This window comes from Myxocyprinus asiaticus, chromosome 17 (assembly GCF_019703515.2).
Source record: "Myxocyprinus asiaticus isolate MX2 ecotype Aquarium Trade chromosome 17, UBuf_Myxa_2, whole genome shotgun sequence".
NCBI lineage: Eukaryota > Metazoa > Chordata > Actinopteri > Cypriniformes > Catostomidae > Myxocyprinus > Myxocyprinus asiaticus.
In genome coordinates, this window is record NC_059360.1 from 22150738 (window position 1) to 22222826 (window position 72089).

A 72089-nucleotide genomic window follows, 5' to 3' on the forward strand; every position below is an offset into this window, starting at 1 on the left:
GTGAAAATATCCTAATTAAATTTAATCTCTGGCATGATTTTGAGATGATTACTAAAAGTAACACTATTTCTATTGTCGTTATCAAAGGACAAGTTAAAGGGCCTATATAAGGTAGTCCATGGGAGAATGTCCTGGGAAAGTTTCACAAGTGTCAGAAGTACCCACTGCCCTTTTCTTAAGAGGCTTTTTTCATTGTTTTATATATTATCTATAAATTGAATAATGCCTTAATCTGGGGTTGCGATGAAAGGGATTTTGTCACGACATAGAGCCGTGATAAAGTTCTCAGTGTGAGGGGAGAAGGAGGAGGAAGATTACTCTCATATGTAGTGGCCCTGTGCGATGTAGGCTACATTTTAACATCACAGTTCTTGGGCAGTCATGCAAGAAATCGGCAGCTTATAAAAAAAAAGCATACAAGTTGCAAATTGTGACAGATGTCTCAAAGATTGGGACCCCCTTACACACATACTCCCATCAGCCCCCTCGATCCATCCATCTATGCTGCATTCTAAGCTGGGAGAGGACAGTACTTATACATCCTTGACCTTTTAAGAGTAAATCATGCAAACATAAAGGACATCCATAAAGTGCACATTCTGCTTCACCGGATTATCCTGTGATAACCTAAAAACTACTTTGGAAGATATGCAGTATTTGCGCGTTTGTTTACAACAACTTAAAATTGGGCTGCTTGTGTCCCGGTTCTGTTGATTGAGCAGTGTGAACTAGCTCACACACTCTCTTTTATTAAAGTATGCAAAGCATTTAATTAACCTTTAATTACACTGAGTGTCTTAAGGACTTAGTTGTTTTGAATTGTATCTTGATGAGGACAGTGTTTCAAGACAAATACTCTATTTATATGATATGTAAATGAGGCTTGGAGATTACAGATACAAATTTTAATTAGACTGATCTGCAATAACAGAATAAATAAATAAAAATCTGTTGTTTGCAGATCAGATTGAAGAAAGTAAAACCCATTCTCTTTGTGTTTATTAATGTATAGAAATGTGTGTTCTAAAGCATCTTAAATTGTAAAAAAATTTTGTCAGGTATACTATAAATTTGCTTCATGTGGCAACATCTCAATTAACTGATTTTATTCCAGTCAAGAATATAACACTGTAAAAAGTGTAACAATAACAGTTGTTACCTTAAGAAATTATTTCTACATGGAAAAAAAGTGGTTACCTGCAACCTTAAGGATGTATTTATACTTGTTCTAACCTATTGTTTTAAATGAATTTGTCCGGTTGATTCGGTCATATTAAGAAATATTCCGACTTTAATAAAACCAGTTAATTTAGATGTTACCACATGAAGCACACTTTTTAGGTTACATGAAATAATGTGTTTGGTGTATGTGTGTCTATTTAAAAGAATGTTCCAGGTTCAATACAAGTTAAGCTAAATTGACAGATTTATATATAATATATATATATATATATATATATATATATATATATATATATATATATATATATAATATTTATTACCACAAAAACAAATGTGTACCTAATTAAAAAAAAAAACAAAAAAAAAACAAAAAGGGCACTTATAATGGAAGTGAATGGGGACAGTCTATAGTCTATAAATATTAAAATACACACTGTTTCCAAGTATAACCAAGACGTTAACATTATATGTGTTAACCTGATTTTAGTGTGATAAAATCAGGGATTTGGTGGCGTTACGGCATTTAACAGATTACAGGGTTTACTGACGTTACGTCGTCATGACAACAAAGTTGTTTTGGAGATAATAAATATATATTATAATATATATTTTGGATATAACTTAAGGTTATTAAGCAATTTATTACACTAAAATTATGGCAGCATGTTTAATGTTTACATCTTGTGTCTATAGTTTTGGAACAGTGTATATTTTACTTGTGCTTTACTGTAGCTGCCACCAAACAAGGGACAAGTAGAAACCATTTTGTGGTAATCCACATTATGCTACAAATGCTGATGATTGAGCTTAACTTGTATTGAATCAGGAACATTCCTTTAAAATGACTGAATCAACCTGACTACTTTAGTTTACACCAACTAAAGTAATTTCAAAGGGTTTGATCAGGTACAAATAAATCTTGAAGGTTACAGCTGTACATTTTCACCAAAATAATGTGTTCTGTATTAGTTATTTGTCCTTTTTGTTCCGTTATATAGATTTCCATTTCTGCTTCCTGTGGTCCAGTCTCCTATTAACCCTAATGATGAGGGATTATGGAATTAAAGCTCCATGTTGCAAACACTCCTCCCAGTCTCTCAGTAAATACTGTAAGCCCATTCCTGCTCCACACACACACACAAAAAAAAGTGAAAGCTCACCGTCTGCTCTTAAGCCACACACACAGAAGGGTCGTGATCCAATCCAGAGCCAGGCAGAGTAGGAGAGAAGAAAGAGGTCTGACCATTTTTAATCCTTGTCCTTTTCATTTCTCCTACCCGTGGGATTGGAGTGATTTTATTTAAACTGTCGGCTTGAGCCAAGGGATTGAAAATCAGGATTTGAGTGATTATCGTTTTATGAAAAAAAAAAAAAAAAAAAAGAGAAAAAAAACATTATGCATGTATATTGTGAGGCACTGATGTGTACAGACAACAGAGCATGAGTATGGGAAATGGGAAATCTCTATTGTCCAACAGATTGTGAAAGTACATTCCAATCTAATATATAGAAGGGTCTACAACCATGGCAAATTACCCGCTTGACCCCTGCACTGTATTTATTAAATACTTTCAGAAAGCAAAACAGGGAAATAGGGATAACATACTGTTGCACTTTCAGTTCACTGCTGTGAAAGATTATTTCATGATGGAAGTGCCCTCTGCCTTCAAAACATGTAACAATACAACATCATGGTGCCTACACAACAATGCAATATGTTGAATAATTTCATTGTTCTGTGAAATAATTTCAGTAAGTTTGTGTGTGACTTCTAAAACCCATACTCTGTTTCTCCTTTAGACAATAGATACAATACAAAAGAGGAAGCAATATGGCTAATTCTCAGAAATTGCCACTGGTCTCTTCCACCCATTACAGACTCTTTCTGGATGGCTGAATATCCTCAGTTATTTCATCTATTTTAACAAGAATGGGTTTAAAGGTGAAGAATCAAGTATTTGTTTTAATGAGTTAGCCATGACTAATGGTTGGGAAAGATACTCTACACCACTCCAACTGTTCAATCTCACATAAAACAAGGGAACTGTTTGAAACAAAAAGGACGTCTGGTAAGTGTAGTTCACATACATTAAGAGGGCCATTGTGCAGGCTTTTTTGGGCCTTTTAATTGACACTTTTTGGCACAATCCACTTACTTTGCTGGGAAGTAACATTTTGGCTGTGCTCAAGAGATCCTTTGCATCCTTGACACAGTTTTTATTGAATGGAGAAAATGGAGAAAAGCCATAATAATATTTAAAAATTATCAATCTAGTATGTAACTTATCTTAAATACTTGATTTTACACAAGGAACATGACTGAAATTAAATGGTGTATGTGTTGCAATCCTTAAGTGATCACAAATAATGTCAAGCTGCATTGATTTCTTTACTAATTTTTATTTTGGCAATGAAAAACTGTAAACTGAAATAAATAAATAAATAAATAAAAATGGAATTCAGACCCAGCTGTGTGACACCCTTTTGTACAAGAATAATACACTTTAACATGTTTAACAATTTATTGATTTATAGAATATTCTTCATTCTTACACTTACATTTTTATACACATTTAATAAAAGTTTTAATACAGACTTCCCAAGTATTGTTAGCTAAATAAGACTTTAATGACACATTGCAAATATCCGACTAAAATAAAATTGAAAAGACATTATGCACGGTGTGCTTATTGTTTCATTTAGATGCATTATGTGAGCCATATGCACTGCGCCTCCCTGGTGTCATTTAATGATTCTGATGTGACAGATGTTTACTTATTATATCAAAACATAACTATTAAAATTAGCTTGTGTTAAACCACACAAATGTGAATGGTAAAATCTGTGCTGTCAAGCTAGGGATGTCATCCAAACATTGAAAATTATCAATTAAATTCTAATTAAACATTTTGTGTTTCCCAAATGTTGAACAGAATTGGCCAAAGTACATAGAAGGAAAAACACTGAAGTATGAGAGAGAAAGAGTGGGATTAAGAAAGTGAAAGAGAGAGAAACATGGTAATCTTTAATTTTCATTTCTCATGGCATAATGTTCATGTGGCCTTAATTCCCTTTGACAATAATAGGAAGACACAAGGTTCTTCCCCTGTGTTTACTAACCAGCACTTCTCCATATGAAAAAGAGGTTATCACTAATCTATCAACTCTTTTCTTAGACCAGCTCTCGAAATTACCTCATCATCCAAAACAAACTAGGTGTCATCCCCATTATATATGACTGACTGAACCTAAAGAAGCCAGTATCTGTTTGAGTAAGCTAGCGCATTATGCCACACATACCTAATCCCCTCTAACATCCTTCCTGTCCTGTGTTCATTGCACTTGCATCCTCTCAGAATCTTTAAAAAAGTATAAAACAAAAACAGGCTCTCCTAAGTCAAACAGCAATTGATTCTGTTTCAGCTGACATCCTCATAGAGGCAAAACCAATGAAGTGGGTCAAGATATCGGGCACTTCTGTGTCTTTGCGAGCTGAAAGAGAATGCTGATGCCAAGTCATTTGGAGTGGGGTGATTGTGGCAGATGGGCCAATGCTCCAAAATGATTCCTCTTCTCTCTGTTCTATTTCATGAGATATGATCACCAGGGATTATGGCTTGTCACAACTTCAGACATAAGTGACTGTCCTCAACCCATAGTTAAGGATCAAGGGAAAATCTCCTCTTTGGGGACAATGTGAAATAATTCTGCAAAGTTTGATCTACTCAGTGCTAAAGAATGCCCCCCCCCCCCCCCTTAAAAGTTAGTTGTGTCCTACAGCTGGTAACGGGAGTTTGATCCGTTTCATGATTGTTTTCTTCCCAGTGAGCTCTGGTGTATGTCCTGCAAGCCCCAATACATCATAATAAAGGGAATCACATATGTTAGGTTTAAAGATTAAATGTGTTCGGTTTTTCATCTTAAAATACTTTTTCCTATCTCAGCTCTGAATGCAGAGACAGTTATAAGTAAGCCAATTGTAGGTTGATTTGCTCAAAATGTGAGAACATTTACAACGTTTACATGGACACCAGAAAGCGGCTAATTGCGAGAAAGTGGTATTCCCGTTTATATGCACTGTATAAGTGGCGTACTCTTTACTCCCGTATATATGCGGCCCAGTCAGTAAGCAGCTTTCTCCACAGCAATGTAATTTCCAAGTGACACTTGTGTAAATAACAAACATGGCATCCAGGGAAGACTTTGCTATTTTATTCTACATTGCTTCACTTTATTTCCATATATTCTAGAATTTTTTGCTGTTTTTGTTTCCTTAAATTTGCATCGCGACCTTCAGTGAAATTGTGCTGCAATAGTGGGGTTGTCCTTTTACATAAAACTCTGGGATTCCCCCAGTGTATGAGCGCATATACGCATACATGAGGGACAGTCTATATTTTACAATGGTGTGTATAAATGGGTATAGTTTATAGTGTATGTGCTTTTGCTATTATACTCCGAGAACTGTTAAATTCTTTCCGCTGTGTTGACTTGCTGAGCTACATCCTATGAAGTTTGTTATTCGGTCTGTTCAAGCACACGTGCACTCCTCAAACACCCATCAAAACACCACTTATGTGTTTACATGGCCACATTAAGCCGCATTCTCGAGGAGAAACCTAGGTGTGTTAAACCACTTTCTCTTAATCTCTTAAAAAGCGTGAGGAATCCAGCATTCTCATTTACATAACGTGTCAGAATGCCGCTTTCTGCAAAAACCCTGGAATGAACCATTTTCTTAAGTGCATGGAAATGTGGTCATTGTGGCTCTCTGGCACTTTTTAAAACATTGCTCTGTTTGTTTTTGCATCCCGACCAGTGTGAGTTTGGGGTGGGGCTATCTATCAACCGTCTCATGACAATTTTTAATAGTAGGACAAGATGGCGAAATCGAAAGTGAAATCGAAAGAAGTCGAGCTGACTTTTAATCCCATAGAGAAAAATAAAGAAACCAATGAGCAATGTTATTAAGATTTTTCCTAAGCTTAACCCAAATCTAAACCTAACCATTATTTTAATAGGAAAATAATTTTAATGTACGATGGAAGAAGGAAAACTGCCTGCAGTAACATTCGACTTATATATGTCAAAAAGTGTTTTTTTAATATTTTATTATTATTATTATTATTTTACAGTGCCTCTTTACACACAGAGTTAGGCATCGCAGCCTAGTAATTAGGGAGTCTTCAAGTAATTTCTGTTCCAAAAACACAAGACTTTGCCTGCAGGGACTATTTTTTAAGCCAAAATGAGTCCCCAGGTACTTGTGCCGCACCAGACAAAGCAGCGACAAAATTAGAGAGTGAGAGAGGCCCAGCTATCTGTTAAATGACCACTTCCCCTATTTAACTCTTTAGACAGGAAGTATTCAGTGGGGGGAACAAAAAGCTCTTCCTCAAAATGGTCAGACTCATTTTCAAGACAGACTTTAGGCACGTGCTTAAACACTCAGACAAACGGAAGTGACCTCTCTTGGCTCTGACATACAATATGCAGGATGTTATGATTTACTTAATGCTTCATGGTGGTGTACAGACAAGGTGCGCACTGCCCTTCACACATGTGCCGCAATGATTTATAGCAGAAATGACCACTTTTTCCCTTTAGGAAGTCTTTGAGAGCTCTAACGAAGGATGCAGCTTTATGACTCGGGGGTCTCCTTTATACCTGAGCAGAACTCATGTCTGCAAGCCCATAAATCAGGTGTACGGAAATGGATGAGGAGGAAATTTGTTAAGATCAAGTAGTTAAGAATCAGATAAAAAAAAAAAATGTTAAAAAAAATTAAGCAAATGAAACAGTAAGATATAAAAACACAGTGTATTAAAGGGATAGTACTTAAAAACTGTATAAAAAAAATATTTGCAAAAAATGTATGCTCTTTGCGGCAAAAATGCGGCCTCTAAAACTCATACAATGCCAGCAAACAGAATAAGATGTGAAAGAGAGGAGGAGATGGTACACGCACATGTTGTTTACTTTTCTCCATAAGGAGCAGGTTAAGAAAGTCGATTGGCTCCTTGGAGAGGCTGAGCTCATGGATAATGCATTACTATCAGATGATGTTTGTCGTATGGTCAAACACTGGTAATGAGCAGAACAAAACATCACCTTAACATAAGGAACAACACACGCTTAATTTCTCTCTCGCTCTCTCTCTCTCTCTCAATCATCCATTATCAACTCTCCCTAGAGATTTACCAACTGTGCCTCTCTTAACCAGATCAATCAGTGACAATGTATACATCACTATATGATATTGTCATTATACAATTGTTTTAACATGGTGACATTAAATATTCTCTCGATTATGTTGCTTTACAGATCACTTCATAAAATTTTCATATGATTCTGTTTGCACTATATCTTATATTTAGTAGTAGGAGAGGTGAAAGTGGAATCAGTCAGGCCTACTAACCCAGATTAAAAAATAACAAAACATGTTGCAACTGTACCACAGATCCTGCTTGTTTTGGATAAAAACATTGGTTGTATTACATTTCACTTATATTTATGGGGCAAAAATGCTGCTTTGAAGAACTGCACTGCCATATGTTCTTATACACCTATGACGCTAAACATATTACACACAATAATGACACGTATTCATTTTCAGTATGGCAGCTCTAAGCAGACATGTTTGCAACTGTACATTGTGCCAAATCACATTGTAATTATCGAAGCATGGTAGCGAATCTTCTTTGAGAATAATATAAAAGGTTCCAGTCTACTTTTGTTTTCTCAAATTCACCAAAAAAAGCATGTAAACAAACCCGAAAGTACCATGAGAGGTCGGGCAGTTTGAGTGCATCGCCATTCACCTGTACTGCTAAGGTAAATCAAGCATGGGACATTTCAAAGACTAATTGCCAGGTACATCTCAGCAGAAAGAAGTGTTTATGGGTAATCATCAGCAGGTGGGGTGCTTAAATGGTGGATTGGTGGCTATAAACAACCCTCTCAATTTTACCAAGCCATGAAAAATGACCCAAATAAATACAGCAGAGTAAAACTTTGAAGTTAAATGTGTCTCAGGGCTTTTTTTTTTTTTTTTTAACTGTTGATGTGTGACAAATGGATATTACAAAGATACGGTGGTGGATTTAGGCATGGGCGACATGGGCAGCTGCCCAGGGCGGCATCTTGCCGGGGGCAGCACGGACCATCAACCCCCCCCACACACACAATTTTGTTGGCCGGGGGGGGGCTTATTTGATGGTGCCGTAGGTGGGGTTCGCCCAGGGTGCCATACAAGCTAAAACCACCACTACAAAGATATCTTGATACTGATCTATAATACTAATTTTATAATGACATCAGAAATCATTCTGACAAAGTCATTATATTTGGTACATCTTTTTAAATAACATTTTGACATAACTGTGCTGCTGTACTATGTTATACTATTTACCAAATACATAATGATAATCATAAACGCTTTAGTTATAGTCCTGGATGCTGATTGGTCAATACAGCCTTAATCCATGATATGGTAACAGCTATGATGCAAAACAAATGGCTAATTGGTATTTTAATTAATGTATTTATTTAGTATCGTTAAGTTGTGGAGGGACAGTACAAAAACAGCTGAAGGACTTAAAAAAGAGATTGCAGCATAATCTAATTTGCATCTCAGGTCCCTTGAAATAAAAAGCTAATGATTCAACTATTTGGCATATGACACATTTAGTAAACCAAAAATGTACTTGTTAAAAAATTGATACATAGCTAAAATTTGCATGACCACCTGCCTAATATTGTGTAGGTCCCCCTCATGCCGCCAAAACAGTGCCAACCCGTATCTCTCCAGAACTGAACAGAGTGGTTATCTGAGTTACTGTAGACTTTGTCAGTTCGAACCAGTCTGGCCATTCTCTGCTGATTGTATATATATATATATATATATATATATATACACAGAGAGAGAGAGTGAGAGAGAGAGAGAGAGAGAGAGAGAGAGAGAGAATTTAAATTTAGTTACGGCTACAGGTGTTGCAGGCACTCCGATATACATTATGCCTAATAACGCACTTTAAGGCCTTACTTTAAAAGAAATGTTATCAAATGGAACAACACTGATTATACTGTAAGCCTTTGCCATGCACATTTATGTGTTATACATAAATACATACATGCACATTTGTTTAAAATCACTGCGTAATGCACACACATAATGAATCAATTTATCAATTGAAGCAATACTGATAATACAGTATCTTATTGCCATGATGGCAACATCTAATGTACACTGGAGTGCCTGCAACACCTGTAGCTATAACTAAATTCACAATATACAGTAGCATGGAAATATATATATAGAGAGAGAGAGAGAGAGAGAGAGAGAGAGAGAGAGAGAGCTGACAGAAATGCTACGGTTACTCAGATAACCACTCTGTACGATTGTAGTGAGTAGAATAGCATCTCAGAATGCACAACACGTTGAACCTTGAGGCAAATGGGCTACAACAGCAGAAGACCCCGTTGGGCACATTATTAGGACCATAGTGTTCCCAAAGTTCATAGTGAGTGTATATGTCTTTGTATCAAAATGCCTTTGTATGCCAAAAATGGCTGTGCTGCCATTAGCAGTATTAAAGTACCCAGTAATTGGTCCGACTGAAGATGGGTTTTGTTGGTTGAGATTACAGTTTTATTGCTTGCATTATACAGACTCTTGTATAATCGTATGTTTAATTCTTATCATGCAGGTTTTTTAACAAATGTACATAACAAAATAAATTAGATGTAGCCCACATGGCAATAAGATATTTTCAGTATTGTTTCAATTGATAACATTTCTTTCAACAGTCATTATGTGTGTGCATTACGCAGTGATTTTAAAGAAATGTACATGTATGTATTTATGTATAACACTTAAATGTGCATGGCAAAGGCTTACAGTATAATCAGTATTGTTCCAATTGATAACATTTGTTGTAAAGTTATACTATTTTTACACTCAAGTCTTTCTAATCAATGTGAAAGTGGCTTGAAAGTTTTCTTTCTCCTTGAGCAAATCAACAACAAACTCGTAATCACTGCTGCAGCTTGTAGAGAATGCATTTTATTTTTTCGATTGGCTCGTTAGAGAACTAGTCTTTCATACTGTTATTTCATGGTTGTTTACTATTGAACTCGGCTAGTCAGAGGGCAGAATAGCTGAAAGGTGCTTTGCGCCACCTATCGTACCAGGGTAAAATTGCTTGTCAATTAACGGCATTTATAGTAAAGGTGTGAATGTGCTAACGGCGATCATAATCCTCAATTTTAATGTGAAAGGGCCATTTGTCTGCGATTCATTTTGCATTATCACGTTGCCTCTAGTGTCCAAAGGCCTTTAGTCATGCCTTTATTCATCTTTCTAGTTGGGGAGTTGAAACAGACTGACCTTACAGTGAAATCGGAAACAGTAGTTTGACTTTTCTTTAGCTAAAATCGGTCTGTGCTTACCGAAATGTAAAACATTGCCCCCAGTGGCCAAAGCAGTAAGTGTTGTTGGGTGTATGGCATGTGTGAGCTCCATTTTCCAGGAGAAATGTCCATGGAGGGGCACCAAAAGTGAGTTGTGAAGCAAGTTGTTTTCAGCTGCAGAGGATGTAATGCAATGAAGAGGAATGCATATTTTAAAAATTGTACCCCCCCAAACCCAAACCCAAACCCCAAACCTAACCATCAGTGGAGTAAAAATGTAATGTAAGAGGGAAATGCAACCTCTGAATTGCCCTTGTCACTGATAATGCAAACACAATTACTTCCTGGTTTCAGTGCGAGAACCAAACCCAGGTCTCACATGCTGCTGATGCAACGCACTTCCGGTCACGCCACAGGGGAAGGAAAACACTGAAGCCAATGCAAAAATGTCTAGGAGATGCAGCATGTCAGTGAGTCTGCATAATTTTGTTGATCCTAGGGTACTGAAACTTTCGGAAACAATATACAGACTTCCCATGTGATCATAATGGTTGAAAAAGAGCGTTCCTATTGGCCAATTCCTGCTGAATACAGTATATTAGTAATCTAACCTCAGTCCATCACCCCATATGGTACCCATCACATTCTATATACTGTGAGTATATAGAGATTAAATTCCACATTTAATCATGTCCAGTTGCTGTATCAAAGAAACACAAATAGTTCCAAAAACAGTCATCACATACCTTATCAACCTTCTAACCTTTCTAAGGGGCAGAATTTCCCATTAAGAGATTCCTGCATACAAATGCAGACTGTTGCTTACAGCCCTACCTTGATGTAGCTCCACCCCTAATCAAAGAGATTACCGCTTGAGTCAATTTGAACAGTACATTACTTGATTTAGAGTCAGAAATAGACATATTAGTACTTGCATTAACATAATCAGTCTTTAACCATTGCATGTGCAGAACAGTAAGTAAGGTATCATGTCCTCCTTCAAGACAAATTCTGTTTAGGTAGAGTGAGCATAACCCTAATTAGTAATTATTTACATATTTTCACTATATAATGTTGGCGTAATATCCTTGTTACTGTCCAAACAGCCTAAGGCTTTTCTTTACATGCTTATTGGAAGAAAGAGGCAAAGTGTATTGTGGTTTCAGTGAGGGGAGAATAAGGATAATCCTAATTGATTTTCATTAAGTGCGCTGCTGTAGAGCCCATGCCTGGCCTACTTTTGCTACGTTAGAATTAATCCCTTATCCCAGTTTTATAGAAAAAAATCCTACGGACTGTCCCAGTAATGATTTATGTGCTCAGCAATTTAATAATAAAAAATAGAGGATTAACACTAATTGTCTATTGTTTTTATGATTATTTATACCCTGCATTTCTGTAATTCATTTGTACAATTGAAGTGTGCAGAACAACCAGAATAACATATTGTGAAATCATTTTCACTGTCTCCCCATATGGGCAGAATTACAATTGACTCTTCTTCTTCTTTTTTTCTTTTTTTTTTTTTTTTTACATATTGGCCTTTTTTTAGTGAAAAAAAATCTAACAACAAATAATTTAAAATTGGTAGGGCATTTGTGTTGTTTAGAGTAACCAGCAAGTTTTGTTTTTCTTTCCTTAGTTCTACTGTGCACAATACAAGTTTTTAAATACAACTGAATAAGCAAAAGACCCTTTAGACCTCTCTTATAAAATGTAGAAGCAAGTTAACATATACAAATGTTTCCATACCAGTTAGAGAAAAATCTGATTTTAAAAGAAGAATGTCATGTTTTGTGTATGTCTCCTCTTATATTTTTACCTCATCTTTTTACCCCAGCAAATTTGCTTTTTAAAACACTCTATTAAATAGCACCAATGTGTTTATTTTCATTTTATTCAGACACCCAAGCACATGCATGAGCTGACAATTTCATCAAGGCCAACGCCATGATGCAACAACCCTTTCAAAAGGTCCTCTCCTCTTAGTGGTTTTCTGGGGCCATTTCCAGCTTTACAGAGTGGGAAACATGAAAATAAAATAAAAACAAACATAAGCCCCCTGAAAAACTGGACGAGTTCAGTGAAGTTGCAGGAGGAGTGGAGAAGAGGCTGATAGGATTGTTTGCCGAAAAGGCTGCCTCAGTTCAGTGCACTGGTGTCTGAAGACCTCTATTCATTCTGGAGGCCAGAGGGGCCGTGCAGGTCTGGGTAGGGTCCCGCAGGCACTGAGGCACGGGGCCAGGCCTGGTTCTCTCTGCACTGCCAACTCGCCTCAAACCCTGACCTAACGGCCAGACGCGACAGGAGGGAGCAGGGGAGCGAGAGCAATTTAGTCTCAGCGGCTACTCATTCATTCAAAAGCTTATCACAGGCAGGGCTCGCGATTGTGTAATTACGTGTTAAGTTTAAGACCTCTGCAGTCAATTTAGCGGGAAAGAAAGAATAGCAGAGAAATGAATAAATACATACTGTCTGGACACTATGGAATAAGCAACCGGTTTAAAAATGGGATTGTTTTTGGAGGTTGCATGAATGAATTAAGTTTTTCTAAAGTGTTTTGTGTGCTTTGAGACAAACAGAAACAGAGAAGAGTTCTACTATTTGATTGAACATGGATATGAGGAAAAAAGAGGACTAGGCACAAAATAAATAAAAAAGTAATAACATTTAAAAATATCAAATTAAGTGAGTGGACGCAAATTTAGCTCATATTTCTAAGCTCAGTATTTGTGGACGGAATCAATCTGCGATTTAAACATCCTATTCCACTATGATCTATAGATTTGTTTAAGACCCATATGGAAAATGCATCGTTTAAGGGAGATGTCTTTGTGCAGCATATGGCTTTCTAACCTTTTTTGCTACTTGTTTGCAATCTCACTCATTTTATCCATGTCTAATAAAATAGTATGCTGTATGTTTAATATACAAATTGCCAATTTCATAAAGATCTCTCTCTCTCTCTCTTTCAATCCGACTATTTCTTTTTTCTGCTGTAGCAAGTGACCTTTCAACCTGGGATTTGTTTGCATTACGGCTTCACTTTGTCCATGGCACAAAACAGCATTGATTGTTAGTGTTTACCGGGGATGGTAAACAGTAGGTATAATTGTGTGGAATTAAGCCAGTATCTGATAGCACAGACTGGGGTTCAACAGTCCCATAAGAGTCCAACTGATTCCGAACTAATTTTTTACAACATCCGAGGTGTTATCTCAGATATTGCCAACAAGCTACACTTTAAACACTTTCTGAAGCCATTACATTCAGTAACCTCACATCTTCTCATTAGCCTGTTCTTTTGTGATTGAAGGATGGCTCATGGTAATGGTCGCATGTCGTAACATCGTTCCCGTGTCATGGTATATTTGATTCCCTCCTCCAACAGTCTAGCAAATGAATCCAGCATGTCACATTGCCACATCGAGAGCCTCCCATTTGTGCGGAGTACCAGGGGTCTCTTAAACACTGCCCACTCTTAGTGCCACATCCTTTTTCCTGAAGACCTTCAAGACCCTTCTCAAGCATAAGAGCTTTTAGCTAGCCTGCGCTAATGTGTAGAGTAATAGCTACTCCCTGAATCTTGATGGCCCCTGGAAGCTGACTGAATTTGTGCACAACAGCATCTACAGTGCTGTAAATTCCCCTTTTTATATCTATTCTTGTGTGCTTCCACCTCTAATCTAGTCTTATTACATCTCTCCCCTTCTATTCTCTTTCTCATATGGCCTTTCAATTTTAGCGTGATTAGTAAGGTGGAGGATATTATCTGTTCTGGGCAGAGACGTGATGGAATATTATGGAACAAGACTAATATTACAATTATGCAGTGCTTTACAACTAGAGACAAAAACGGAATACTCCTACGATATCATCATAGATCTAGTGTAAATAATTTCCAAGGCATCTAAAAGTCTAAATACGTTTTACGACAAGAACTTTTCTTGTTTTAGACATTTATGCGCATTTGAGAACAGTTTCTCCTGCGGCGTCTACGGTTAGGGTTCAGCTAGCAGGTCATAGATCAGCATGAAAGGGCGACGTCAGTGTCCACACAGCATTAGATACTGTTTATCTGTTGGCAGACTATCCCACTGATCCTCTCTTTACCGCTAGACCCCAGGACATCTGTAATCCACAGAAGTGACATATGAAGCCCAGTTGATTTCTTTTTTTTTTTTTTTTTTTTTTTTGCCTTGTTTGTTGATATTGCATCTGAATTGCTAATTTATTTGGGCCAACAACTTTGGTCCTTTGAATAAATGTATGCTTTAACTGCGGGATGGATTAAAGTTATACAAACCCTCTCGCAGTCAGTTATGCAAACCACAACAGCAGCTTATGAATGACTGACACATCTTGGAAACAGCCCTGCCTGAATTTATCCTGAGCGAAACACATTAAATTGAATAGAAATGCACCTCTGTGTCATCTGTCTTTCCGGTAGACAAAACTACCCACTAAAGTGCCATGTTAATTGCATCAAAAAAGTCAATTTGAGCTCATAAAAAAAACAAAGTGTTTATGCAATCAGGTGTGTGATACTGTTGAAATACACTCTCTCATAAGAAGTGATGAGAAAAAAAAGTTCAACCTAAACTGAGTTTAGCCCCACAAAGTCCTATTACAAGCATTTTCTGTTATTATAATTACATAAAGTCTCAAATCTCTCCCAGTTTTACACTGCAGAGATAATTCAAAGTCTACTGAAATTACTATAGGCAAAGAGTGAAATCTTAACTGATGTAGCTATACAGTGCAGCGTTAAAATGAGGCAAAGAGATGCTGAATATGAGCTGACTGATCACACTGAGTAGGTCCTCAGAAGCTAACATGACAAAGTTGCAATCGGTTACTATCGGAATTTAACTCGTGCTTCAAATGCAACAAAATCTGTTCTGGCAATATAGCCAATTGAAATTAATAAGTAGCTATTCTCTTTCATTTGCTTCTTTTATCGTAATCATGTATGCTGAGGGAGAGAAGGAAAAACAGGTGAGCACATTGCCTTTTTTCGCCTTCAAGATAACGTAACGTGTGTTTATGTTGAAAAAGTTTTCGCGGTCTTTTTGTAAATGTATTCCTCTCTTTTTCTACCCCAAGTTTTAATGATGGCCATTGGCAACAACTTAATATTTGCGTAAAATCAAGTCAAGAATGTCTGTGGACATCTAAGATTTAATATGATATCCGATATGAAATGTGAGCTCTGCGCCTGGCTGTATGCCTCACGACACGCAAACGAGTCCAAGACATTAAATGATTATGAGTGTCCAGCAGAAAGGTGAAAGAGAGATCAGAGGTGGCGGTGTTAATAAACAGGTTTCCTCTACACCTAAGAGGCGTTTTCCTTCTCCAAACACTATTGCTTTAATGTCGTGATGTATTTTTCCACTAAGCTCGAACACCGAGCATGCCTTTGGGGAAAGATGCTCACGTAACAAAATAAGTTGGAGCACCTGTTTTGGAAAAGAAGTTCATGGCAGCAAAAATCCTGCCTTCCCCAGTCATTTATACACCCACAAAAACATTTGCTTGCGACATGGAAACTGATTGAACAACACGCCTTTCCTTTTGTCCTCGATCAAGGAAAAGAAAAGGGCTGGTTGACTCTAAACTTGAAGAAAAGTTTTTTTTTTTTTTTTTTTTTTTTCGGTTATGAATAAAAACATAATGCAGCCAAAGTTTGAGGAATATTGTCGTATTACACGGAGAAAATACTCGATAACAATCTTGAGGGATGCATTAAAAATATTAAATACAGCAACCTCGTTGAATATGCGTAAATCGAAGATAATATTCGAAGACAATAATACTGATAATAATAATAAATATAGTAGGCAATAAAAGGCCTGCAACTAATACTGTTAATTAATATAATATGAACAATATTAAATATAAGTATAAATAGGCGAATCGTTAAGTACAGAAGTTTTACCAATATTGTTACAGTAAATAACCTCATTTATATCAAACAGCTGCGTTGATGTCATTTACAGTGACATCCCAAACATGCTTTGGAATGAAGAAGCCCACTGAAATGCGCTTTGGAGGATTCTGAAATTTTTTTTTTTTTTTTTTTTTTTGGAATAGCAGAAGAGAAAACACGTCTGGTACCACATGAACTGATCGGTTTATTTTATATGCAATGTATTGCAACCACGATTTGTTTTGTATGAATAAAGGTATTTTAATCGTTACTCACGAAACTGCAAGGTCCCATCACATTTCGTTCAAATGAGCATCAGAGACAGGTTTAAGCACATGAATAAAAGAGAAAAACGTTCACTTGAAATTTACTACTGAAAAAGAGTAAATATGGGAGTGTTTGAATATGCGTATTTTGAAATTTAATAAATACTTTACAGAAAAGTAGGTTAAGGCTTTGAGAAATCTGCTTTAATTTTGAGGAACATGGTAGGGTGGTGACATTTCATTGGCTAATAGCTTTCTAAATAATGTGCCAAATAAGTATTTTTATTTGAGCATGGTAGCTCATATTTATGAGCTGCACAGATATAGTGAATTCAAGTTCATTAGAAGCCTTAATGTTCGATCTGCATACACAAAGTTTTCTGTGAATTAAAAAGTTTGCCACACCTACAGAAACTATTCTATTCTGTTTTTCAAACTGATATAGCCTATCTATAGTCAAAAGGTAAGAGAACATTATACATTATATATTAGAAGTTATTTTTTTATAATGCGTGAGTTATTGATTGCTCATGTATGCACACATCGGGAATGTGTACCATGTTTTACAATAAGAACCTCTTAAGCGTTTTGTGATAATATGACAGTTCTGTCTCTGTAAGAACAGTACAGGAGCTTTAACCGTATTCAAATAACCATTAGTAAAAACATGCCAAGGCTTAAGGATATTCCATCGTCAACTGTTGGCTGTGTCGTCGCCTGTGAGTAGGAGGAGGGATCTAAAAGTAAGTGCAAGGTCTTAAGTAGAAAGAAGCCCATATAGCCCATCTACAACCTTGGCAAGCGAAACTATTTTCATGAAGCCAGATTTTCACAGGCACGCACGAGGTCGAGGCTGCGGTCACTTCACGGGCCCTGCATACCACATTTCATGAATGTTGTGAGTTGTCTTTTATTTTTAAACATAGTGGTGAAATATACTGTTCGCATTAAATTACATGAGAACATAATATAGTAATAGCCTACGTAGTAATTGTAATAAAAGTAATTTGGATGAGTACATATCTGACAATTATTAAAATATGAATTGCAAATTCCGTAGCAAATGGGTTTAAACTGGTGCACTAAATGCACATGGATGCGAGTTGTACTATTTTAAATACATCATAATGAAACGAGCTGCTAGACAGAAAATGAGTGTATATACAATATTATATAGGCCCTATATATTGCAATCAGCACAAACAACAATATCAGATGACAATTAAGCCTAAGTGCTTTTGTGCATGATATAAAAAAACAAAAAACTGGACTGCACAAAATGCACACAGAGAACGTTTAAAAAGTGCATATCCTTACAAATACCCCACATCGTTTTCTGATGCCAGCAAAGGCTCCCGTATCATTCTTTTTTTGCTCGCGAGCGCAGTCTTCAAGCACGCCGCGCGGAACTTCACTTGTTTTGTATTCCTCTAAATCCAGCGGACTGCTCTTATTGGTAGGTGCGAACGTTACATCACAATGATTATGACGCGTCGTCTTCCTGCTTCCTTCAGCCGCGTCTTAAAGTGAATCTTGTTGGTACGAGCGCGCGCTCTCTCAGCCTCCTCCTGGCCGCGTGCGCTGAGACATACAGTTTTCATGTAGAGAGAGGAGCGGCGCACAAGAGCTCTTTCTCTCTTCTCACTCTCGTCGCTCTCGCTTGTGCTGAGATTGAGAAATTACAATATTCATCACGGGGCGAACAACCCACTTTATTCTCCCCGTTACACTATCGCGAAGAAGCTCAATTCGCTCTCATCTTCAGAGTAAGTAACCGTGTCCTCGCGCAGCTCCAAATGCGCTCGCGCTGAGTTTTGTTCTCTACAGATGACTTTTGATGTGATGCGCTGTTTCGCTTCATCTTTCGTGCTCCGGTTGGTAGCTGTTATTACGCAGACATTAGCTCAAACTTTATTATAAAATCGTGTCATTGTGGAGGGACTGCATCTTTATGTTATTCGAAATTGATCATGAAGTAAGTATAAATACGCTCTTATAATATTGCTTGGAGACTTCAGAGACGCAACGTGAAACATTTACGTTCACTTCTGAACTTGACGTAAATTCTCTATAACTGACATATTGCTTTTTCGAAGGTTTTTTTTTTTTCTTGCCATTTTTCCTTATTTTGTATCTTTGTTACTTTTCTTTTGCTGTTGGTCACTCGTCTGTGGTTGTTATGTCAATAATAATAATAATAATAATAATAATAATAATAATAAAAGGTCTTGCCATTTACATAGATGCGCTCGCTGAATTTACCTTAGGCTTAAAGTCTACTGAGCCTCTAACTGGCAGTTCAGCTTGACCCCATCATTGTTTTCTGATGTTAAACCCAGGTACATCAATGTCTTGCTTCGGCAAGAACGATTTGCTGGTAGAGGAAAATTATTTGTTTAGGAAAGATTGCCGATTATATAGTGCTGTAGAGTCCGTATAATGTCAAAGTTTTTAAAGTCACACACGTGGTTTAAATATATAAAATAGTTTACGTTTGAGGTGCTATTCCTTAATGACACTCCGAACTCATGACTTATTCTTGGTTAGCCTATTTAATATAAGCGGTCTTGTGTTCAGACATTGCGTCTTATCAGCTTGAATGGAGTTGAACTTTCTTTCCATTGCAACTTTTTGTTTTTAAGTTGAACAGGTCCTAGATTTCCATTTTTAGGAGACAAGATTTGCGCACAGGACGCATTGGCTGTATATAAGGTCAAAGATTACTAAAATAAGCTGATTATTCAGGGACAGCAGTGCAAGTAATTTCCCTTCTATCTCTCATATATTAAAAGTGAAGTTCTGATTTTGTTTTATCGATGCGCTGATATTATTCATGAAAGTGTATGTCTTAAATGTAGTCTATTACAGAATTTTGCAAAGGTTCTAAAAATGGAAACGAATACCGGTAGTTCATATGACTGTAGCTACTCAGTGTGTTTGTCAATGGGAGGACATTGTGAAATTACATGATTGTTAATCTTTTCTCCAAAAAAAAAAAAAAAAAAAGTTCTTTTTTTATTCGCTTTCAATAGCTATTCTGCAAAATAGTGCACTTTAGTCAAACTCAGTGCGAGATTAAACAGTCTATTCAAAGTGTGTTGCATTCACACTAAATAAATATTTTCGTTTTCCGAGAATTCACAGTTTTATCGTCTGATTTACACGCCATGAAGGAAGTTGAATGAGTATATGGCGTTGACTCCTAAATCACCCCTCAACAAACTTGTAAAACGTGCAGTTAGCCTTTATTGACACTGTATTATCCACAAAAAAGTGTTTAGCTTCATATTCTGTGAATCTGCCACAAGAACACTGTTTTGGGCAAACCAGAGTGTAGCCTACTCTTGGTGTATTAGGCTTGTTATGATGTTTTTCAGTTTAATTAGCAAAATTATGTACCTAGTTTTTAATGCCTGATAAATTCTAAAAGATCATGTAAAGTGTGCTTTTAGTGTATTTGCAAATATCTAATATAAAACTCGGGTTGTTTTCCTTTTGTCAGATGAAAAACAAGTGCAACTCAAAACTTCTCAAAGTGAACAAAGACTGCAAGTTGTCTGTGTAAGCACAATAGTGATGTTTGACATGTTTGTCTAAACAAGGCTGTATGATTTTTTGACTGGTTCTTACATGAGATTTAGATGGCTGGGTTCTTTAAACTATATCTAACTGTTTTATTTTATTTGTATGTTTTTTTGTAGTTTTTTTTTTTTTTTGGCATACAGCTTTACACAGACTCAGGTGTGTCTTCACGTTGTTAATGCCTCATTTTTAGTTTTGGGTAGATTTTTTCAATTATTATCAAATTATGGTGTTCTGAAGTATACATCTTTTTTTTTTTTTTTTTTTTTCGCTTTTAAGCGCTCTGTCAGTTTTAATTTAAAAGACTCTAGACTGGCTTGAAACATTTTTTAATTACATTGTGTGTTGTTCCCAAAGGCATGGGTGTATTTCAAATTGTACTTAGAATGGGCACAAGAAACTTGGAGATATATAAAGAAAATAATTCATCAGTCCTTTTTTTGGCCAGGTTCCCAGGGTTCTCGACCTGTGCCCAGCTGACAAGCTTTCAAAGATGGCACAATAACAGTTCCAGTGATGCCTGACCATGACAGCTCAGACCTCTTAAGCAGACAAACCAAGAGAAGAAGAGTTGACATAGGAGTGAAGAGGACTGTTGGGCCAGCATCTGTGTTTTTTACCCGAGCAAAAGCAACCTTTCTTAGTGCCATGAATCCCCACAGCTCCGAGCAGGATATGGAGTGTTCAGTTGTGCAGCACGCAGATGGTGAGAAGTCCAATGTGCTTCGCAAACTGTTGAAGAGGGCGAACTCTTACGAAGACGCTATGATGCCATTTCCAGGGGCAACCATCATCTCTCAGCTTCTGAAAAACAATTTGACCAAAAACAGTGGCAGTGAGTCTAATTTCCAGGGGAGCGTCCTCTCGAGCACTGGCTCAGAGATACAGCAAGAGGATGCTTGCAGCAACTCCTCGCGGGGCAGCCCTCAGGAGTGCCTTTCACCATTCAACAGGCCCTCCATGACCCAATTTGAAATGGAGAGGCTAACAGATGAGCATCTCAGGGCCAAACGAGCCCGCGTGGAGAATATCATCCGTGGGATGAGCCATTCTCCAAGTGTCACGCTCCGCGCAGGTGATAACGATCGTGAGGGGGGAGCCCAGCCCCCTAGTCCTCGTGAGAACTACCGGGAAAACAAGCGCAAGCAGAAGTTGCCACAGCAGCAGCAGCAGAGTTTCCAGCAGCTCGTCTCGGCCCGCAAAGAACAGAAACACGAGGAACGCCGGCAACTGAAACTGCAGCTTGAAGACATGCAGAAACAACTTCGGCAACTGCAAGAGAAGTTTTACCAGATTTATGACAGCACTGACTCTGAGAACGATGAAGATGGAAACATCTCCGAAGATAGCATGCGTTCCGATGGAATGGACAATCGTGTCCACGACTCTGTCCCAGATCGCTCCGACAACGAGATGTCGGACCTGGATCCAGGGCACTTCCTGGATCGAGCACGTGCACTTCTTCGTGAGCAGTCCATGTTGACGGAGGGAGACAAGCCCAAGCACAATGGGTCACGAGGCAAGGGACCAACCTCCATGCATGCAGAGGGTAAACAGTTAGCAGAGACACTAAAACAAGAACTAAACACAGCAATGTCCCAGGTAGTTGACACAGTGGTAAAGGTCTTTGCGAAGCCTCCACGCCCAGTTCCTCAGGTTTTTCCACCCCTGCAGATGCCCCCTGATCGTTTCGCAGTCAACGGAGAAAACCCAAACTTCCATACTGCCAACCAGCGCTTGCAATGTTTTGGTGATGTCATCATTCCCAATCCCCTGGACACTTTTGCTAGTATGCAGATGCCCAGTTCAAATGACCAAACAGAGGCCCTGCCTTTGGTAGTTAGAAAGAGCTCCTCAGATCAAACTGGGTCTCTGCCCACGCCTGGGAGTCACCACCATCCCTCACTGCACCCCTCTCCCTTATCTTCCACAATGGGCTTCAGTCCTCCCTCCTTCCGCCATCCTTTCCCCCTTCCTCTCATGGGTTACCCTTTCCAGGGCCCTTTAGGTGCCCCAACAGGGCCTTACCCCGGAAAGGACAGGTCTTCTCCTGAGTCTCTGGATCTGTCCAGAGAGACCACCAGCCTACGGACCAAGATGTCGTCCAGCCATCTCAGCCACCATCGTTCCATCTCACCAACACACCCAGGGAATGAAGGCTTGTCCTTGTCCCTCATCAAGTCCGAGTGTGGAGACCTGCAGGACATGTCTGACATCTCGCCATATTCAGGAAGTACAATATCCTTTCACAAAAGAGAAAACCGTATTTACATTCCTGTCTTTTACATTATTATTTGTTGAGATGTTAAAAAGAATCACACATGCATGGATGCATACTTTTCTATTTTTAGACAATCCTAGTGAGAGTGAAGATTAAACATCTTTTATGCCATATGTGAGCCAGAAGTCTTGTGAGAAGCAAAATTTGCAAGAAGAAACTTAATTTTAATTAATTTCCATTAATTGGCCCATTTCAAAATCTGTGTTCCTCTAGTAGTCCAAAGATTAAAAAGAGCTCAGTGGTTGTAGGCTTTGTGCGCTATATGGAGAAGTGCTAAAAGGCCCCGCCATGGCTAAGATACCTCCCATCTTCTCTGTTCTCACACTATCACAGGGAGACTCACAATAAAACCTCCTCTTTCATCATAGCGCATGCAAGACTTTGTACATAAATGCTCAAAGCAAATCATATTTCAAAGCCAGGAAGTAAAAGGACAAGTGGGATAATTTGCTTATAGAGGCCATGGAAAGTTATGTTAGAAGGATGGTAAAAGATCTCTGTCAGTGGACATGCTTTTAGTTTAGGAGGATTTGTCCTCATTCAGTGTCAAGTGAAGGTAACTAGGATATTACTCCAGCATAAAATGCTCACAGTGTGGAGCTTAGCGTTTGTTTGTTTTTTTGTTTTTAATAATAATAATTCTTCCCATTTGTTATTTTTTAGTTTACATGTGTTAACTCAGAAAGCAATAAAACAGATTTCTTATGATCATTACTAGCTTGTTTTACTGTAGGTAAAGGTACTTCCAGCTCTAATAGCTGTTGCCTAATAGTAGGTCTTTTCCTTTTATCCTGTGTCTCTGGTGTGGACAGGTGTTTGCAGATAGCTGCTTTTCTTTTATCCCCTTCCATCTCTTTAACCTTTTGCCAAATGGCTACTAGATCTTTGGTAAGCTTAGAATGAAGTCAAAATAAACTTTGAATGTTTTATATTAACGTTTCATATTTTGTTCCTCCTTGTTCCAAATGTGACAATGCAGTTTGGTATGAAGTAATTTTTTTGTAAGATAGTTTAAGATAGTTTGTTAAATAATTTAACAAAATATTTCTAGTCTATCCAAATTTTTACAAAGACAATTCCCCAAGTAAATACTCAGAGTGAGATTCTGTAAGTATACTTGCACACCTGCACAGTTGGGACCTGAAAAACAACATCTCAATATTTGCAAAATAGGGTGTTTAATCAAATATGAATTTCTATTCAAATTCTAGAAGAAACAAGCAGCCAATTATCTTCAGCCATGGCCAGCACGATCTTCCTTGTCACGTGCTCTCTTTGCATCTCAAGAAAAATAGCCTTGTTCAGTTTCCCCCATCATTTGCATATAGAGAGACCGAACAGCTCTGGCACAGGGCTGTTGTAAGAATAGGTTGGGGGTGGGCGGCAGGTGAAGCCAGTTTGCATGTCTAGTATAGTAGACAAGGACAGAGGTTCATGGTTGCGCCAGCTCCATGCTTAAGTGCTGAGGCAGCTATTGCACATAGATTCAGGTTTCATCAATTAAACTGCAGCCAAAAAAAAAACTTGCGCTATAAAGACATTGCTCAGATCACTTTTCAAACTTGGTTGCCAAAGTGGTTTGATAAAAGACTTTCTCTGTTTCAAAATCACACTGCTGGTAGTATTACAATAAATTAAATTATGTAATTTCTGATTTGTATGTGTTTATGTCAAAAGGTTATAAAGAGACTCTTCAAACAATATTTAATTTTTCAGTCTACAATCTAAAAAAAGCACTTCTAGCTCAAGACTCAGATGTAGTACATTTGTTGCTCTAATCTTTCATATTGGTGAACAGATGTCTAGCATTAATTTATGGATTTATCATCCCTATGTCCTTTTTCTTCCTTTCTCTCCTTACACCTGGCTGTTGGATCACATTTCAGTAGTTATTGTCTCCCTTACATGCAACACGCTTAATACAAAACCAAACCTAAAAAAGCCGATGATGCACTGCATCTATGGTGGTGTTGTTTATGTAGTATCTCATTTGGCTATAAACCACAGCTGCCCCATTTTTCTCCTCCCTTGAAATAATTCATATTCATGTTTGCATTATGTCCTTCATTGACGTTGACTGTGGACGGCTTGTTTTACACACTGAGTGGGCCAGTGTTTACTCGATCTATTTTGTCATTTCGCATATTTATGTATCCTAGAAACGGCTGTATTTTCCTTGGAAGCTACATTTACTTGTAGGAAATGTGCGTTTGGTGAGTCAAACCCATCGAGTCATCTTCCTGTATTGTTCCCAAGATTGGAGAATGTTTGTTTTCTCTAAAAGTGAATGTCTTGAATGTTAATGCCATTGAGTAATGAGATACCTGGGATTTATGAATGTTGTTAACTGAGCAGAGAGAAGGTAGAATAAGCTGATATGATCAACGCTCTGTAAATACTGCAAAGAGATTGAACAGTGGCAGCCATGGCTTTGCTGAAGCAATTCAGTGCTCAACTGTAATATTCCCTTAGCACTTTTTATGTTCGATGGCCATAAAAAGAGCATCTCAGTGTGATTAATCTCTTAAAAAAGGTGTTTACCTGCCCTCTCTTTCTAGACTCTAGCAAAGCCCTCAACTGGCCTTTTATTCACTTCATTTTGTGAAGATGCACTTTTGAGAAGAGGCCACCCTGCTTGGGATTTTCCTTTCTCTTGGTTTTTAAATGAGCCTTGAGGACCTTGAAAAACCAGACTTGTTGTGGAAAAAAACAGCTTGATGCTCTCTCTCTCTCTCTCTCTCTCTCTCTCTCTCTCTCTCTCTCTCTCTCTCTCTCTCTCTCTCTCCACCTCTCTGTCATTCACTGCTGTTATTTGCTGTATGCATTATGACAGATGGTAGGAAAGAGAGTAATGCTCTTTTGGTCTTCCCTATCAGCCTAATGGAGGTCACCTAGGGTTCTCCTCCTCTCCTCCTCTCTTGGCACAAGGAAGATGTCAATCTACATACACACACCATTATTACAGAGGCGCAATGATGCAAATGCCAAGGTGGTCTATTTGTGTAGTCTCTTAAAATTACATTAATTTGTTTTCTGTTCTTGAACGACATCTTGCACTGATCCCTATCTTTGTAAGTTACAAATGTACAAACTATTAAAGCAGATAGCATTTATATAGTTTAGTACTTTAGTGAATGTTAGATGAAGTTATAGTGCCATGCTTTACAGTGGAGGGTAGAGTGCTGGGTGAGCCTCTTAATTGACCTTGTGGGGGCCCATTGATTTAGCCCCACATGCATCTTCATTTTTTATAAATTATAAAGCCGTTAATTTCCAGAGGAAATGGCTGGGCCAGTCTGGAGCGCAGATGTGGCTAAAGCCGGCCTAACTGGCAGAGCGGGGGCTGTGCCAGGAGGCCTACGGGGTGGAGGGTTGGGGGCTAATTGTAATGGGTAGATGGCTCTGGTTAGCCACGGTCTCTCCTGGGACCCCCCTCAGCTGCCCTCTGTTTACCAATCTAGAGGGCACTGCCACCTCCAGATAAATAGTGTTTTTATTGGGATAAGCAGACGTTTATTGATGCTACATTGACTGGGACTCTTTTATGTGTCATTAAGAAGTTGTTAGAAATACGACATTATTAAGGATAGTTAGGTGTATGCTGTGTGACATAGAATAGGCTAATTATTGTTATTATTGCAACTGGACTTTTTTATTTATTGTGAACTTTATGGGCATTATAAATAAGTAGTAGTTATTGCAGATATTGTTATGTCTGGAATGTATTACCTGTGAATTTCTTTATTTGATGACTTGATGAAATAATTACTGAATTATATGTGTTAAAAAGAGATTTTTCCTATCCATTTTCCTTGACTACAAAATTTCCAAATCCAAGAGGGGCTTTCTCCGAACCATCTGAAGAAGGCCAAGCTGATGTTCTTTTACACTCGCTACCCCAGCTCCAACATGCTGAAGATGTTCTTCTCAGATGTGAAGGTGAGTTTGCCATTGACCGTTAACTTTATGTTGTGTAAAGTAGTGTTGTCCCACTAGTCCAGATGGGTCCCGAACAGACGGCCAGCTTTCCCTCCACCCCCCAATTAAAATAACTGGCCTTAATCTCCTGGAAGAGAACAACACGGAATAGCGCAAGTCCCACTTTCCCTGTCACTCACATGCGCTTTCATTTTAAATACAGATTATGCGATTACCTTTTTTTTTTTTTCCTTTTTTTTTTCCTATTAAGTAATTAGTGGATAGTGGGCTTAGATAACTAGTCTCTGTCTCTGTTAACTTGTTGGGATGATAATTTCCAAGAGTTCCCAGCCCCATCCGAAAATGTTGCTGCTGATCTGTGGGAGTGGGAGACAGAGAGGTGATAAGAGCTGAGAAAATTAGAGGTTTGGCTGAAACGAACAAACGAAAGCGGAAGGGGGCAAGGGAGAGGACGGGGGGGGGAGACACAACAACACAAACAAAACAATGGCGCCAATTGTCTTTTATTTACAACTTAATTTGTTGTTGATGCGTCATCCCGGGAACATACGGAGGAGAAATAATGTGACAGATTCAGGCCACATTATTTAAATGAGGAGAGCAGGGTCCTCTCACTCCCAGCTGCCCCTGTGCCGGGTCCAGGGTGACCATCTCATCCTCACTCACATGCTTCTGTTGAATCCATCTGAATCTGCCGTCAGCATAATACTCATGGGAATGCCATTCATCGTTCACCGTTATCGCTATGCACTCCAATAGGTGCTGAGATAATTTAATATTAGGATGTAATAGAAATTAAATATTCAGAGAATGCAGCGTTATAGTGGGATAGTCCTTCACTGAAATCCTTTGAGTTATTCAATTCAAAAAGCTTAGTCGACTCAGATTTCAAAGAAAACATTTCCAAATTCACATTTTCCCCCCATAACTTAATTTTGACACCTTTTTCAAAAGAATAAATGTATCAAAGCCTAAAATTAAAGAAATCCCAATTACAATTTCCCTTTAGACAAGGCTATGAAAACACATTAAATTAACATTTTCCAAAGCAAGGTCAGTGTGCCAGACATGGTTTTTCAGTGCTGGGAACAATGGGTGGCATATTTTTGTTGGATCAACTAGTATGTATGTAAGGGAATTAAGCATAAATTACTGACTAATTACGGCCAAATAAGCCCACAAAAGTTGCAGGAATTAGTGATTAAAAATGTTTAGGCCCCATAATGATGGGATCTAAATAGGAAATAATGACTGTGGGAAATAGGTTGATTTGACAAATGTTGTTCCGAATTTGTCTGTAATGGGATGATTAAAAAAATAAACCCTTTTGCCCTTTGACAAGCGCGACTATATAATGCCATAATTAAACAGATATAGTAGAATTATTCCAGTATTAATTATTCTACTTTTAATTAAATAAAATGTATGAGCTTAATGACATGTTACATTAATACTGAATTATTAGTGGCAACAGCAAAAAATATATTGGCTTGTCAATAAGAACATGGATACAAATTATAATATATTTATTATCTAAATATATTAAATAAATGTTACATGTATTCATGCCTACATATGTTTACATGTAACAAAGTCAATTGTTTTTGAAACGGTAAGTCAAAGAGAATTTAAATGATCAAATCGTACATTAACTATATCAGATGGTGCTTATAATAGTTGGTTGATCGGTCTGGTAGAGGAAGCTGCTTTTTATAGGTAGTTTCAGTAGAAGAGAGCACATTTTCCAGTTAGGACTTCATACTGTAGAGTGAGCCAGTATTCACGTAGAGAGATTAATACAGCCTCCCTTCACGGGAAAGCAACAGGAAACTGCAATCCAATGATTCAAAAAGTTCTTACGTAATGGATAATACCTTTGTCACTCATCAATATCACTTTTTCACAGTTGTTCCTTGAATTGTTAAAGTAATCACTCAAAGTAATGTTATCATTTTTGTCACTCAGAGTAGTGTAAAACAGTGACTGTGGGTATAATAGGTCATTATCCTAATGGGACTTACTGCGAAACTCCCTTATTCATTCTTTACACTTCGCCCCTCTATTTCTTTACTATTTAATTATCATAAATGTCCAGATATGGCATATACACATTTCTTTCCCCCTGGCCAGCTGAAGTAGTTTTTGAGGGCTAAATAAGAGGGTGGCAAAGGTTAAGGGGGGTATTAGCACAAAGATGGTGTGACACTGATTATGAGCAGTCAAAGCAAGTATGGGGGAACAGGGGTTTATATCACCCTGTTAGGGTCAAGGTGTATATTTCAGCAGGACAGCTATAGAAAGGTCAACCATAGGTCAGGGAAATTATTTTAGCCCCTCAGGCTGGTCACTGGGCTGACCGACTCCCTTTAAAACATACAGCATACCATGTACCATTAACAGTTTGAATATCAAATAACCTACTGGGCACTTAGTTCTTACTTCACCCTATAGAGCGCAACTTTTTCCAGATTCACATTCTAAGTGCATGCTGTGTGTATCGGGGGGGTTTAAATGTATAGACCCCCGTATAAGTAGCGTCCCCACCAAGCTGGCGAGGCATGTGTGAAAGCCTGTATTGTCCATGGCTAACAGAGGAAACGTGCAGAGTGACCGGTCAAGTCTTCCCCCGGTGTCTTGGAAAGAAGGATCTCTGTCACTAGAGGAATAATCTTTCACAGGCCCGTGAGCAAGAGTGTGTGAAACGCTGCTGTCCGAATGCACACCCTTGTTCTCTGAGTCAACTGCTGCCCGGACACATTACAGGCGTCAGACTGATTTGTTTAATGAATCTGTTGAGCGTGCTCATTGGATATTTAAGGTTTTTTGAGGGGGTAGAGCATAACAGGATGAGGTGCCCATGGGAAGCACTGAGTTTAGACTTCTTAGAACAGCCGTGGAAATGATGTCAAGAGAAATATATTTTTTGAAACTGGGTAATTTTTTTAAATTTTTACTCACCTTCATGTCTTTCCAAACATGTATATATTAGTTTCTTCCGTGGAACATAAAAGTAGAAATTCTAAAGAATATTGAGGCTGCTCTTATACACACAATGAAAGTGAATGGTGACTGAGGCTGTCAGCCCCTAAAATTCTGCCTGAAAACAACATTTGTGTTCCACGGAAGAAGAACATTAACTTAAAGGGTTCAAAAATCAATCACCCAAAAATCTTTCTTTCTTTCTTTCTTTCTTTCTTTCTTTTGAAGATACTTGCTAGAACATACTTTAAAAGATAATTTTGTTGATACTGCTCTTTTTATCATAAAATGAAAGTGAATGGAGACTAACATTCTGCCTAACATCTCCTTTTGTGTTCCACAGAAGAAGAAAAAAAAGTCATATGGGTTTGGAACAACATGCATGCGAGTAAATGATAACAGCATTGCTGACAGTGATGACAGGGAACTATCCCTTTAATTTTACCCGATTACCCTGTTAAAACTTGTGATGTACAAGTTTCAGAAATTCATAAAACTATTTTTGTTTTCATATGAAAAATCGATTTAATTCTTTTGCAACATATCATTCAGTGTTTTGTTCTGTTCAAGGGTGGCTGAGAGCTATGAGAGCTCGACTGGTAATTTTTGTTTGACAAGCAGATGACATGATCCTTAATTGCTGAGTTGTCACGTTCCAGTAACACGGCTTCATTGTCCCGCGAATCTCTGGTATTTTTATTCGGCAACAATGCTTTTTAAATCTCCCTTTATACTGCGCTGCCAAACGATGTCATGCGGACTTACTTTTCTGCGCTCTCCATTATGTCATCCACTAGCCATTCTTGAAAAAAAAATTTCCCCCCCTTTCGCTTTTTATCCGTCTCTTCTGCGAGCCCCACTCATATGAGACAATGTCTTATGACAATAGCAGAGCCTAATCTCCATGTCAAAGCAATTTTCATTCCCCAGTGAGCAGCCTGCTATCATTTTGTAATGTTTTGTTTCTTGTTCTAAATGAAATAAGGGGATGGTGGGGAGGCTGGAGTAAGTCGTCACAGGGGCTGGGGGTCGTTATCTCAGTGTCTGCAAATTTGGACAGTGCATTTCGCTGCACGGAAAAAGCGGAAAAATGAACCCCCTCGAGTTCAGCAGATCTTAATAGGTTTAACTTCTACTGAAACGGGGGTAACCGATGAGATCAGATAGCCTTGCTTCTTCTTTTTCTTCTTTTCTTTCTTTCTTATCAAAGCTCTATTCGTGCTTGCAGTTAGGCTGAAAGAAGGCAGAGGTGACACACAGGCCAAATGTGTAATTCCAGAATAGGTTAAGTGCATGTTTGAACTTCTACAGAGTGATGTCTTTGGATGATGACTTAATCCAATGGTGAATTATGGGAGAAGAACCCTCGCAGTAATTATCCTCACAGCTGGCCTTTTGGGGAAACCTTTCAGCCTGCCATGGCTTCTGACTCTTTCTCCGACTTGGGTTTCTCGCTATGAATTTTCATTCATGTCATTATCTTAAATTTGCAAGCATGGCGACAAGTTTCTACATGGTAATTACATGTACCCTCAGAACACACGGCCACCCTCCTCCCTCTTTGTTCTTCGTCCTTCCTCTTTTTTTCCCCTCATTCTCTCTCTCCTCAGCTGTCATCTAAACAGAGGCCTGCATGTTCTCATGGCCACAGATAGATAAGTGTTCGCTGTTGATTTTTGATTAATGCTCTTTGAGGGTATGGAAGGGAGGCAAAGGCAATGAAGGCTTGATGAACGCCCCATAATGACAAAAGGCAGGAGGCTGCATGTCAGAGAAGCCAACAGAAAAGCCCGCTGGATTTATAGCTTTTAACTTGGCTACATTCAACTCAGCTGTCCCGTACAATACATTTACACTCTTGGCAGCCGTAGTTTTCACACACACATGTACATACACACGTAGCTGCACACACACACACACAAAGAACCAAAGGCTGTCACACAGGTCATTAGCTGAGGTCATGGGGCAAGTACACAGGGCAAACTGAGTTCTGTGTATTTACTGATCTAGGATCAGGCACTCCAAATATAGCTACGAAGGCCAGCCCTGAGCTGCCAAGCTGAACTGTTCAACTAGAGTCACTGAGTGAAAACAACGTCTTTAACGGCTAACTAGTTGCATTGTTTTTATTTTAATTTTGATTTCTTCACTCAATTTCACCTGTTATTTGATCATTTACTTCACTTGTTTATTAATGTGGGAAAAAAGCCCTGAGGCATATCAGAATTAACTCAGCTACTTGATATGTAAATTTGCTGTCACTGTATTACATGCTATTGACACAATTATAATTTCATCTACTTGAGCCTGAACTGTTTGCATTTGTCTACAACAGCAAATACCCACACTGACCGTGTAAGCCTTGTAAAAAAAAAAAAAAAAAAAAAAAGCAACCCTGACCAATCTGTCTCAGCTGCCGGTATGTTTGCTTGCCCATCATCCTCAAGGACGATGTGAAGTAAACACGTATGTGGAAACAAATGTCTTATCTGTTGCACTGACATTTAAGGGTCTCACTGGCTAACCAGATTAGAGGTTAGTCACACTTGATTTTATTAGTTTTTAGTGAAAAGTGCACTAAAAATTTAAATATTTATTTGCAGGAGAAAAAAAACTACCTACACTGATGTATACGTCCTGCTGTTACCTTAAGGAGTTATTTCTACTTGATCTAACCATTAAGATTTACTTTAGTTGGTGTGACTCGATGTCAGGTTTTTTTTTACCCATTATATTAGACAATTTGTTTATTTTTTATTTATGTGAATTTACAAAACATTTTTAAAGTGTAACTTGTATTCACGATCAGGAAAAAAGGCAAAACATCACACTGAAATGTACAAATCCTCTTGTTTATTCAACTACATGTAATCCTCAAATCTATTGAGTATAGAACTAACCCTATAACCCTATACCATACTACCAATCTACACTATAAAAAATGTTAACCTAAAAAAAGTGCTTCATGTGGTAACTCCTAATTTAACTGGTTTGATTAAAATCAAAAATATTATTTAACATCACTGAATCAACCTGAATAAACTAGGTTACACCACCAACAAAACTAATTTTAAGGGTTAGATTGAATTGCAGGTGACCACTTTTTACAGTGTACTCCCTGATCATAAAAATTAGCTTCTATTTTGGCAGCAATAAATCTTACGTTTCTCTGTTTCTCCCTTAAAGTTCAATCGCTGCATCACGTCTCAGCTGATCAAGTGGTTCAGTAACTTCCGTGAGTTCTACTACATCCAGATGGAAAAGTTTGCCCGGCAGGCCATCAATGACGGTGTGACAGGAGTAGAAGAGCTGAGCGTCAGCCGCGACTGTGAGCTTTTCCGCGCTCTCAACATGCACTACAACAAGGCCAACGATTTTGAGGTGAGCCCTCATCCAATGTGTGTGTGTGTGGGTGAGTTTGGGTGGTTTACGAGGAAAATTTTTTAGGTTACAAACTGGTAATTACAAGGGTATTATGCTATAAATGTGGTTTATGAGGACATTTCTAGTGTCCCCATAATTCAAATCGCTTAAAAATCATACTAACTGATGTTTTTTTGAAAATGTAAAAATGCAGAAAGTTTTTGTGAGGGTTAGGTTTAGGGTTAGGGATAGCGGATAGAATCTATAGTCCGTACAGTATAAAAATCATTATGTCTATGGAGAGTCATAAGGATAACCGCACCAACGTGTGTGTGTGTGTGTGTGTGTGTGTGTGTGTGTGTGTGTGCTCAGTGTGTTTAATGCTACTAGGCAACTGCATTCACCTTATCAGGCTGCATTGCGTGACCGGGTGAGATTCACACAGCGATTTATAAGTTATTATTCTGACTCCTTTCCGTGAATGTAAGCACAGTTCAAAGCATTACAATGAATGTAGCTAAATGATCTCTTTATATGATTAGACAATGAACGGCAAGCTGTTCATCCTGCAAACCCAACCCCCATGCCCCCGTACTCCTGGGGTGTACAAGTGAACAAGGAATTTTGCTCTTTTTTTTTTTTTTTTGGCCGAAACACAGTCATGCATCTGTCTGTTTGATGAGGCAAACAGGGAGTGATGCTTCAGGCCCAAGTGTCCTTGTCAAATACAATTTGCCGAGCTCACATTTACTGCTCAGCTCACTATCAATATCTGCCCACTGGGACTCTGGTCATTCAAACACTATCCTTACAACATCATCATCATTTAGCTGACTATTAGCAAAAATCCACCCCCTCCCCCTTCCCACCCTTTCATTTAGATCAGGTCAACGCCAAGGTTTATTGTGATTGCAGGTACAGAGAAGGCAGTGCCACACCTTTTTCAACCAGGAACATATTTAGGGACATGATCCCTATTTTCATACATAAATGCAAGATTTGCATGGCTGTGGAAGAAAGTGCATGGCACCATGAATAAGACTGTTGTTGGAAGAGAAGTAAAACCGAGGGAGAGATTGTTTTGCATATCAAGAGCCACATAGGCTGCACAGGTGTACAAGCAGGACTGTCTGAAAGGCTTTTCCAAATGCTCATTTTCCATGCAAGGAAAACTCGATCTATAATGCAAATTTCAGCAAGAAAGCCGGCCCGGTCTGTTCCCTTTTTTCCTGGCGGGTTGGCTTGCTCGTCTCGTTTAGCATGCAACAATATCCCACAGTAAGTATGTCCCGCAGAGAGAGGTCACACAACTTCAGTTTTTTTTTTTTTTTTCACCTTTCGCGGTGCAAAGGGACACTTCATGCTGAGGCTTTTTGTACTAAATTTTCTCTTCTCCACCTGTCAGACTGTGAGGCATGAAATTGGAACCCTCGCCGATTCAGCAAGTCGCTCTTTCTGCCAAATTTAGCATCATCAAAGTTCCACCTTGCTAGCTCCTCCTGAATGAATATACCCTCTGTTGTGCTGATCGTTTGATGTTAATCTAGTCTGTCAATGTGCACCAGTAATGTGCTTCCTCCTCCTTTGAGACTTTCTTTTTTGTAGTTAGGCCCTGTCATTTCTCTCTATCTCTCCCTCTCTTTTATTCCACTTCCTTTCGCTGCTCTTGTGTCTTTCATCCTCTTCGAATGTACTCACCCCTCTCTTTCCCAGTACAAACTTTTTAATGGCGTAATTGTCACATTCCTCATGGTGGAATGAGCAGAGGCCGTAATTAAAGGAGCTTCATTAATTGCCTTGCATACACTTGTGTTGTGCTCACCAAGCTTGCTGTTTTCTTTCAAGTTGTTTATCCTTCATTAGGCTCCTCCTCCACCATACTGTCTCAATGCACCATAATTTCTCTCCTAATTACTGCTCTGTTTTTCTTCGCTGGACAATGCAACAAATGAACACAATCAAGGACATTTGCACAATCAAGGACATTTGACAAAGCCTGAGATGTCCAAACCCTGAAAGGTTCCCAAAGCAGACAGAGTTCCCCCTTCTTAGTCTCGTATAGAGCTGCCAGAAATATGACAAGTGTTTTCTCTCATCTGAAGGTTTTTCTGTATGCACTAACCAGACAAGATCACACATAACAGGCCTAATTAACTGCTTCAATTTGTTTATCCTGGAAATCTCAATAGACACAACAAAATTATATTTTATTAAAGGAATAGTTCATCCAAAAATGACAATTCTGTCATTACTTATTCACCATATGAATAAATGTCGTGCCAAACCCGTAATCTTGAAGAAACTTCTCGCAACTCGAAAAGGACAAAAAAAAAAAAAAAAAAAAACACCATAAAAGAACCTTAAAAGTAGTCCATACGACTTGTGTGCTATATTCCACATCTTTCGAAGAGGAACAGACTTAAATGTAGTTAATTGTTCACAGGAAATGTTTTCCTCCGCTGCAGCCTTTAAATCTCATTCTCCAATCTGCATATTTGAACTGGTGCATCGTGTTTGGTGACAACAGTTTGGTGAGACACGAGAAGCAGTTCCATTTTGGCATCTTCTAGCAATCATGGCAGCAGTAATTCATCAAATAATGACCAAATGATGGAGAAGAGCGTTATAACCTAGCATATATTCAGATATGCATTGTTGTCAAGCACACTTTCTGATTCAGGTGTCTGGATCACAGTAATGAAGTGATGCTGTACAGTCCCGGCAGAGTGTGCTAGACTGCGGTGGTCTGCTGCATCCCTGAAATGCACTCAGAACCGGAATGCTAAATCAAAATTGCACTGAGCAAATTGCGTTTAGCACAGATTTTTTGGTCGCATTTGCTGTTGCCTCATCTGCATAATTACTTCAGTGAATTGGGCGCTAAACAGTGCAGATAGTGTGTGCAAATAAACAGCGCTTTTACTGGGCGCGATTCATTCTTAGTGAACTCCCCCCATAATTTTTTTATCTAAACACAAACACAAATGACTTTTCGGAGCTTCGACGGAGGGGAAGATTATTAGTTCATAACAATTCCATTTTCTTTCTGTGGCTTCCGAAGACTTGGTATGTGCTTTTTTTATTTTATTTTTATTTATTTTTTAATTTTTTGGAGATGAAGTCATTAGAACTACTACATTTTCTCCTGGTGTGTTTAGCGGAAGAGATAGCAGCATACATGTTTGGAACAAGATTTTTAATTTAGTTTTTGGATGAATAATTACTATAAAATTTAAAAAAGTGGCAGAGCAGTGAATAGTAAAAGTGTACAAAGAAAGCGAACACCTGTTAAATCTCGAAGCACAGTTAAGCATTGTTAGTCCAAGTGGCGTTTCCTACCCCTTCAATTGTGGTTCTCAGGAACCTTCTTCACACTTACTGTATCACATCACAGGCACCATTGAAGAGTTCTAAGAGGGGTGGGGTCCACTGGCTCCACTGGGATAAGGAGAAATTTTTATGACAGCTCTGGGAAGGTCTCATCTTTCGCCCACAAAACAGTTCAAGGCTCTTCTGTCAAACCCCCCTGAGTGCCCCAGACCTGTCTTGTCTTAGGTCCTCGTACCCTCCTCCCATGTACCGGCTGAGGAGAGCATAGAGGAGGCTTAGTCTATCCCCCTCTTTCTTCCTATTCCCTGTGATCTCTGAGCCTTTTTGAAAAAGTGTTGGTGGCCATATACCCACAGCAGACTTACACAGGCCTCCTTTGACTTCAAGTGCTCTCATCTTAGTATCTTTGAGGTATCAGGTGTCCATGCCTATTCACATATTGAATGAATTCAATTTTGGGACTTGAAGACATTTCTTTTGTTTGTTTTCCTATTTTCTTCACTCACTTATTAGTTTTGCAGAACTTATCAGTATTTGAGGGAATACTTGAAAATTAAGTATAATTTCTCTGTTGCTATTGTCACCAAACAGAACTGCAAAAATAATGACTGTCTTTCATTGTTTAGAAAAACAGGTTTTCCCACCTTAAGTTCGTGCCATTGGTTGAGCCAATGTTTCTAATTAGGGCAGGTTATGATGCGCAAATAAACAGCGCAATTTTTGATAGTGCTATAGAGTCACTGTGTTTACACTTTCCGGGAAATTAACCTACAAATGGCCTTCTATTAACCTACAAATGGTCTCTGTATATTAAGCTGGGATAGCAGAAAGTATTTTAATATCAAAAAAATTACACACATCACCTTTATGTATCTACAAGACAAGCACAGAATGTAAATGACACAATGTTGGATGCTCTGATCAGTACCATTCTACCATTCGAAAAAGATCAATTATCCAACAAACCCCTCTTCCCCAGGTTTCCCTTTCCTTTTGTTTCTTCTTTCATTCTCTCATTCATGTCTGCCGCTCCTCTTGTCCATGCCTGGTGTGACCTACCCCAAAGGCCTTCATTATTAATTGTCCTTTGGAGACAGGGAAAAGTTCAAAGACTGTGCGGATGGTCCCTTTACTGCGACCGTCTATTGTCTAACATTTATCTCCCTTTACCCTTGTTCCAGGAGTGTATTATCTCCCCTGCCTCATGAGAAAAGAAGGTTATCAATAAGAGCATAGAGAGCTGCCACTGTGGCTGCCAGGAGGTCCTGGCCTCCCAAGTCCACACACGGCTCCCCCACAGAGGGCTAGTTTACTGTTGTTTATCTCTGCGCTGCAAGCTTGTGCCACGCTACACTAGCACATCTTAGGAACGGGCTCTGGTTTCACTTCTTCCTCTCTATGACCTCACACTGACCTGCGCTGCAGTGGTCTGCCATCTCACCTCACATTCCCATTACAACGCCACTCAGTGCTATGGACAGTGCTACAAGATAACGGATGACATTTAAAGGATAAATATAAGATAGCTTAATCTTTCTGTTTTATATACTGTACCATTGTAGCATGCTATAGTGTAAAATCTCAAACATCTTGTTTTCTTTCAGAGCAAAAACTAAACATGATCAGCTTTACATTTTTCCCTGAAGGGAATTACAACAAATTAATTTGCCTCACTAGGTTCTGGTGGACATATGCAAGGCCACCTACCTGCACATATATTGCAACAATCATTTTAAGTTTAGATTTAAAGGTGTAGTGTAATTTTTTCGATGTTGAAATACTTTCTCCTATCCCAGCTTCTTTCTTATATGCAGAGACAATTCAATCTAAGTAATTTATAGGTTGATTCCTCTAGAAAGTGTAAACACTTTAGCTATAAGGAGTTACAGCAGGTTTCTGTGTAGTCGAGCTACAGTCTTGACACAATGCGTAATAGAATATTGCCATATTGAATACACATTAGGGTTAGAGTTAGGATCCCTAACCTAACCCTAACCAGTCTTAAAATAAATACCTCTGGTTTTTTTAGCACCAGTTGTGGACAGTTTTGATGCACTTTGCTATAGTCTGTTAGTCTGACTTTACAAAACTCAAACTGGTGTGATTTCAGTCAGTCGCATTAAAAAGAAAAAGTATTGTTTGAGTCCGACTGAAATCAAACTTTTAAAGTGCATGTAAACGTAGTGACTGTGGCTTTGTGGTGCTTTAAAAATATTGTTCTGTTTGTTTGAGCATCCCGACCACCTTGACACAGCAACATTGTCTCAACTAACAGATCTTATTTACAGTAGCTCCATCTTTAATTTTTGATGGGAATGAAAATGAGGCTGTGAGGAATAGATTTATAGTCGCTTCAGTGGCATCTGCTGTATAACGCTCTTAGATCACATCTAATTTTCCACAACTCATATTTTATGGAGTTTTTATGTCTACTGATTTTTTTTGGAAATATCTTTTGTTTTTCAACGTTTTGTCAGTGTAATGATCCAAAACTCTTTAAAGAACAGTAAAACCCATTGAAGAGACTGTATGTCTGTCCCTCACAGCCTCATTGTAATTCACGCCAAAAATCAAAAATGGCGCAACTGTGAATAAGGTCTGTGAGTTTGGATTGAGACTATCTGTTAATGCAACCAATAGCAGATGGGGGAGCATTCAAGGAAACCTGTTTGAAGACAGCAATGATGTTATATTTTTTAAAGCTATTATGTGACACAAATGCATTAGAAATTGCACACTTTACCTTTAATAATGCTTCAATTATGTTATCTCCTTCTTGTTATTTATGATTTGATTTTGAGCTTTTGTGAAAATTTTAAGCAGATCCAATACGCAGCAAAAGTATATAGAAATGGCCTCTCAAATGAAACATCTAAGTTGTGAATGTAAATGGAGAGAAGTCTCAAAGACAAAGTCTGACTTGGTGCCCCATTGTATGGCAAGCTCACATGCAGCTTAGATGGCACCCCATCACAATAAGTGTTCTGTGGTGAATCCTGAGCCCGTCATGTGATATTGAGAGTCACTCTGGTCAGATGATGCTGACTATTGTCTTCAAGGGCTCTTGGGTCACAATCATCTTCCTCTCTCTAATTAGATCATACTGTCTTATGGACTGATACTTTCAATCACAACACTTATTTTACTGTAAAAACCACAGTGCAATCTAGAAGTAGAGTCTATGTGTAAAATATTTTGACATAAAATTGTGAAATTACAAACATAAAATTACAAATAATACTATTAATAATACATATTTTAAAATACTAATAGTATAATTTCATTATTTGAATATGACTACAATAATCTCCATTAGTTTGGCATTGCGCCGTGAAATTTAACATGCTCATATATTCAGTGCATATATGCAGTGTTGTATCAATTCATCTTTGAGAGCTGATTGATAGGAGACTATAATGTGTTTCCTCTTTTTCACTACCACTTTGCTATAAATGTCACGCTCCACAGCTCGCTGTCACACTGAACTGTCCCCAGCCGAACGTAATAGAGCTCTATGAAAACAAACTCCGTCATATTAGCTTAGTTATTACCATGCTTCACGTCAGAGGAGCCTCAGTAATCTAGTTACAGGACGACACTTGGCTTCTGTTCCCATTGAGCCCACTGACAGGATAAGCCTTCACACTCGTTATGTCTTAATCGAATGCCCCGTGATGCACTTTAGGCAATCTTTTAACATTAGACAGGCTATGTTTAACATTAATCTTGTTTTAAATATGCCTTATAGTTCTGCTGGAGATGAAAACTCTTCCCATTTGAGGAGATAACCATTTCATGTTATCTGTAGTTTTATTCCCATATCTCTGTTGATGAGATCACTAGCAGGGGCTGTGTGATTTCTTCTCATGCGGCTCTTGTGGGAACTGAACTTCCTCGGCGTGTTGGTTAATCATTAGTGGAGGTGACCTGGAAAAATTTACAGTACAACACATTACATCCAATGGCCTTGAGTGTACTTTGCAAGAGAGAGCATAATCAGTGCCGTTGAATTTGCATTAAAGAAGACTAATCTACAGTTAGTTAATAATGCAAATAGCAACAACAAGGAGTTGCAGTTAACCACCTAATTCATAATGTAAGTTGCAACAAATGCCCACTTTTACTTCATTATTGACTGCTTTAGTTACCAAACACAAAGATCTTTTTTTACCCTTAGTGTCTGGCCATGGCAGTTCAGAGGGACTTAAAGCCAAACTGCTGTAGGCACACTATATTCCCTATTACCTCAGAGAAACAGAAACCAATGTTAGATAAGCATGTGTGTGATGCTTTCAGGCAATATTTCTTCCAGTCAAAATGACTTATTAATGGTCACTAAGTTGCACAGAGGGATCTCCGAGCCCTGCAGTCTTCAGCACCGGCCAAAGAAAACTACACACAATCACACATCCAAGCTTTGATTCAGACATCATTGCAACATAGATTGTTAATTTGATTTCATTAAAGAATGTCTTTTAGAATGTATATTTTGAGACTAAATAAATGAACTTGACCATGTTTCACCAACAAGCTTCCTGCTCTAAAGTATGACATTGTGGTGCTGAATATACACTTCCTTTAATTGCCTCTCAGTGTTAAGTGCTGCCTGCCATGGGCTGGAATTCTGTTGTCAAGAATGGACCTGTGACAGAACATAAACAGGCCTTTAAGTAGTTCCTAAAGAGCCTGCTAGCTCACTAGAACTCCTTCCTCCCAAAGATAAGTTTCCAGAGTGGCACAAAGTGAGAAATACCTGCCAGTGTGTGTCTTTATAGCTCTCTACAAAAAGCTCTTGATGGAAAGTTCTTTGACGGACATGATGGGCTTAATTTTTTCACCCAGACTCTATCCATGTTCTCCCAAGTCACCTTGTGTGCAGTCTGCTCAGTGACACCACTGGTGATTATGTCATTATTTTGCTCCAGGGGGTTCGAACACATCTGTAGCACTCGTGCATGGCTTTCTCCAAACCCTGGCACGTCTCCCACCAACCACCCTGTCTGTCTCTCCCTCCCTCTTCTTGTCATTAGTCTCGGTGCCAGATCCTTTCTTCAGCCAGACAAGAAAGAACCAACACCAAGCTGCCTTTCTCCTCCTCCTGCCTGCTCCCGTCCTTAGGCCATTCTGTCCTCCCTCTCCCTCCTCCCTCTTCTCCAGATGTCCCTCTTTCTCTCTTTCCCTCCCTCAAACACTCTCTTCTTTCATGGCGTTCAACTGCAATTTGAGACAAATGACTTCATAACCTTTAGCACAAGCAGACCTGAACCTTGACCCTCCTCTAAGTCAGAGACCTACTGCCCCTGAATTTGAAGTGCACATGTCATTATGGTATTGTTTTCTTAAGTAAACGTTGTGATATAGACCTTAGTCAGGGTAGACCCTATATTTAATGTTACGCTAAAATAAAAACAAGGCTAGGGAATGACATGCAGTCTGTTCAGTTGGTTGTTCAGTCTTTGGGGCCATTTACAGTACACAAAACTTTTTTGTGCATTTCAGGCCACGTCTACACTAATACGCTTTCATTTGAAAATGCGTCTTTTTCTCTAAATTTTGGCCTTCCATCCACACTGAGACTGCATTTTTGACAGCGAAAACACTCTCCTAAGTGGATAAATTGGAAAATGCTGTCTTCACATTGTAGTGTGGACAGGGAAAACAGAGATATCTGAAAATGATGACATATATGTTGTCATGTGACGCAGTCGTGTGATCCATTCAACCCAAAGCACAAGATGGCGGCCCATTGTTGTTGTGCCTGTTGTTCACTTTGATAGTGTTGTTAAAGAAAAATGTTACTTCATACAGACTTCATATGGATTGAATTACTTCAAAGGCGACAGGAAGTTTACTCTGAATTACATGAGGACCATTGTGTTTCAGACCATACATGGAATGATGATTTTTTGCATGTGCAGGGATTTAAGAGTTTTCATTCGTTTCAGTGTAGACAAGCAACTTTTGGAAAATGTTTAAAAAGGGCAATGTGGATGGAGATCGTTTCGAAAATGAAACTTTTTTTTAACGTTTTACTGTTTTTAACTTAACATGGTGTGAAAAAATTTGGCAATCATGCTCAAGATTCTAATAAACAACATTTCAACAGTCAAAAATGTCCATCAAGTTCATGTTTGCATTGAAAAACAATTAAAAAACTGTGTAGATGGACATAAGAACATGCCCTGTGAGAATGGCTTCTTAAGGTCCTAGGTTCATGTCCACTAGAAATTGTTTGGAAAGAAGTATTTTCAATGTAGTGTTGGCAGAACAATTTGACTACTTCACAGCCTCGTTTTTTTATTCATATACAATTAAATATGGCATCTACCCCGATTAATGTCCATTATGGTTAAAGAAAATTGCACTCATGTAGGTGGCGAATAAGACTAGGCATAATCAAATTTCTTGATAAATAAGGCTTGTTTCGTGGTTGTCTTCTGTGGAAAAACCAACCACCGAATGACCTTATTTAAAGGTGAGTGCAAATATAGCTGCTCACACTATGTGCCAGCGTGCCTTGAGAAATGGGCATATGGTGCTTGCTCAAAGTTTTCTTAAGTATGAAAAATAGTTTTCATCAAGGCCAATGCAGAATCAGCAGCAGGGTGCGTATGTTTGTCCAGCACTTGCAGTAAGAACCTACTCCATGCTTCAAGGTTGCTGGGACAGTTTGTGAGGCTCAGTTGCATCACAGTGGGTTTTGAAAGAATCTTTATCAGAGAGGGAAACATGCAATCTGTTTGCCTGATTGACACTCCAGCCAAGAGTTTATCAAACTGCAAGATTTTGCTTTCTATGTGCTATTGATTAGCTGAAACTGAATGTCCAGTGTTCATCTGAACGTTTCTCATATAACGGGATGTTGTTCTTTGAAGTTCAGTCTAGCACCCGGACTCTAGGCAAGCAGTGATAGAGGGAGAAACTGAGAGGCTGTGAGTGGGTGGGTGGAGAGTAGGGTGGACTCTTATCCTTTCAGCCCCCTGGCCTTGAGACTTATTTGCTCTATGTCAATCCATTATCTCTTGTAAAAACTCAACCTTCTGCACTACCTTCCTGCCTGTATATGTTTAGATGTCTAATTCTTACTCCCACACACAATGTGAGTTCATTTCCGAAAGGTTTGTTTAAAAGAAAATTCAAATAATTTAATTAAATATTTATTACTGTCTATTGTTTATTATTACATATAAAACATATGACAGAAAATGAGAATGTGTTATTGTTTACTACATTTTGAATGCACATATTCCATTATAGAGTCAACCAAATTATCTGCTGTGGAGAAAGGTAAGTTCATTTAGCAGATTTAAAACTTAAGGTCGAGGTGGGTAAATACGATAAAGCATGCAATGTGAGAGATAAGATGCCCTTATTGTAATCTAATTAATAAAAGCATATTTTTATCTCATACCGGAGAAACCTAAGCATTATTTACGGTTCATTTTGCAGATTTAAAACTTTAGGTTGAGATGGGGAAATGGCAAATATGATAAAGAAATGCAGTGTGAAATAATTTGCCTTTATTGTAATCTAATCCCAAAAAGGATATTTTCATTACATAAAGAAAAAACAAAGTGTCGTTTAGACATTTTAGTATTCTTAATCAGTGCATATTGTATGTAGTCAATAACTTTTACATCAACAATGATGCTGGATCGTGAACACTGAAACTAAATATATTAGACTTGTGAGGTACATTTGCTCTTAGACAATCTCTGAGAAATCTTACTGGCCTGCAGGTGAGTTTATCACCTTTGACTTGGCCTGAGCAAATACAAGCAGTGAGATACAGCAGCTCCAAACAGGAGCCGCAATGAAAGGGAAAGTTGACTCTTCCCCTTTAATGATTAGCTCTGGTGAGGAAACCAGGACTTTCCTCCCAAGAAAAAAGCAGGGACAGAGAGTAAGCCAGGGCTTTCAGTTCCCCATGTTTGTGGCCTTGTGAGATACAAAAGTTTCACAAACCATGTCTTCATCTGCTGCACTTGCCCATGACATTTCCCACACAAATATTCGCTCACCCCTCCTTCTTCTACCCATGCAGTCCTTAATTTGTATGGCAGTTATCAGGAGGTAAGTCTCTCTTCAATCAATACTTACCCAACAAACAGAGTAGATTTCGGGGCAGTTTGTTTAGAGGGTCCAAGTGCACACACAGTGAGGTGAATGAATGCTGGTTGAAGTACCAGGGCCGCTGATCGTGACTGCTCTACACGTCCCCCCCCCCCCCCCCCCCCCCAAACACTTTCACCTCTTGTCTTGTGTTTCTCAGTGGAGGGGTGGTATAATATCCCCCTTTTCATAAGACAGCCTCTCTGTCCTCTCATCTTTGATAACAGCAGAGCTGAGGATGCAGTCCTGCCAGAAAACTGATGAAGCTGTTGTGCAGAAACTAGTGTCCAGTTAGTCTTATACATAATGATAATGAAATAAAGGGAATCATGTTTCATGAGCAAAACTTATTCAAGTTAGTTTAGCAATCCAGAGAGCAGATTCAAACACATTGTCCAATGCTAATTAGATTTGTTGTTATTATGCATCTTCAAAACTCTTTTTAAAGAGATACACCCCAAAATTAAAATTGTATGTTTATTTACTTACACTTAACATAAGCCTAACATCTCATTTTGTGTTCCACAAAACAAAGAAATTCATACGAGTTTGGAACAACATGAGGGTGAGTAAATGATAACATAATTGTCTCTTTAGTCATTTACGTTGTTGCAGGGACATTATGATATTAATGTGACACATTAACACAGATCGCAAAGTGATGGTCGAAACATGAAAGCGCTAGAAGTAATTAAGCAATCTCTTGTGCTTTCACACTTTCACATCATCCACAGCCAAGAACCAAAATGATGTGTGACAGCACACACAAAACATGGCAGTCACCGATACATGTAGTGTTTCCTTTATTAGAATTAATTTTCTCAGAGGGCACTGCGGGCCATTTAAACCATTCTTGCTGTATTTTTCCTCTCGACCTGACTGAATCAGTAGTCCTAAAGAGGGCATATGAAATATTGATGTGGAATTGTCTACAGTGCGATTCAGCTGTGTTTACCGCACAGCAGAGCGGCCTTAGAGGCTTAGCCTACACAATAGCCGTAACAAAAGAACAACAGCTGATCCGTGTGAGGCGAGGAGGTGACAAAACAGTTAAAGCATGCTGCTGGCTATGGGCAAGCAGTCAGCAGATGCAGACAAAAGGGTTTGTGACAAGAATAACTCTCCCTCACCCTATCTCTCTTTTCCTCTCTCAGTCTTTGTCTCTCTCTCTCTTTCTCTCTCTCTTTCTCTCTCTTTCCAAGGCAAGCAGTCAAGAGGATCCAAAATACCAATACCCTTTTCTCCTTGACATTGTCTTCTTCCCCAGTCAGCATTTTACTGCCCTTTTATGGTAAAAAAAAAAAAAAATGAGTTGGAGAAATTCCTTACAGGAATATTTTTAGCAATGCAGCACTCCTGGGCTTTACCCTATGTTAAAGTCATTGACGATGCAACAAAAGCAGATTTTGATGTGAACATGTCCTGGGCCTTAACTACCATAGACATTTAGCGGAATATTCAGTCACTCCGAATATTCAGAATGTTGGTCGATCAATATTTTTTTTTCAATAACAGATTCTTAAACTTTTACATTTGGTTCCCCAAGTCTTGAATATTATTTTTCATACTTGATTTTATATCAGCCCAAAATGGGAAATGGATATACATTAGCTATAAAATATTTGCATTAGTAATAAACAAGTGTGCACACCTGCACTGACTCCCTTTGAAGTTGAGAAAGGCACCCCTCTCATTTTGTTTCCTTCTTTCCACTTCCAAAATTATTCAGTGGTTTTCCAGAGAGCTGCTGGCTATTGTTGAAGGGGGCAGGAGACTTTAAAAAAAGGGTGAAAAAATGGGGGAGAGGGTATGTTGAGAGTTGGGGTGTTGGGGAAGGTTGGGTATCTATAACCTTTGTAATCTCTCCTCCCTCTCTTCTCTTTTTCTTTCTCACCCCCTCCATTCCATGTGACATTCATTCATCAGCCAAGTGCGTTTGGCAGGCCCTTTGCCTATGAGCGCCGTCCCAGTGACCACTAACCTTGGTATGTCCTGACACTCGTGATGAGTATCTGCAGGACACAGAAGGCAAGCAGGCTGCTATGTCAGGCCTTTATTGTGTACTGCCGAGGCTGGGGACAGTCAGCATAATCAAACAAATGACCCCTTAAGGCTCTGCCCCTTGGGGAGGGAGAAGGAGACAGAGCTCTGGCCAAAAGCACTTGAGCAGGAGTGCTTCCTCCCTATGATCTTGCCCCAGGAGAAAGAGTGGAGGAGGGGAGAAATAACTGTACTGCACTGTACAAAAATGTCACCCATTTGAGACGGACAGTGTTTGAGCACAGCATAAAAGGGAGGTGGGGTAGTGTACATGTTACAACATATAAACCCAATCAAGCCATCAGCTACACTCTGGTGAATCAGAGCATCTAGTTTAACTACCGTTTATAAGTTCGGTATTTATAGCCACGCTACAATTAAATGCTGCATCACAACCAGAAGTCAGGCACTTGTGATTGTGGCGGCAGAGTGAAACATCTTAAGCTTACACACTGGTCAAGGTCTTCCAGACAAGGCTATGCCTTTGATGACAGTATATTTAACACACTAAATGGAAAAAATGGGAGCTGGGGATGGTGTGGGTCACATGGATGAGATTCTTTGTCCAGACAACTGCTCACCTGGCAGGGCTTTTGAGGAGCAGTCAAAATCTGATTGATAGTACTGACACCAAACTAAGAGCTGATCCTAATCCACAGAAGAGGGCTGCATTGGTAAAACCAACTACAGCACTTCAACCTTGCAGGATAAATATGGTGCCGTAAGCAATTAAAATAAGAACAAGTTACAGAACCTACAAACTAGAGTTTATGCTGCATCAGAGAACAACATCCATTTCAAAGGGGATGGTGCGTCACAAGGATGTGGAGGAAAAACGCAAGGGTTTGTGAAAGTGACGCTCTTGACAAAAAGTTTTTAAAAAAAATAAATTTTTGCTGTAAGGCACAATATAAGCTTATGTTGACTAGGGGTTGCACAGACAAGTCGACAAGCCAGTTAGTAAGTTCTGCCACTAGTCTGCAATGTGTTGGGTTCATGCGGACTACTCTTAGATCACATGATTTCAGTTGCGCTTGTTTCATTAAAGATGTTACAATAAAGATGTTAAAAATGAAAATGTATGTGCTATGGCAGGGCTATTTAATTATTTGCGGGGGCCATGTTATCCAAATGAAAACTTCACGGGGGCCAAACATATTTCCATATTTATCTTAGCTAGCACTTTCAATGTAAGTTACATATTAACCAGGCCGTGCATTTAAAGTCTAGGCCTTCAGTGTGATTGATGCCATTAAGAAAACACAGTTTCACAATGAATAAGACACCCTATGCCTTTGGGCATCATACATTATGTCGCAGCTAACTAATAATACCAATTGACATTTTAAAAACACGTCCATGCGCGAAAGCCAGAACTTGAAATGACACTTAATGCTCAAGCAAGCCTAATTTGAACTGCAGCATGACTGTTTGTGAATGAGCGTCTCCCGAACAGACATTCAAAATCATAATTTTTCATATGAATCTACCAAGGAGGTCTATAATACCAGGGAAAATCTATCTAATAATATTTGCGATTTAATTTTTACATTTCGTTTCATCAGGGTACACGGTTATGCTGCGTTCCATTCAAGTTGGATGTGGGATATTCCTACTTGATATCTCCGACCATAAATGCATTCCATTCCCCGATATTCGGAAGATGACATTTAAGGAAACAAAACTGCAATGCTCCCGTTAACTCAGCAGGGGTTTGACTCTCTTTAGAGATGTCTCCTAGCAACCCAACTGATAAACAGTGCTGCAGCACTAGCATTTGTGCTTCAGGTGTATGATTATCAAAAGAGATTATGTTTTATACATTAGTTTCTGCAGGCATTTGTTAAACAAGCTTTAATATCATGTAATGTGGAAACTAATTTATCAATATTACTTAATAAAGTGAATGTTTATCACTTACTTTGTATATCTCCCTGAGTGTCGACATGTTTGTGTGACATCATGCCCCTGCATCTTGCCGAAATCAGAGTTGAGAATTTCTGCACGAGCCTACAAGTTGTAATTCTGACTTAAAGATGCATTCCATTGCACTTTTCCTAGAAGGAAGTTGTAAAATCTGACTTTCCGAGTTGAATGGAACGCAGCACTACTTTTCAAAACTTGATCCGATACTGAATGCTCAAGCAGCCTAATTTATACTTAGAAAACTCCTGATGTTGCTATAACAATGCAAAAAGCACTTACCAATTTGCTTGAAGTGAAAATCAGTCCTCCTTTCCTGTTTAATTAATCAGTCGCACAATCATGCAGAACATCTCGTGTTTTTAAATCCATAAGGATCTCTTTCTCAACGGCAGTACCAGCAGTGACAGCCGACTCGTCAGCAAGATCTCGCGCTCTTCGCTTTCAAATTACGTATATTACTTAAAGCATGATTGCATCACTCAAGGCCAGCTAGAAGGCCTCGACCAGGACATATCCTAAAGATCACACCCACCAAGAACAAATAAATCAATCCGATTGGCTGATGAATCTGACAATCTGACTTTAGTTGCTCATTCATTTGCACTGTTGAGGGATTCTGAAGAAATTCTAAAGGCATGAGGGGGTGGAGCTCAGACTCATGCACTGCTTCGGCCATGCGATTTGTGAAACAGTTGTCACACTTTGCTTGTAAGCATCAAGGAATACATTTTGACTGGATAAACTTTTCATTTTTCTCTATTTGTTTGTAGATTAATTAAGAGTGGAAAGCGATTAAAAATACATAGTCAAAAAGGTGATTGAGAATGAAAGGATGAAAAATATTTATTTATTTGGCATGTTAGGCCAGCAGGCTTTGCTGGCCCTGAGAATTCGCCACTGATATTAACATGAAAAAATAGAGCTAAACTGTTTTTTATAAAAGCCTTTTAACAGGGCTTATTGTTTACAAACTAGGAAAACTAAGAGAATCTACTAAAGCCCATATCTTTGACAATATCAACCCACATAAAACAATGGCCATGTAATATAACACTTTCAATATACATAAGAATTTGCATTTAAAACTGAAAAATAGTTTCATCCCATCTGAAGGGAGGAAAAGGAGCCTTTCCTTGTCTTGCAAATATTAAATTTCAAATAATCAATTGCATAAATAAATTTTATTGAATAAGATGCGATCAAATATGCTCACCTAAACTGTACTGGGTTATGTTTTGGAAAACAATGTGACTGAACCATGGCCAGAAAAATGCAAACACGCGCACTTCGTTTCGGATATATGCACTATAACTGACAACCGGTGAATGCTGTTGCATGCGCCGCTGAGTGTTGTTAAACTCACCTCTAAGTTTAGCACAGAGTGCACTCAGATGATCAGACTGTGAGGCGGTTTTATCAAAATCAGACAGAAGGCCAGACAAATTAATAGTTTTCTTTCTTGCATTTTCTGTCACAGTGACACAACATCTAGTCCGTTACTTTTCTGGGAGACTATTCTGGGCGACCAAAAATACGTAGACTTGCAAGCTCTAGCGTTGGCCAATGAGAGTTTCAGATCGAGTTGTGCTCTCGGGAATCCAATTCACTCTTGATTTCAAGCTGACCTGGCTGTTTCCACACCCTTAAAACGCATCTTGCGCATTTCTATGTAAAAATATGTAAGCAGTCTTAGTGCTATGGTAACATTTGAATGTGACATTTTTAAGATGCCACCATGTTTCTGGTCCCCCTACAGAACATTTGTGTTTTTTCTGTCTGTTTCTGCTGGTCTGCATGCCTACTTCCCCACCTGTGTTTGACTGTGTGGGTGCAAGTGAGTGAGTGTGTGTGTGTGTGGCACAATAAGCACCGTGTCTGAGAAGTGTCTTGTCTAGCTGTAGGGGAGGTGACTTAGTTCTTTGCCTGGCTAATCATCTCCAGAGTGTTAGTGGAGAGGGACTGTCACTGGTGCTAAAGAGATCACAGGGCCAGTCTACAGTATGCCCCCGGTCTTGGCCCTCTCTCACGAACAACAGCCTTTCTGTGGCTCACACAGGAGAGAATGTGTTCTAGTTGTAGAGAGCAACTCTTCAATACTGCACTCTCGGCTACCTGATTGCTTTGCACTACTGCAGGCATTCAGGGGTTAAAGGTACAGACCTTGTCCCAGAACACTCATAAGACTTGCTATGGATAATCCATGTGGGCAAGCCAATGCATTTTCCTTTAAGTAAGAAAGTCACATTGACTTTGGTTTTTACTTATATTTCAGATGGTACCCAAGCAATAAACCATGTGATTGTTACAGAATCCACAGTCACTGAAAGATGATAAGGAACAAAGCAGAATGTAGTAGTTATATTGGCCAATGTTAGAACCAGAAGCATCTTCTTCCCCCTGTAGAAGTGGAAGCATATTGGGAGAAAAGGTGTTTTATGAGACGTCGCAAACAATCTTGTGTCAAATAAGAGGAAGTCAACAAATTATGTTTCGTTCCTTCTAGGAAGTAGTCTCTAAAAGAGGAACAGTTCAGTTAATGTTTAACCCAATTAGTTCCTCTTGTTTACCTCATGAATTTTGCCAGGTTCTAAAATCCAACCGCACTATTCACTGGGAGCTGCTGTTGTGTGATGGGTTGCCTGACTAATTTCAATGCAAACAGAGATGTCTTGTTTTTTGTTCCTTTTTTATTTTATTTTTTACTGTAACCATGTAAGTAACCATAAAAGTAGCATTTTTGAAAAGGGTCCATGCAAGTCTCCCAAACAATTGATATGAAACACATGGGTATTCAGGTCAGCACCACCAGAATGTGTTTCAGCATCTGAAACAAAGAGGAATTAGTGTAGTGACAATGTTTGGGGCTTTTCACGGAATCCCCCCAGACTTGGCAGCCCGACGCTCCCCTACATGGGTTCTGCCATAGGGCTTTGGGCTCTTGGAGTGGCTTATTCCACTGTCTTGTTTGAGCCTCAGTGCCAGCCCTTATTCTTCTTTTCTTTTATTAAATGAAGACTTGGGATTGAAATATAATATGTTTATTAATGTCATTGTCTCCTTGCGTGTCAGCAGGTTCCGGAGCGATTCCTGGAAGTGGCACAGATCACGTTACGGGAGTTTTTCAATGCCATTGTGGCAGGCAAAGATGTTGATCCTTCCTGGAAGAAGGCCATTTACAAGGTCATCTGCAAGCTGGACAGTGAGGTCCCAGAGATTTTCAAATCTCCCAACTGTCTGCAGGAGCTTCTGCATGAGTAGATTTCAATCACTTACCAAGTATCATCATCCCTTCTTTTCCAGAATCTTTATGAAGTAAGAGGTAGCATTCCTATTTTTAAGTCCCAGCTACTTTTGAATGACTTAGCTGTTAATTTTTTTGTGCTTCTTTTTTGGGAAAGTCTATAAAAATCTTGATTTTTTTTTTTTTACTGTATTCAATCCTTCCTCCCTTTTTCCTGCCTTTAAAATGGTAATTACTATGTTTACCATGCAATGGTTAACAAATGGAACTGACACCCTGAATTTCTCTCTTTTATTGGTTATTTTGTTGAGGGTTTTGTTTTATCCCTGGATGTTTGCAATGTGTGACAGTTTTAAGATGTATTGCTGAATAAGACTTGCATTTGTAGCTTGTATAGATGTAATTATTATTTATGATTAATATAATTATTACCATTAATGTTATTAATGCTTGCTGCAAAAAAAACAACAAAAGGAAGACATGACAAGACAAAAAAAATGACATGTGGTATTCTTGTTTCTCATGGCAATGCTACATAAAATAAATTATTCTTTGGACAAAAAAAATAATAATAAAGAGGGATATACATTTTCTATGTGGGAAATTCATATATATATATATAATATATATATTTGACGTTATTCTTGAAAGGAACAGCATTAACTGTTTTTTTGTTTTTTGTTGTTTTGTTTAGCCATTCTTCCTTGTTGGCTAGGGTCCAATGTTCTTGTGTTTTGTGTCCACATTGATAGCACTGGCTCTAGGGAGGGAGGCCTACTCGTAGGTTTTTCCTTGACGGAGCAGCCTCTCCTGTAACTAAGCAACATGGCCATTTCATTCTGGGGCAAGCCAGTTCGGCACAAAAAAGATGGACGCCTTCCCACTGAGAAACCATTCTTTCTTATAAAAAGCACACTGTCAAAACTGCTCATATAAACACATGCACACATACAAACACATACCAAAATAAACATCCCTCTCATACATACACTCTCATAATTCACAAGCACTCACTCCGTCAAACACGTCCTCTATGGCGTCAAGACAGGATAATTGTTTTTGTTGATTTTGTCCTCCTGCTAGCTGGGAACACCTCTATAATTGGACTGTAAATTCTGTAGACTTGAGTTTGGTTTACACAATAAAGATTTTGACTGAGAATAATTTGAGATTAGCGAAGATTTTAAAAAAAGGTTGTTTTTTGTACTTACTGGATTGTACATAGTTTATTTGTTAGAAGTGTACAGATTTGCTTAATATTTACAATAATCCAATTAAGCTATGGCAGTGTACAGTTTATCAGTAGTAAAAATTTCATGTGAGTTTCATGCTAGAGAAACTTTATATGTTGATTTAAATTGTACTTTTATATAATTCATATGAAGTTCTTTGATTTGAAGTTGTCTCCTTACGCTTTCTAAAAAAGTATACTAGTCAAAGGATTCACATTTTTGTAGTTAAGCCTGCTAAGGGATCTATGTAATGTAACCAATTACATGTCCCAGAAACAATTAGCTTACCCTAGACATATAAAGAAATAAGAACAGTTTATGCTTAAAAAGAAAAAAGGGCCTTTGGACTCTTTGTGCATCCATCCCTAGTTCATAAATAAGAGTCGGCAGTAGAGGGCAAGTGCTGGACATGTGATCTGCTCTGGAAGCCTGTGCCGTTTGCATTGGGCAAATCCAGCTGATGAATTGAAACGCAGGCCGGCAATTATTGTCAGCACAATGCCTTAAAAAACCTGCTGACTTCTAGATTAATGGGCACAAAAGAGCATGAGGTGCTGTCATTCTGTCGCCAGGGCTGGCATCATCCACAGCCCGCGGACAACGCACAAAACGCCAAGCCATTCACTATGCATTGTAAAGAGGAGGAAAAACAAAACCAAAACAAAGTTAGGAGTTAAAAAGAAAGCGTTTTGGCCCTATTCAATTCTCAAGTCTCTTGCAAGGCTGTGCTGACGTACATTCTACTTTACATGCATTGTGATAAATAAACAATTCTTTTAAAGTTGTAAGGAATTTTGTGTCATAATGAAAGAAATAATTAATTCATTTTATTGGTAATGTTTTGCAACATTTTTCATCCAACTAATGATGGTTGTGTCTTAATGAGGTATTTCCGTTTTTGCATAAAGTGTTGATTAGCCATATTCAGCTGTTGCGGTGTAAATATCCATACAAACAGGCATTGTGTACTTCACACACATAATGAATCTGATAATTGCCTGTGCCTAATGTTGGAAACACCAGCAGTTTTTTCCAAAAGAATTGATAACATAAAATGTAACATAAATACTATAATTTGACTCTAGATTCTTATGTATTGACGTAATAATGTCGATAGGCCTAGACTGTACACTGGAAAATTTAACACAAATTGAAATAGCAGGATATCTTTTTCTAGGTTTAAAACAAAATGCCCTAAACAGTAGGTTCTTGTTAATTATCTACACACAGAGACCTGGAAAAATTACTTTGACAGCCCTTTTAAAGAAGCAGAGTGTTTCTAAGAATGACACTATAGTTCCCCATGAATCTGATGTACTTTAAGCCATTTAACGTAGCTCAGAGGTAATATGTCAGCATAAGTGCAGGTGTGTGTGCTTGTGTGTGTGAATACAAACATGATAGATAGTTTTAGCTCCCATTTCTGGTTAATATTCTTTATGTATTGTTTCTCATTTTAATTGTCATTATTTTTTTTTATTTTTTTTTAATCACTGTACTGCATCTTTGAAGGAAACCAGAGGCAGGATGCATTCGACATCTAAATTCCTTCTTGATGTAATTGCTGTTGTACTTCTAGAAGTGTTGAGATTTTTTAAATGTTTTGAGTGGTGACATTTGGTTGTTTATATTTTTACAACCCTTCACAAGGGCGTAGATTTGGCCTGAACATTGCAACGTGAAGCATTTACCAATGTTTCCATTGATCATGATATAAATATTGGGGGTGTTGTACTTGCTTGTTTTGATTGTTGGGGGGGTTACCTCTCCTCCACCCCCCCCCCCCCACCCCCAAACAACCCCCCCCCAAAACACACCCGGAATCTATGCCCCTGCCCCTTCATCTCACCAACACTTCAGGGTTGCCCATCAAAGGTGTTCTCGATCAGTCTACATTAATTTGGTAATAGAAATTAGATGGACTTGTTCGCGTTGTAACACAGGGTCATTTGCCGTGTAGCTTTGTGTTAGTCCAAAATCCTAAATGTAGCTGATGTGTACATTTTGCACTCCTTTAAGGTCAATTGTTCTGGGCACTATAGAGTTTCATAAAAAATGCCAACTCTCGGAATAACCTTGATTCTTGTTTGGATATACAGTACATATTCATCTCACTTGTGCTGCACTATTGGGCTTCTACATATTAGGAGAATCTTTTTAGTTGTTTTCATGAACTGAAAAAAAATTTCATGTAGTGATCACAAATCTGTAAAAATCTGAATCAGTTGCCAAACATGGTTTTGGACTGTTTTTTATAACAAAGAAAGACAAGTTACAAAGAGATAGAAAGCCACTTTGTATATGATTATACATTTCTGGGAGGGGAACAATTATTTGTACTGAATGCAATGTGTTGTACAAGATTCTTGACACTTTGTAGATTTGATGCTGTATTTATGAGATGTGTGCTCCCTGAAGGGTTTTAAACATGACTTCACTGGCTTAGACATGTATGTAAACACGAACAGGAAATGAGAAAACACTGCCTTTCTATGATTTAGCAATATGATGTAAATAGCATTGTTATGCTTTTTTTGTATGAGAGAATTCTTTGATTCTAGTATGGTAATTCCAGCTGATACTGTTACAATTTTCTTTGATATGTTTTGAAGGATACTCATGACTTAATTGATCTGTACACATACATTGTTAACGGGATAGCGTTGTGGATTTTGTTGTCAATTTGTCATGCAGAAGTTTCATAATTTATTGGTTTAATTTATCATAATTTATTTGGTGATGGTGTACAATTTTGGTATTTCTGGGGATGTACTGTAATATAATTTGGTAGAACGAGACAACATAACGCCCTCATAAGCTCCTCTGTAAAGACATAAAGAGACACTTATGTCTAGGTAGCCATTGTTATTTCAGAAACTGTAGTCAAAAGAGATGCTTGATGAAAAAAAAAATAAGTTCAACAAAACTTTTCTTCTATTTTGTTTGGAAGGTGAAAAATGTGTGTTTTAAAGTTTTTATTTCTTATCACTTAATCAGACTTTTACCTTTGCTTTTTACCACCTACACAATACAGTAGTCAAAGTGCCTCGTGTGCCTTCCATCTCCTCAGAACTGAATGTATGTGCAGTATATATGCAAGCTTGTGCAAAATAAAAACTAAGTCCTAGATCAGGTGTTTCCTTTTGCCATTTGTTATCATATAGAGCAAAGCCCAAAAATGATGGGTAATATAAGGGTAAGGATGTAACCACATATTCAGGATTGGGGTGGGGGGGACCAAATGTAAAAATGTAATAATCAGTCATGGAAAAATCCCATATCAGTAGACCACTTTTATGAATATTGGGGGGGACATGGTGGTTACGGCCCTGAGGGTAAAGATATTCTCACAGGTGTTTTATCCTATTTTACATAATACATTTTTATATCCCTATTTTGCTTAAAGTTAACTGAATAGATATGAAGCATCATATGCATGTAAGCCTTTTTTCCCTAGGCAAATCAAATTCCTAATCAACCCTGTTATTTATATGTTTCCTCATTCCTTGTCTCAGGCTTAATAGACCCACTGGCCTGACGTGTGTTCAATTCATTAGATATCATTGCAATTGTTTCTTGATGAAGTTGTCTTTGACAAAAGACTACAACAGTGTCATTTTCCACTGGCTTAATATTAGAGGGTTGAAGGAGAGATAAAAACAATAAAATGCTTCAAATACACACATCAATGTCCGATCTTAATTGCAAAGAAAGAGGCGGAAAAAGGTGCTCGTGGGGAGCGCGGAATAAAAGAGCAGCGCGCAAGCTATTGTGGCTTGTGCGGTGTTGTGGAGAGAAGCGGGGTGGCCGCTGCTGAAATTTATAGGCTGATACAAAGAGGCACTTTAGCGGGCCTGGACTGCTCCAGCGGCTACACCGAACAGGAGGTGGGGTCAGCTCCCCCACCCCGACTCTCCATGCACCATAATGACGAGCGGAGCCGCTGCCCTTCTGTTTGATTTCATCATCACGCCTTTGAAAAGCACATCTTAACAGCACAACAATAAAACAGCTGTGTTTGTGTTGGCCCATTCATTGTTGAGCATTTTACCACCATCCCCTCTTCTCTCCCCTCCCTAAAGAGATAACACGAGAATAATGTTGCTACCGTGATGTTCTCTCAGAAAAGAGAAAAGAACGATCGCTGTTATTAATTGGTTGTTATTAAAGCGAAGGGTATAAAGGTTTTGTTCAATATTCTCACAGAGCTAACCATGTGATAGAATGAATTTGTATTACCTTAGTAACAATGTTGTAAGATAACACTTACCATGTGAAATATTTGTGTGAATAAGGATTAATTAACTGGCAAACTATTTTAAAATGGAAAATAATAAAAAAAAATCCTTTTCAAGCTTGAATGAATGAACACTGATGTCAGGGTCTCATATGCTCTAGTATAGGCAACATACCGGCTGACCTCTGTCAGATCAGGGCACTTTATTTTGATTATTTAAAACTGGGACTAACAGGCGTGTGCGACCTTGCCTTTATGCAAGGAGACAATGACCTCATCATTCCTTCTGGCATCACATGCGACTTCAGATGCAGCTGCATCTGTCTGGATCCAGAACTCATCAGCTGAACCCAGACAACGTTGGACAGACACGGTTTAAAGTGCCAAGCTCATTTCGTCAGGGTTCTTTTTCAATCTTTTACAGGATGTCTCTACGCGTTCCTCCTCCTTAGAACCTCTGGGGCTTACTGCATCAGCTCCAAGTGGACAGGCTCCTTGCAGTTGGGCTGAAGCAGCATCCTTGCATTACACGAACAGTCTGCTTCATAATCAAATACCATCTGTCGCTACATCTGAACCTGTTTTTAACATCTGTGATTTCTGGTCTTAACAAAGCTTTAAAAACCAATTCACAACTTTCACAGCTCACTGGGCCGAATGTGTATATTTACTACATTTAATACATCTTTCTGCTACTTTTATGGGGGCTCTGGTCTCTCCCAGCTGGGGGGCTGTTAGGAGAGCTGCTGGTGGGATGATACTGCCTTGCTCAAGTACCAACTGGCCTGCCATGAGCAGCCAAGTGTAGAGCACCGCCACACACCAAGGCTCGGAGGAAAAGGAGTTAGGTAAGGACAGGAAAGAGAGATATTGAGGGAAAAGAGGGCAAAATGTGCCCCAATGAGAGAATAAACACCTTTTGCCAAAACAATTTTTGTCCATTTGCCCCTCCGATGTGGAGGCTCGGAGTTGATCACGCTTGAAGCTCTATTACTGGAAATGGCACTGCAGGCCGAATGGCAACCAAGGGGAGTATCAGGACCATGGAGCGGAAGTGAGTTCAGGGTAAGTGGGTAAGTGAAAGGTCCCTCTGAGGACAGATGGGTCTGTCACCTCACACATGCCGAGGAATCTGCTGAGTGTCTTCTACAATTTCAAACCCATTCACAGGCAGATGTTAGCAGTGAGGGTTCCAGAAAACATGATGTTACATTCGGTATGGCCAAAAATGGTTAATAGATGGCCTGTGTTTTCCATTTGCTTTGTCTTATATTTGCTACATGTTAATAAAAAGAGAAATCTCTTTGTTTTATTTGTTATAATATCAGAATGGACCTATGTTGGGACAACTCGTAATAAATTGCGCAAGATTAGGAACACTATGGTCCTAATAATGTTCCCGACGTGGTCTTCTGCTGTTGTAGACCATCCACCTCAAGGTTCGACGTGTTGTGCATTCTGAGATGTTATTCTGCTCACAACAATTGTACAGAGTGGTTATCTGAGTTACCGTAGCCTTTCTATCAGCTCACACCATTCTGGCCATTCTCCATTGATCTCTCTCATCAACAAAGCATTTCTGTCCATAGAACTGCCGCTCACTGGATGTTTTTTGTTTTTGGCACCATTCGGAGTAAATTCTAGAGGCTGTTGTGTGTGAAAATCCCAGGAGATCAGGAGTTACAGAAATGCTCAAACCAGCCCGTCTGGCACCAACAAACATCCAACGGTCCAGATCACTGAGATCACCTTTTTTCCCCATTCTGAACATTAACTGAAGCTCCTGACCCGTATCTGCTTGATTTTATACATTGCATTGCTGCCACACAATTGGCTGATTAGATAATCATGAATAAGTAGGTGTAAAGATGTAAGGTGCTCAGTGAGTGAATGTTATAATATCAGAATGGACCTATGTTGGGATAACTTGTAATAAATTTTATGGCAAAATCCTAACATATCATATAACTTGGCTCGTACAAAAAGGTTAGACATTTATTCCCATAGAGACCAACCAATCAATAAATCGAATTTCAAATCGATACAGTCCAGTTTTCCTGATTAACCACTGGGTGATGGCGTGATGATTCTAATCGGCGCTGGACTGTTTTCTAATTCCGGCCTCCATAAGAAACTACCAATACAAGTGTTCCAAACGGAGAACAACAAACATTATGTGGTGTAACTTGTGTAATATGGAGTTAAAATTAGTTCAGGCTCAACTTGTGCAGCTGTTGGCTGTCATAACAACTAGAAGTAGTTAATGATATTAACGTGACTAACCTCAGTTCATAGCTTCACGTCATCCATCCACCCATGAGTGAGGCACTGTCAAAAAATTATCATCACATTCTCTTAAGTATCCATCCTAGTCTCAAACAATGAATGTTACTATAACTACATGTTTGCGAACTGAGTTTTACGTGCCGCTTTCAACGTTTTGCTGCAGTTTCCTGGTGAAATTAACACTAGAGGCACTACAACAACTGTGTTTTTTATTCACTTTCACACAAAACACTTTTTTATTCACTTTCACTTTCCCCTGCTGGACATTGGGAAACTGCAGCCAAATGTGTAATGAAGCACATAATTTTGGTTTGCAAAAATGTTGCCATTGTCACGTAAATTTTATGAGATCAGCCTGAAAGTATCAGCACTATGGAGCTACATGCTTTTTTTGACCATTTTAACTCATTTATTGTGCTAAACATCATATTATCCTCTAAGAACACACGCTGATGTGAGTGAAAACACTGGAGACTGAAAAACAAAAACAGCCATTCGTTATGAATAGTGAAACACTTCTGCGTTCAGGAAAAAGGTGGATGCAGGCATCAATTCAAATAGCCTCATATCCAACACTTTATTTTGAGAAAGGAAAGATCATGTGAACAAATTCGGTTACTAATTCCCTATTTATTTATGCAATACAAATGACTAATGCAATATTTGCAACACAAAAGACTGTACGTGAATAAACTGTAAGAAGTTTCCCTTGTCTCGTTCCAGACTAGGGGTTGCATGGTTTTTAATCGAGTACATTAATCAACTCGAGTCGAATTCGACTAGTCGTTACGTCGTCATCTCCAATAGTTTGGCACCTGAGGGGAAAATTATAAGCGAAGCTCTGAGTGGATGGAATAAACATCCACCATTATGTTATCCTCTCGTAAGCACCTTTTTATTAGAAGTGTGCCACGATAGGTAGGCATTCGTCAAGCTGTAACTTAGCTAAAAGTTAACATAAGTGTCTCAACATATTTAAGTGTTGCATGGACTACCTGTAGGTGCTGGTGGTTCCCCCTCCTCTTGCAGCCACTTGTACAGATGATTACATGTGGACAAGGTATCTAACGTGCAGGATGGTATGCATTTCATCATGTCAACGTACTTCAACTTGAATTTTCTCCGAATCGTGTTTGTGAAGGAGTGAACAGCAACCAGGTCAGATGTCCAACAATCATGATGAAAACACTAACTGGCGCTAGCGAGTGCCTTTTTAAATGATTGTGCATAGCACTAGTATTTCTGTTATATTTTAAGGCCATTTGCATATGTTGAAGTTTACCGTAGCCTCTATGTCATCTTTATCAAAGTACATTTGAGCCACTTCGCTCTTTCAGTGCAGAGCCATTGCCCTCCACACCCGCTTGCAAGTTTCCGAAACGTAGGATGGCAGGGGTAGAGTCATTTATATTCATGAGTAAAGTGATAGCCGATTTAACTATTCAGTAATATTCGTGAGGAAAGCACTACCTAAATTGTCATATATAATCCAACCCCAAATCCTAACCCTAACAATGAGTTTTCTCTTGCCATCCTAGGTTTCGGAAATCCACCACCCAATGTATTTCCAACAGACACGTTTTGTAAATCACATGGAAAGCATTTAGTCGACTTCAGGTTGATGGTGTCAACTACGTTAGTTATAATCGACTAGTCAACTAGTCTATGCAACCCCTACTACAAAACTGATGTTTTCTTTCCTCCGTGGTACACAAAAGTGTTACATGGTACGTGGTACATTTTCCTATGAAGTTGTTAAACTTAAAGGAATATTACAGGTTCAATACAAGTTAAGCTCAATTGACAGCATTTGTGGAATTATTTGATTACCACAAAAATTCTTTTTGAGTTGTCCCTCCTTTTCTTAAAAAAAAAAAAAAAAAAGCACAAATCTGGGTTCCAGTGAGGCACTTACAATGGAAGTGAATGGGGGCCAATCTGTAAAAGTTCAAATACTCACTATTTCAAAAGTATAGCCACAAGACATAAACAATATGTGTGTTAACATGATTTCAGTGTGATAAAATCACTTACTAACCTTTTTAGAGTAAAGTTATAGCCAGTTTTACAACTTCATTGCCATGACAATGTAATGTCAACAAACCCTAAAATGACTGTAAAAACAAAAAAATATTTAAACAACTTTACAGCTCAAATAATACATGAGTTTTAACAGAAGAATTAATCTAAGTACTTTTATAAAATGTTAAGCTTCACATTTCTGCCTTTAAACTCTCCAAAAATTGGCCCCTTTACTTCCATTGTAAGTGCCTCACTGTAACAACCACCAGATGTTGTCGATTGAGCTTGTTTAGTTCAACTTGTATTGAACCCGGAATATTCCTTTAAGAAAAATCATAATAACATCATTAGTTGATTCTCATACTATTGTTATGACTTGTCATGAGACGAGTTAAATGGACCATATAAATAATATAATGACATGAAGGGCATACCAAAGTAGACCATAGGTTGACAATTTTGTTTTCTAAGCCAGGTCCAATTTGTTCTAGTTTTATCAAAGAAACTGAATTAAAGGTTTTTTTTTTTTTTGTAACTGATGCTCATTTAACTGGTGCATTTAATTTTACAGGGTGACATACACCTTCTTCTCTCTCTCTCTCTCTCTCTCTCTCTCTCTCTCTCTCTCTCTCTCTCTCTCTCTCTCTCTCTCTCTCTCAGAAAAGATTAATGTTTCAGATGACTTAGTGACACCTGGTGGCAGATTCATTAACATGATCTCCACTAATACAGTCAGTTCTTGCTTTAACAATGTTTGGGGGAGGACAGACCACAAGCCCCTCATTAACAAAGAGCCACATAAGATCATTAAAAAGTCAATAGGGCCTTTCAAGTCTGTGAGCGTTTTCAGCATGCCAAATCTAAGCCGGACCTTTTAAATCAGAGAGGGAGAATTGCCACAAGCATTTCACTTTCAACTGGCTTCTGTTTCACTTCCAACTCCTTCTTCATTAGCATTTCCAGTTTTTTTTTGTTTTTTTATTATTATTATTGTTTTTTTATGCAAAGACCATGTGCCTCAATGGTATTCTCTAAGGGTGACTCTCTTTTCTTGATACGTATGGTGTGTATGTGCGTGTTCATCCTTAGCGTGTACCATGACTACATGTCTGTGTAGTTTCATTTCAGAAAAGACCCTCTGATGTAAAGACTTCTGGACAAACTAGCTTTATTTTGCATTTTGTGTTGCGTGCTTTGTTGAAATCAAAGTGATTCTCATTGAGTTAAAAGTCAAAGTATGTTCAGATGTTATGAAGTGCTCTGCACAGAGAAATAGCCCTGCTAAAAGATTACCATCAGCACTTGATGCCTCTTAAAATATACGTTTTGTGAAATAATACAACAGAGAGTTGCATATGTGTGCTTTTTTGTATATATAAATATATGTAATCAAATGTCTACTTGACATAAAAAACTGTAATAGACCACAGTATTCATTTTGATTAATTAATATGACTGTTCTATAGTGGTATTTTGAAGGTAAGGGAAAACTGTGTGGCACTACCAGCCAAGGACTTCAGAGTAACCTTTAAAAAACTATCAACAATCATTCCTCCTAATTGTCATGCCAGGCATTGAGTTTCTCAAACAATGGCTTCCTATGTGCATAAGGAGTGTGTATTTTATTTTCAACTTTTACAAGTTTGTTCTGGTACTCCTGAGGAATAACCTTGCCCTGCTCATGTCAAGGCAAGGCATGCCTTAGAAGGAGATATCCTCTTGACAGAGGAGGCCTCTCATTCCAAAAACACTCCATGCTACACTTTTAACGCTTGGGTTACAGCCCCCTTAATCGGAGCTTGCTCATGAGTGATACATTGATATGGCTGATATTTATACAGTACATGTTAGACAACCACAGGTTAACAGAGCGGGCAGTGCCACCTTGCCACATATTCCATATTAGCGCACTAAAACCATGTCAAATGTATTGTAATAACATTCAAATTGACAGAGGATAACAGAGTATGGGTGGATGAAGATGCTTTATATCAAGCAATAAAAGGTTTATAGGAAGCCTGAAGTATTGCCAATGAACAAATAGCTCTCAGTTAGTTGGTGGTCTTTCTTGTGTAGCGATTGTTGTGTGATCAGCTCCCATAACAATATTTTCTTGGGGGGTTTCTGAAGAATAGAATGAATATTGTGTTATTATTTCTGAAAACGATGGAAGCTCCAGAGGGACTGTAATACTGTAATATACACTCATCCTCGAGCCAACCCCAGTCATTCTAGATCAATTGTGTATTTACCTACCGAAGATTAAATGATCATAAAGTATTAATGTGGGGAAATTTCATTAAGGTCTATGATAGTCAGATTAAATCGTCTTGGATGGTAAGTGGATATTCACTATCAATTCAGGCAAGGTTGTTTTTATTGTACGTCTATTTTAAGAGCTACACATGTTCTTTTTTCCCTCTTAAACCAAGGCTAATTCATATAAATTTACAAAAGCCTAAGGATGTTAAGAGAGAGACACCTAAATAATGTATTATGATACTGTAGTTTGTAGGATACATATTATGCTGAGATGTCTAGAGATTATCTATGAAACCATCATGGTACTCTGAACCCACGCTTCTGACTTTGCCAATCTCCTTCTGCATTTAAAATGTCACAATCAAATCTATTTGAAATCTTCTTACGAGTAAGCTAAAAAGATTAATATATTTTTAACCTTGCAGGTTATTACTTACCTTACAGAGGAAGGATTATTGCAAACCTGTCTTCTTCCTAGGAACTATTTCTGGGTATGATTATATTCTAATATAAGCAGGGTGACCAAACAGAGGAGAGTTAGACTTGGCATAACAGTCCCCGGTGTTTGGTGATGCTGTGATCTATAACCCTCTTTATGAATTTTCTTCCTGTTTATCAAGCAGGCTAAACAACATGATCACAAAGGAAATAGACATGATAGTTTCAATGTTAATGTACCGTAAAATCGACCCCATTGAGCCAAATTACTGACAAGTGCTATCACTCATCAGACATTGACATTGTTGCATCAATTCAAATGTTTTCACCTTTCCCTCTGGCACTACTGAGAAACCCCAGAGACACGGGTTCTGGTCCCGTGGGAACCAAATAATCATATTCACATAAGCAGTGGTACAGTAAGTGTGATTTGGAGGTTGCATTTTTGCTCTAAAATGTCATTTTTACTTCGCTAATGGTTAGGTTTAGGGTTAGGGTCTGGGTTAGGGGGTTATGGTTAATAAAATATGCATTCCTGTTGAATGTATTATATCATTTACAACTAAAAATGCAACTTGCTTTTGGCGCCACTCTGTGGACATTTCAGACGTAAACTGGAGGTCACACAAGCCCATATGTTCAAGAATTCCAGCTTCAGCCACTGGGGGCAATGAGTTGAATTTCAGAACACACAGACCAATTTCAGAAGCAAAACTTTCAATCTACTGTTGTCGAATTCACAGTGTGATCAGTCTGGAACAAACATGATAAACAAGTAAACGCTTCACACTAGCACTTTTGGTGCGCACACAGGTGTTAACCTGGGAACCGCACCCAAGTCCGCTTGAAAATGTGGTCTGGGGTACAGTTCATGTCAACTCTGGTGTGGTTAGCTGCTTATATGAATGCAATCATACCAAATCGCGGAAGTGAACCACTTGTGATGACGTATAATTTGTCATCACAAGTAAGTCTTTGCAGGCTACCAATCACTTGTGTCCAAATACCTGCTTGTGTCCAAATAAATCGCCTTTAGAGAGCATCTCACATTTTTCACATCTCTTGCAATGCATCCGCTGGCTCGCAGCAGACAAACGCTAATAATTATCACATCATTGCACATTCAATGCATCCGTGGCAGATAAATACAAGTGTTGTTCTGTGCATGTAATGTTTTGGTGGTAAATCCAAAGAGACTAATATTTTAATAACACAGTGAAGCTGATGTCTTCTTGAGTTGTTACCTAGTTACAGTGGTAAACAACAGCCGCTTGTACACACGTTGATGACGCAATTGGACTGCGGTTCTGACCCAAATAATATGATGTGAACAAAGACCAACGGGACAGGGGGAGGGGGTGGAAACAAGCAACCAAGTGTGAAAAGCAAGTGTGAAAGCATCCTTAAGGAACCCCAGCATTGAAAGAAATTACTGCTTCCCACGTAAACATGTGAAATATGGCAACCGGGCTTCATTATTTTTCCAATTTAATGGTATCCCTGCTTGTGACAGATTGTAATAGAAGTTAGCCGCCAAAGAAGCTACAAACTTAACTCCTTTTCAAGCTCACATGTCACCATGCTTGACAAAAGGTCTTTGAGGTGGCCGACATTAACTATCTATGCTCTTTGTAACCTTTGTTTGTTGGATAAATGTGTGAAGGCTGAGGTGCCATAAGACAAGGGATGACAAGCTGGACAGCTGCAGCCTGCAAACCCTCATCTTTAAGCTGCCTGGCTCTCTCAGTCCAATTGTTGCGGGCATGGCCAAGGAATTTCATTTATCATGAAATAGACACCCCTCCAAGAACTCTCTTCCTCTGTACCTTGCTATAAATAACCAGCAGTAGACAAAAGGCACGTAACATATTATAGACACACCATTCAACATAAAGAGAAAGGTAAAGAGTGGGGGGGGGGGGTCGAGATGTCTAGGGGTGTTGAAGGACTATTTGGCTAAAAGAGATTTCAATGATCTCAACTATCTTATGACCTGCTTGTTATTTCCCAAATTATATTTGAGAACCGAAGAGTGACAGTACTAGTGATGGACACGCCATCTGTCATTGTTTAATCATATTTTAGAGGATCACAGAAGGTAATAGTTGTATAAACAGAGAGGATCCCAGTAATACATTAATGCTTTGGGTGAACTAGGTCTCCTTGGATCAAAGTGCACTCAGGAGAAAAGATCAGTGGGGGTGAGGACATTGGACATAAATGTTATCTTTGAGAAGAGACTCACTAAGGCATCCATGGCTTGTGTTCCTCAACAACTGCTGTCAAGCTAGTTAGAAGAGACAATGTAGATCAAGCCCAGGTATCCAACAGCTGATAGCCAACAATAAATGGAAGAGGGAAGGCAGCCATGGAAGAAGTTACAGCATATTGCATTTAGTCAGCCCCCTTTTTGCAGTTGTCGCTTGGGCTATGTCCATCAAAGTCCAATTTAGTATGGCTATTGAGAGAGATGGACAATGCAGTTCTTTTTTTTTCCTCCTTGCTTCTTGGGATGCCAGGAAGATGTTGCCTCGCAAACACACATGGGCACACACTTACACACACCATAAATAAGACAATGACACATTGTTCCCTTGAAACCATGAACGTCTGGACTATGAGAAGGTCAGTCGAAAGAGAGCTTTTGTTGTGGAGGCATAAGCAACATGGAAAGAACACAAGAGCATGCCAACTGGCACCGCGGCAGAGCACATTCTCAATCACTATCTGTGTGTTGACATGACATGATATGTCCGTAAGAATCTGCTAGAGGAAGTCAAAAAGGTGTCACATGTCTCCTTCATGTGAACAACTTTAATTCTGTGGCTATTCAAGAAACTCTTTGCTATGTGAAATCAGTTTTTGTATGTATTTAGTTCATCAGTGTACCATTACATTCCCTCGCCTTACTGTACATATCCTTGACAATTATTTATGTCCTCCATTTGCCTTTCTCAAGTAGCTGTTATCAGAATATTCTCTAGAGCCATAACAAAGCAGTATAATAATACTTTCCATTACATTCTCCATTCTTCCATTCCATTGCTATAAGATGGCGCCGTGGTGTGGAGCGCTCCCATTCTTTTGTTGTTTTTGTTTGTTTGTCCTTTGTTTAGTAATCTTTTTCCAATCAGTTTTACCAGGGACAAACTGCTGAACATTCGGCAGCATATACCAGACAATCTACTCCCAGTTTTTGACTATTCAGACACTTTGCTGGACATTTTGGTCAGAGGCGCTGTTTCAAACAGCCCTGCCAAGTATTCATCTGGCGAATCGCCGCTCTCTTCCTAACAAAACGGACGAACTACATCTCCTCACCCATACAAACAAGGCCTTTTCAAACTCTGCTGCATTGTGCTTCACAGAAACCTGGCTGAGTGAAGCCATTCTGGACAGATGTGGTGCATTACATCTGCCTTCTGGCTTGCAGCTATTCAGAGCAGATCGCATCACGGATTTAACGGGGAAAACAAGAGGCGGTGGAACATGCTTTTACGTAAATGATGGTTGGTGTACAGATGTAACAACATTAAAGAAGATGTGCTGTCCTAATTTGGAAGTGCTCTTTATTAACTTTCAATTCGCACTGGAGTTTTCCTCGCTTATTCTGGTGAGTGTTTATATCCCGCCACACGCGTCCGTGAGCGCCGCGCTGCGCTGCAACAGCTGGCTGATCAAATCACAGACACGGAACAACAATACCTGGACCAAGTTATTATTATTCTTGTGGATTTTAACAAAGAAAACCTCACACTTGAACTGCCCAAATACAAACAGCACATTACATGCCCAACCAGAGACAGGAATATACTGGATCATTGCTACACAACAATAAAGGATGCATATCGTTCTGTCCCTAGAGCAGCTTTGGGACTCTCCAGTTTTGATCACTCTCTGGTTCATCTTCTTCCAACCTACAGACAGAAACTAAAATCTGCTAATCTGTAGTAAATACTGTAAAGAGATGGAACAATGAAGCAGAGCTGGAACTACAAGCCTGCTGGACTGCACTGATTGGAGTGTTTTTGAGGCTGCAGACACCATATATCATCATATATCAGTTTCTGTGAGGATATATGCATTCCTACTAGGACTTTTGTTAACATTCTACAACAACAAACCATGGTTTACAGCAGAACTCAGACAGCTTCATCAGGCCAAAGAGGATGCTGACAGAGGTGGGGATAAAGTCTTGTACAATCAGGCCAGGAACACACTGAATAAGAAAATCAGAGTGGCTAAAAGAAGATACTCCCAGAAGCTGAAAAACAAGTTTTCAGCTAACGACCCTGCATCAGTGTGGAGCGGCCTGAAAGACATTACTAACTTCAAGAAACCTTCCCCCAACACTGTAGGAACCAACAACTGGCTGACGACTTGAATGTGTTCTACTGTAGATTTTAAAGGCCCAATCTCACGCCCCACACCCACTCTGACCTTCACTTCACACAAACACCAACACCTCCTACAACCCCCCTCCTCCCCCCTCCTGCTACTCAACCTGCACTTAAGATCTGTGACGAAGAGGTGTGCCATGTCTTCCAAAAACAAAAGACAAGGAAAGCACAGGGCCCAGATGGCGTTTCACCCACTTGTCTTAGATCCTGTGCTGACCAGCTGGCCCCCATCTTCACACAGATCTTCAAAAGATCACTGGAGCAGTGTGAAGTCCCATGCTGCTTCAAATGTTCAATCATCATTCCTGTCCCACAGGACTTAATGACTACAGACCTGTCGCCCTGACGTCTGTGGTCATGAAATAATTTGAGAGACTGGTGTTGGTCCACCTGAAGGACATCACTGGACCCTTTCTAGATCCCCTTCAATTTGCTTATAGAGCAAACAGGTCTGTGGAGGATGCAGTCAACATAGGATTGCATCATATCCTGCAACATCTGGACAGACCAGGGACATATGCAAGGATCCTTTTTGTGGACTTCAGTTTGGATTTCAACACCATCATCCCAGATATTCTCCAGGCTAAATTACACCAACTCTCTGTTCCCATGTCTATCTGTCAGTGGATTACCAGCTTTCCGACGGACAGGCAGCAGCTAGTGAGACAGGGAAAATTCACTTCCAGCACCTGTACAATCAGCACAGGTGCCCCCCAGTGATGTGTGCTCTCCCCACTACTCTTCTTCCTCTACACCAATGACTGCATCGCCAAGGACCCCTCTGTCAAGCTCCTGAAGTTTGCAGAGGACACCACTGTCATCGGCCTCACCCAGGATAATGATGAGTCTACATACAGAAGGGAGGTTGAACAGCTGGCTGTCTGGTGCAGACAAAACAAACTGGAGCTGAACATGCTCAAAACAGCAAAATGAACACCCCAACACTGACCCCCTCACCATTCTAAACAGCACTGTGGCAGCAGTGGAGTCATTCAGGTTCCTGGGCACTACCATCTCACAGGACCTGAAGTGGATGACCCACATTGACTCCATTGTGAGAAAGGCCTAGCAAAGGTTGTACTTCCTTCACCAGTTGAGGAAGTTCAACCTGCCACAGGCGCTGATGATACAGTTTTACTCAGCAGTCATTGAGTCTGTCCTCTGCACTTCAATAACTGTCTGGTTTGGTTCAGCTACGAAATCGGATATCAGAAGACTACAAAGGACAGTTAAGACTGCTGAGAGGATTATTGGTTGCCCCCTGCCCTCCCTTCAAGAACTGTACACTTCCAGAGTGAGGAAAAAGGCTGGAAAAATCACTCTGGACCCCACTAACCCTGCCCACTACCTTTTTGAACAGTTGCCTTCTGGCCGACACTTCAGAGCTCTGAGCACCAGAACCGACAGGCACAGGAACAGTTTTGTTCCCTCAGGCTATCCATCTCTTGAACAGTTAAAACTTCCCCACTGAGCAATAATTATGTGTAATTCACAGTTTAGTCTTTTTATATTTATCCAACACATCCTACCTCTTCTGCCATTACATTCCCTTGCTTCTGTATATAACAGATTTGTATTTGCACTACTGTATGTGTGTGTGTGTGTGTGTGTGTGTGTGTGTGTGTGAATGTGTTTATATATATATATATATATATCAACTTAGTCTTATTATGTATTAGTCTTATTATATATACAATAGTCTTATTGTGTATTCTATATATACTTTATTTACAATTAAATTTTTATTTTATTCTATTTTTTATTTTTATTTTTTAATTATACTTTATTATAATCTCTGTCTTGTTGCTGTATTGTATTGTTGTGCACTGGAAGCTCCTGTCACCCAGACAAATTCCATGTATGTGTAAGTATACCTGACAATAAAGCTGATTCTGATTCTGATTATATCTAAATGAGAAAGCATGGACGAGACAATGATGAAACCAAATATTCAAGACTTCTTACTTTTGAAAATAAGTAATTAAAAACACATATTAATCGATCAATATTCAGAATATTTGAGGGGTGCATTTTTTATTTATTTATTTTTTGCTCTCTGTGAATATCATGAAAACACAGAATGAAACGTTGTCTGCAAGCACTTTTCATGTGGAGTTCAAAGCTGTGCATGATGCTGGCGATGATGCCCTGATGCAAATCGTGAATGCGGCTGCACGATTGCTGTAGCAAAGTGGATAGCCACAGTCTGCCAGCCGATTGATATTGTGGAGGATGAGAGTTTCAGAGATTAATGCCCATTGCAATGAATACTCAACCTATGGGGGTCTAGTTCTTTTAATCAGCCTCCCTCTTACACTCTGGGAAACATTTAATGTACTTGAATTGGTGCTATTTTAGTGAATTTCTGTGTTTATACTGTGAAAGGCGTTGTTTGAAAAATGTTAATAAAGCATGATTGTTACATACTGTTTTGTCTTCATACTGTTTTGTCTTAAATAAATGCAGTTTGACAGAAAAAGAAGTATATATACATGTAGAATACAATTTCATCACTTTCAAAATCTGTGATTAATCACGATTAACTTTGAAAAATTATGCGCTAACTTTTGGCCATATAGTGTAACAGATACTTTCATACTGTATATCCCACAAGACAAAACAATAACAATCTACACAAATCCTCATGTTCAAAGTTTACATCCTCTTTGTTCTTAATACAGTGTGTCGCCTCCTTGAACATCAATGAATGTGTGTACCTTTTGTAATAGTTATGTTTGAGTATCTCAATTGTCCCAAGTGTCAAAAGCTGAATCTCTCAATATCATATTGTTACTGTTGGGAAGAACTCAAATGTGCAGAAAATACTGGGAAACCAAAGAAAGTGCAGTACCTGGAGGTAGCAGTAACAGTTGGCAGCTTCACTGCTCAGGACAATGCTCATGCACAACTATCACAAAACATACAAACAGTCATTGATCATCCAGGAAGCAACACACCATATTAATATCAAGGGGGTGTAAACTTTTGAACAGGATAACTTGTGTTAATTCAGTTGTTATTTTGTCTTGTGGAATATATAAATATCTGTTATGTCAAATAGCTTCACCAGGGCAGTACTAAGTACAAATTTAAATGCAAATATTATGATCTCTCTTTTATTTATTTTTTTAATGATGAAGATACTGCAAAGGTGATGCAAACTTATGCATTCAGCTGTAATAAGAGATATAACAGACTTCAGTGTACTCATATTGTGAACATTTTTTATTTTCTCATCAAATGATCTACATATCTCATGATCCCAAGATGGAAAACACTAATCTTAGCTTAGGCTCAGCTCAGGTTTTCATTTATCTCACACTCCACATTTCTATCTCTTTCCCAGACAGTCATAGTCTGTATCCTATTTGCCATGAGTTGTAAAAATAAAAACTATGCATTTAATGTTGTGTTTGTGCCCAAGAACCAATGAAGAGCCACTGAACTTTGGCCAGTCAGCTATGGTTGTGTAGAAAATTAGGTATGAGAGAGGTAAAAGCCTCACCAAAGCACCAGTGTAATGGGATATCTGTCACTGCATGTGGAAGAAGAGGGACATTAAAGCCAGCAAACCTCTATCAATTTCTCACCCCTTGAGGTCATCGGGATTCATGTGTTTCTGATGGGG

General features: G+C 38.8%; 1 protein-coding gene across 3 annotated transcripts; it reads left to right on the forward strand.

Moving 5' to 3' along the window:
• Window positions 1-13538: 13538 nt before the first annotated feature.
• LOC127455602 (prospero homeobox protein 1-like) lies at window positions 13539-55945 on the forward strand. 3 transcript variants are annotated; one of them, XM_051723640.1, is made up of 5 exons: window positions 13539-17689; window positions 20822-22610; window positions 26485-26593; window positions 32759-32953; window positions 51416-55945. In XM_051723640.1, exons 2-5 carry the CDS (start codon window positions 20890-20892, stop codon window positions 51599-51601), a joined length of 2211 nt encoding a protein of 736 aa, XP_051579600.1. In that variant the 5' UTR covers window positions 13539-17689; window positions 20822-20889; the 3' UTR covers window positions 51602-55945. The 3 variants fall into 3 exon arrangements, with proteins under 3 accessions (XP_051579600.1, XP_051579598.1, XP_051579599.1); XM_051723638.1 differs by lacking the exon at window positions 13539-17689 and adding an exon at window positions 17727-18766; XM_051723639.1 differs by lacking the exon at window positions 13539-17689 and adding an exon at window positions 17727-18557.
• The last annotated feature ends 16144 nt before the right edge of the window (window positions 55946-72089 follow it).

Excerpts from the sequence above, each read along its gene's own strand:
- LOC127455602 (XM_051723640.1), top strand. The coding sequence starts at position 20,890 with ATGCCTGACCATGACAGCTCAGACCTCTTAAGCAGACAAACCAAGAGA. Across the intron at positions 26,594-32,758 it reads TGTTCTTCTCAGATGTGAAG|TTCAATCGCTGCATCACGTC; the intron begins GTGAGTTTGCCA and ends TCTCCCTTAAAG. Across the intron at positions 32,954-51,415 it reads ACAAGGCCAACGATTTTGAG|GTTCCGGAGCGATTCCTGGA; the intron begins GTGAGCCCTCAT and ends GCGTGTCAGCAG.